Here is a 72,089-nt window from a genome sequence, read left to right as displayed (position 1 = left end):
ATCTATAAACCCTTTTGGCTGCTCAACATAAATCTTCATTTAGGTAGCCATTTAGAAAGACACTCTTAACATCCATCTGGAACAGTTTAAATTTGAGAATACAAGCCACTCCCAAAAGTAACCTTATGGACTCCAATCTAGCAACAGGGGCAAAAGTTTCATCAAAGTCCAGCCCTTCTACTTGAGTATAACCTTGAGCAACTAACTAATCTTGCCTTGTTTCTGGTCACAATTCTATTCTCATCAGACTTGTTCTTGTAAATTCATTTTGTCCTAATGCCATTCATGCCTTCTGGTTTTGCTACAAAATCCCACACTTCACTTCTCTTGAACTTATTCAATTCCTCTTGCATTGCATCAATCCAGAATTCATCAATGATAGCTTCTTTAACATTTTCAGGTTCAAGCTTAGACACAAAATATGAATTAGAATTCACTTCATTGGATCTTCTGGTGGTGATTCCTTGATCAAGACTTTCAATTATAAGATCTTGAGGATGGTTCTTCTGAACCCTGATGAAAGGTCCTTTGCTTGTTGACGCATGATCTTGCTCAGCCTGCTTAGTTTCTTCTTTATCAGACTTAGTTTCATTCACCTGGGTAGATGGATTTGTTTCCTGAACAAATGTCTAAACATCTGGTTCAACATCAAGAACTCTGTCTACAGAAGCATCATCTATAACCACATTGATGGACTCCATAACAACCTTGGTTCTGGTATTGAATACTCTGTATGCCCTATTGTTTTGTAGAGTAACCAAGGAAGATCCCCTCATCACTCTTGGGATCAATTTTCCTTCTGTGTTCTCTATCTGCCAATATGTAACACTTGCTTCCAAAAATATGAAAATATTTGACAGTTGGTTTTCTTCCTTTCCACATCTCATAAGGTAGTTATGGTGCCAGACCTCAGAGTAACCCTTTTGTGTACATGATAGGCTGTATTCATAGCTTCATCCCACAAATATGAAGGTAGATGTTTTACATGAAGCATAATTCTGGTTGATTCTTGTAGGGTTTTATTCTTCCTTTCAACTACACCATTTTGTTGGGGTGTTATAGGAGAAGAAAATTCATGTTTGATTCATTCACTAGAGCAGAATTCATTGAACTTTGCATTTTCAAAATCTGTCCCAAGATCACTTCTGAAGCCAACAACAAGAATTCTAAGAGCAAGGCAATATTTGTTGTTGCAAAATCTTCACTATATGTTGGATATTTGTGTATTGGCTTCATTACTCCAGAAGATTTTGCAAAATCTTCATTATTCCACAATCTTCACTATTGACACATCGTATCCAACATCATACATGAATATTTATTTTAGCAATAATGAAACCAATACACAAATATCCAACATACTGCTTTAAGACGAACAAGAATGTCATCGTCAACCAACTTAAGTTCAACATTTTGCTCACTTGAGAGACTTGATTGATTACCTGCTTAAGATGTAACTGAATAATTAGCTAGCATATAATTAATCTTCCTCGGTATTGTTTGATGATAGATAAATCAAGATGACAATATAAATTTATGTGATGTTATATAAAATGAAAGAGTGAAAAACCTGTCATATATATAAAATGAAAGAGGGGAAAAAAGAAAAGAATTTGTTGTGATTAAGAGCTTCCAAAAAATGTTCAAGAAAGCGAAATTATAATCCAAATTAGTAATAACATTGTTTGATATTGAAAATTATAGAAGATTTCATCTTGACAAAGACCTACAACATGATCCTGATTAAAGATGTTTTTATAAAAAATAGGTAGATCATGTATTTAAAAATATCAACAACATTACAAGAAACGGTTGAAATGTAATTGTTTCAAAAACTAAATGAATAGAACATTTACCCAATTATGTTGCTTCATCAAACTATTCTATTAACGCACCATGTTGTTTCTCTCTTAACTCAAAATCCTCCACGGATCCTTGAAGCTGCTTCTCTTTTGAATTGACCTATTTCCCTCGTCCTTCAAATTGTTTCTCTTCTGATTTGGAATCCTTCATTCATCTTACAAAACGCTTGAGCTGCTGCATTTGAACTTTGTATTCCCCCCTTTCTGATCCAAATACCTTTTTTCGGCCTTCAAACTTCTTCACTTGGTCTTCGAATTGCTTCTTTTTAATTTGAGATCCCTTACTTTTTAACTTTGATTCAAGAGATGAGGAAATTCAAGGGCCATGTAAGGTAGCTCGAATAAAAAAAGAAGCAATTTGAAGACCAAGTGAAGGAGTTTAAAGGCCAAGAAAAGGCATTTGAATCAGAAAGGGGGAATACAACGCTCAAATGCAGCAACTCAAGCATTTTGTAAGACGAATGGAGGATTCCAAATCAGAAGCGAAAAAGTTTGAAGGAAGAGAGAAAGAGGTCAGTCAAGAGAGGAGCAACTTGAAGGATGCACGGATGATTTTGAGTTATGAGAGAAACGACATGATTGCTTTAATTGAACCGTTTGATGAAGCAGCAGAATTGAGTAAATGTTTTTTCATTTAGTTTTTGAAACAATTTCATTTCAACTGTTTCTTGTAATAGTGTTGATGTTTTTAATTACCCGATCTACCTATACTTTATAATAACATCTTTAATCATGTTCATGTTGCAGGTCTTAGTCAAGTTGAAATCTTCTCTAGTTTTCACAATATCAGACAATGTTATTACTAATTTGGATTATATTTTCGCTTTCTTGAACATTTTCAGAAGCTCTTAATCACAACAAATCATTTCGTTGTTGCCATGACTATGGTTTATTTACATTGTTATGGTAATGCAAAAGAAAGATCAGTATATCGATTTAAGAGAGGTTTTTCACTCTATCATTTTATATAACTTCACATAAATTTATATTGTCATCTTGATTTATCTATCCTTCAATAAATACTAAGGAAGCTTAAATCACTACAAGAATTTTGGTTATTACTGGTGGAAATAATCCCCCAGTAATGCAAAAAATCCCTCAGTAATACGCATTACTGGCGGATTCGAGTCCCTCAGTAATATGAGCGTCAGAAATGTTACTGGCGGAATTTTCCCTCAGTAATGGGGAGGTAGTTTTGACAAAGCATTACTGAGGGATTATTCCGCCAGTAATTACTGACGGATTGCAATCCGTCAGTAATTACTGACGGAATAATCCCTCAGTAATGCTTTGTCAAAACCACCTTTACATTACTGAGGGAAAATTCCGCCAGTAATGATTATGCAGATTTGCTTTACTGACGGAAATTTCCGCCAGTAATGTACTTTGCACTTTTTTTTTATTCCATTCCCTCTTTTTATTTTAATTAAAGAAATAAATTAAATAACACAAATAAATTAAGGAAATAAAATTTAAAAAGACACAAATTAATTAAACGACGTATCATCATAATTTCATATAATTTATATAGAGTTTTCGTACAAAATTATAAATATTTCAATAATATTCATATAATCCAAAAAACTAACAAAATAAACTATTTTTGTGTAAATCAACAAATTTATTAGATACCAAGCCTGCACAAGACGTGCAAAAGCTAGCATCGAGAACAATACAAAAGCGCCGCCCATACGTGTAACGCCCAAGACCAAACAGAAAGCTAAGAACACAGCCAGCAGGAGATCCCGTAGAAACTCCACACAGCTAACACAATTATACCTCTTAAAACAATCATCTATGAACCAATTATTCATGTAACCATGGTTGCTGCACAAGGTCCGCTATTTTCCAAGAAGGCAACACATTCTGTGGAACTTCTGAAAACATAAGCCTGAAGGAAAAAAGTGAGAAAAATTATTGTCTGATTAGAACCATAAGACTCATATTATAGATTTTTTTTTTTCTGTTTCCTTTTATTTAAGTAGTACTAGTTAAAAAATTGAGGAAAACATGTCCAGGAAGGTTCATTCTTAATTACTTGTTGCTGTGAGCCTAAGCTGAAGGTGGTTTGAGTTCCATCAAGTAGAGGTTGTGAACATGACTTGATTGCAGCATGTAGCTCCTTAAGATGTCCCCATTTTGGTTGTCTAACCAAACCTGGTTACCTTAGCATAGTCAGTCACATAACAATGGTTCAATATTTGCAATTTTCTCAGATAGAGAAAATAAAAAACCATACCATATTCATCCAGTGGAGCCTCATCATAATAAGTTGTTATTATGAAAGCAGAGGCCAATCTATCAAAATTGGTTCCTCCATGGTACTGCATCAAATCCGTCAAGTGAGTTACCAAGAAAAATAAGCAGAAATTCAGCTAAGTTGAAAATAAAGGAGGAGCAATTATAGACAGTGATGATACCATGTAATAATTGACATAACTTCCTTTCTTTGCTATGAACAAGGCAACATTATAGGCAATGTCTGAAGCTGATCTCAAGTATGGTGCTCCACCAAAAGCTTGTAAACTATTAATTCAAACGTTAAGTAAATGACATTAGTCTAGTAAGATAAGATAATTTGCTAACTAAAACTCACACTTAAGAAAAATGGAGGTTTTGGAATTTGTAATGTAAAATTGCACAATAACATACAAACTAGTCCAATTCTCTGTCCAAAGTGAAGGGTTGTTAGGTGAGTTTGGCCCCTTAAATGTTCTCCCACATTGCATGCCATTGCATGCATTGATCTGCATATTATATACATAAGTTATTCATGTGTTCTTCTAAACGATTCAACATTAGCTAAAACTCATAAACTACTTAAGTCAAACCACTTGATTAAACGACCGACAATATAAGATAGAGGGAGTGTGTTAAATCCATCCATGATAAATAACCACTTGATTGAACTTCATCATGTATATTACCTATAATTCAGTTGCATAAGGTGCAATTAACTTCTGCTGTTCTGCATCTCAATTTTTTTTAGAAAAACTCATTTAATTTCTCCATAAACTCCTACAAAAATTGTGAGAACTTTTTTCCTAAGTGAAAAAACCATTAACTTATTTTAACTGAGAAGTTCTGACAGTCACAAGATAGAAGGTAACTGAAACTCGAACAAATTACCTTAACCAAGGTAGGTCGAACGGCAGATGAACATAGCAAAGATTCCTTCTGAAATCTCTCTTCAAAACCTGCAGCAAGAAGCAATGTTAGAATGCAGAAATAAAACAATAGCATACTCATAACGAGGTCAGATTGCTTTGAGATGACCTTCATCTTACATGAACATACAGAATCAGTTGATGAATTAGACAGTAGAAATTTACTTGCTAGCGATAAAAAAAACCTAAATTCCATATAAAACTAAATGTAAATAAATCACTGACAGCAAAATAGTAAATTATGTCTATCTGATGAATAGCATCACTTGGCAAGCAGGACATCTCGGTTTTACAAATACAAGAAGACACAATCAATTTGCTTCAAAGTCCAAACATCACCATACAGATCACCACAACATTCCACCTTATAATACAGATTAACTTTGTATTTAAATAGTGAACAAAACAACTGAAATGTTACATTTTGATAGGCTAAAACCAAATGTAACCTTATCATGGCTCAATATTCAGCCATATCACATTGCAATTTAAACAGACTCATACCATCCTAAAATATCAAGCCTAACTCAACTTTACAAAACCAACTTCTAAGGTTAGCACTAATGAACTCATATCTTATCTAATGTGGGACTCATAACATGATATTGAAAGAATAAAAGAACACGAAAATAATTAATAAGGGAAGGGGAAACAATTACTGACCTTCCTTCAGGGGAAGATTTCATCCTTTGAAGAACCCTTTCAAAGGCAGGCTTTCCAGTTGTTTCACCAAGAGCTGCTATCAAATCAGCTCTTCGTGGATCCAAAAGTGCTCCAACTGCAGAACCTAATGCCACAGCTGCCTGCTGCCATGTCTTCAGCTTGATTGTACCGCCTCCCACCATTCCAACTACTTTGTAAAATCTGATCATAACAGAACCTTATTATTATCATTCATTCACGGAATTCAGAATTGAAGGAAATTACATTCAAATTTCACATTACCTTACAAGTTACAACAATTAGGGTTTGTGGAGAGAGATGGATGGAGATAGCTCTCTAAACAAAAGAATCAATACAGAAGATGGAGGACGATGCGGCGGTGATGGATGGAGAAGGAGGATAGTGGTCGCGGTTTGCCGGCGGTGGTGTGGTGGTGGATGTTGTTCATCGATCGGATTTGCGTTGGCTGGGAGAAGAAAAAAGAGGAACGCGCATCAGATGAAAGAGAAAGGGGAAGAGGAGATGAAATTGAATTGGTAATATTCATATTAATAAAAGGCATTGTATTACTGGCGGATTTGATTCATTACTGACGGATTAATTGCTTCAATTACTGGCGGAATTTGCGTATTACCGACGGATTCGAATGCAACATTATTACTGGCGGATATGTTGCATTAGTGGCGGAATATTTAATCCGTTATATTATTACTGTCGGATTTATATCCCTCAGTAACGCAAAGGCATGTGTGTTTACATTACTGGCGGATATATTGCATTACTGGCGGAATATTTAATCCGTTATACTATTACTGTCGGACATATATCCCTCAGTAATGCAAACACATGTGTGTTTACATTATTGGCGGAATATTTCCGCCAGTAATACATCGTAGGTTCTTTATTGATATTACTGGCGGATTTATCCGTCAGTAACGTTATTGAGGGTTTTTTTGATGTTATTGAAGGTTTATTCCGCCAGTAATTACTGAGGGTCTGAATCCCCCAGTAATGCTATTTTGAATTGGTTAGTATATTGAAGAATTCTTGTAGTGAATATATGCTAGCTAACTACTCAGTTACATCTTATGCAGGTAATCAATCAAGTCCCTCAAGTGAGCAAAATGATGAACTTGAGTCGATTGCCAATGATAGTCTTGTTCGTCAGCAAAAGTTGATGATGCGGAGACACAGAAAAAGAATCAAGAAAAGTAGAGTCTGAGGCAATACATCAACCAGAAGAGTTATTGTCACTCATAGTAACATAATAATCAATTTTTACCTTTGTCGCATGTACACTAGCTTTGTCATTACTAAATCGTGAAGTGTTACGCGACATCCAAATAGCATGCAACCTATGAACAAATACTGACACAAACATATCTTCAACCTGCGAAGAGCGCTGCGATGTAACACAAGCCAGAAGGGTGTGAATCGAAGTAACATTAACCACAACATTTAATCTAGAACCGAGCCAATAGCAAACGGGCACCGGAAGAAAAGGTGGTATGAACTCTCATCCACGCACATGTAAAGAGAACAAACAGAAACTATCAAGCATCCGTGACTGCGAAGATTCTCATTAAATATATTGACAGTGTAAAACTTTGTTTACTTCTTATAACCCAAACAAACTTTGTTTACTACTGTGTTTAATCAAATCACTCGATAGGATACCACTTCATTCAATAAGTTAATAAAATATCTATTTAATTCCTTTAAAAAAATATCTATTAATTTCATTAGTTTTTTTTTCTTCTAGAGGAATTTAACATGATTTGATGATTGAATGCACATTTTTAAAGAAGTTACGGTGCATGGAATGAATCGCTTTACGTAATTAATAACAATATTAATTTACACATTTGTATGGGAGGAAATTTTTCGTAAACAATAAATGGACGATAGTTTTTTATTAAAAAATATACATTACCAATGAGTAAGGGTGAGAATAGACTAAACTAAATTAGACTTTGTCATATTTAAATATGATTTGTAACTTGTCATAGATTATTTTTTCGATCTAGTCATGCCTTTTGAAAATTTGGTATGACTTGTAAGCCGATTTAAAAACATATTCAATCAACATATTTAAATAAGGGTTTTGCTAGAAGACACCTTTTATGAAGGTGTCTTTTAGCAAGTTATCCTATATGCATTTGCTAAAAGACATCAACTAATTTTTATGAAGGCGTCTTTTAGTAAGTAATAACTAAAAAGTGGATAATCACACCTTGAGGTGTGGGTTGCTAAAAGACACCTTCATGGGTGGCTTCTAGCATAACCCTTTAAAAATTCGCCATTTAAGGTGAATAAGTGGGATGTCCGGGGTTCAAACATTCGCCTTTGCATATATTATGCAATATCCTTACTAATTAAGCTAAACTAACAAATCCTATATTTTAGAGAATTTGACTATATGTTACATCAAATTTTACTTCTAGTTTAGAAAGCATTTAAATACGCAAAACTTAATACAAACAAATGAAATTCTGTAAAAAAAAAAATGAAATGAAATTACTGATCCAATAAAAATTATATTTATACAATCATTTTATAAAAAATGTTCTTACTCTCTCTATTACATTGATTTTTGTATTAAAAAATGGTTCAAATTTTTTTAGGGCCATTTTGATTATGTTTTATAAACTTAATTAAATTAAGTTATTTTGTTGAGTGCCCATAAAAAAAAAAGTTATTTGGTTGAGTTGATCCCATTAGCGCATTTCCGCCGCTTCCTCTTTCTTTTGTTTCAATCGTATTCTCATTTCTCACTTCACTCCACCGCCGCTAGCTTCTCAAATCGAACAAAACATTCCCAGGTAACTCTCTCTCTCTCTCTCTCTCTCTCTCTCTCTCTCTCTCTCTCTCTCTCTCTCTCAAATCGAACAAAATATGTCCATGTCTTTTTCATGTCTTCCTCACTTGATGATGATGATGATGATTAATCTAGATTATTCTAACTAGGTTCCTTTACTTTATGCATGATGCACTACTTGATTAATTTTTTTGCATATGTACGTCTTATCACATACAAAGATTCTACAATTAATCATGGATGATGATTTATGAGGGTGTTAAATGGTTTGAGATGTTCTCTTTTCTTATTAATTTTGAGATATTATTATTATTCAGTCCAATTTGCTTGGTTTTAGTTAATTTTAACCGATTTGATGAAGTGAAATTTTGTTGTACCTTGCAGATTTTGTTCAGAGACTTATCAAACAGCCAATCTCTTGCATTCAAGAAAACGGACTCCATTGAAATCAAGGTTCTTTTTTCATCTTATGCTAATTCTATTTTATGAATCATTCTATATTGTTCATGCACCTGCTGCATGTTGGTTATAAATTAATGTGTTGAATGTGAAATCAGGACCATCATCCAGATGTTCGATATGCAAATGAAGTAACAGAATTATCTCTCTCTCTCTCTTGATCTTTGAAAAAGGTCTGTTATCACAATTTTGTTGGTTCCAGATTTTCTTTCTTGTATTTTAACTTTTCTACCTCCTTTAGCAATAACAAATATGATATTCTTATGTGATGAGAAAAGACAAATTTTCAAACTTTATTAGAACTCTCAAATTTCAAGGGTACAAAGAGAAACCATAGGTTTTCTATATGATACTTGTAGGATAATCAAAATGACTAAACTGAATATGAGACTGTCATTTCAGTTTTTACTATGCTTTTCTCTATCTTTTTTCTTAATTATTTGATATAGTGTGTTACCGGAGGTAGGCAGCATTAAGTTACTAAATTTCAAATTTTTAGTTTTGTTATTATTTGTTGCACGATTTCTTTATTAATGATACAAATTGATTTTGAAGGAAGAGCATTCAGAAAGCCAAGTGACGGAGTTTGAAGGACAAGTGGAGGAGCTTGAATCAAAATTTAAGCAACATGAAGAACGGGTGAAGGAGTTCCATACAAAGGAGGAGGAATTTAACGGCCGAGTGAGACAACTCGAGTCAAAAGAGGCAGAATTTGAAGACCGAGTGAGAGAGCTTGAATCACAAAAGGCGGAATTAATGACCGAGGGAGGGAGTTTGAAGTGCAACTAAAGGAGCTAATGTCAAAAGAGAATCAATTTGAAGCATTACCAAAATCATTTGAAGAGGAAATTAAATCAGGTAAATGATCTTCATCATCTGGTTTATTAATACAATTTCATTTCAACTTTATCTTTTAATATCTTTAAATTGTTCTTCCCAATTTAATAAAAATATCTTTCATCATGATAAAGTTGTAGACCTGTAAAAAAAGTTGAAAATTTTCACTAGTTTGATTCACACTCTATCAAACTAATTTTGATTATACCTTTTTTGTCCTTAAACAGTTTACGAAGCTATTTAATGCAAAATCTCTGTCGTTTTTCTCTTGTCGAATCTGTTATTCTTTAGACTTATACGTTGGATCTAATTAATGATAGAGACAATAATATCGTTATTATTAGACTCATGTGACATGCCCTGTTAACTTTCACACCCTATTTCTCAATATCTGCACTACTAATTCCATTTGGAGGTGCATGCCGCCGTCTGAGAGTTTATTGCCGCCACTGGAAGAAATCATGTTAGTGCAAAGCAAGCCCCCTGTACACTTGTCAAATCTCTAAATTTATACGACAGCAATTAGAGTCAAATTTCTTCTTAATTTTTATTGATAGTGTTTATTCTAAAAATTATATTATACAAGTTAATATGAATTAAGTATTTCGAAGAAGAAATGGATAGAATCGAAGAAGGGAAAAGAAACTGAGTAGAAAATTGTAAAACACATCTTGGTTGGCGTTGTCACGAAACTTGCACAAAGACTTGGATCCCTCGTTTTTTATTTTGGGTTGTCACCTTGCAATTGACCATTGGTGTTTTGTGTGTTATTACAAGTGTCATGATCTCAACCAGGTTGCAACACTTTTCGTCGTTGTTATTGCACAAATGGCCCTTGACTCTGCAGTTTGGAAAAAACAAATAGAAAAGAGAACTAAGAGATGTCACATACCTTAGTTTGGAATTTTCTAATTTTACGGATGGAATATTGTAAACCATTGGATTAATTTTATTTAATGGTTGAAATTTGTGGTAAGTCTTTTGATTTACATGTCAACAAATCCTAACTCATACATCTATATATATTTCTATAGTCAGCGTGATTTACTGATGTTTGTATAAATATGGGAGCTTAAATGTATGTTAACTAATTATGCAGTTACATCTTACACAGGTAATCAATCAAGTCCCTCCAGTGAGAAACATTAGTACTCTTCTAGCTTTTTGGTTTTGCTGCTCAGCACGAGATAGTCGTAGAGCAGTTTGGAACTCTTGGTTTTGCAGATAAAGCTTCTGGTATGTTAGTTTGAGAAATGTTTTGTTTCAAACAATCCGCACATTACTTTTTTCTTCTCACTTCATATTTGAAGCGTATGTTACATCAAATGTGTTAATATATAAATACAACTATACTAAATTAAGATATTTGTTGTTGGTAGGAAATTGATCTGATATATAATTGGCTTAATGCACTAGATGCGAAGGTTTCATATGTACTAGTCTAGGGATAATTGACCTTTGAGATACTCATGTCAAATAAAGCTTGTGAGAAAATGATTTTGCTATAACAATAGAATCTCCAGCATCAAAATTTCCTACATCAAATAAAACTAGGCTTAAATATGTTATTCGTCCCTGCAAATAGGGGTCGCTTAAAATTCCGTCCCTGCAATCGCTAATCCTTTTTTTTTTGCCCCTGCAAAGTTTAATCAGTTAAAAATTCGTCCTTTGACCCAGTTAATCACTGCCACGTCAGCAATTTACCAAAAATGGCATGGGAATTGACGAATATACCCCTAGCTTATTTTTTTTTCCTTCAAAAAAAAAATTTTTCCAGATTTTTCCCGAATTTTCTTTTACAATTTTTTCTCCGAAAAATTTCAGTTTTTTCAGTTTTAATTTTAACATTTTTTTGTCCGAAATTTTTTATGATTTTTAATTATTTTTTCAGATTTTTTTTAATTTAAAAAAAAATTTCAAAATTTCAAAAAAAAAATAAGCCAGGGGTATTTTCGTAAATTCCCATGCCATTTTTGGTAAATTGCTGACGTGGCAGTGATTAACTGGGTCAAAGGACGAATTTTTAACTGATTAAACTTTGCAGTGGGAAAAAAAAAGGATTAGCAATTGCAGGGACGAAATTTTAAGCGACCCCTATTTGCAGGGACGAATCACATATTTAAGCCTAAAACTAAGATTGAGCTAAATAATAACTCAAAAATACAACGCAAAGAAAATAAAACACATCAAACCATTTAAAAAATAGAACAGTGTACATACAAAGACTAAAGAGAGAGATACAAATTTGAAGTATATTTCATTTTCCAAGTCACCAAAGATTTCTTTTTCTCTAAACAAATGAGATAAATCTTGGAGAACTTATGCATCAAGCATATGAAGCTAGTTACAGAAACTTTGCGAACAAAAGTGTGGAATGTATTGTAAATACCTAGTTTTTATATGAAAACGCTTCTTCATATAAAATTTAAGCCTTTGAGAAATTAAAAATAAACAATTAGACATTAGTCAATAACAGGAGAACATGTTAGCAGGTTTTCCCTACCATGTACTGGAGGATCACACTCACCAGTTCGTTAGATCCTTATCTCAAAAATACGATCCTCAATCTCAAGAATACGATCCTCAATCTTTTTCATTAGATTCTGGAATTCTAGGTTGTTATCTTTAATGCTTTGCATAACAACCATGAGACTAGCAACTTCTTGATCTCTAGCCTTGTCTTAAGTTCACGATCAAAGTATTTATAACTATCTTGATTCATGGAGGGGTTTGAAGATGAAATGTTTCATAAAATAGAAATTGAATAAGAAAAAAAACTTCATTTCAATGCAGTTAGTTTCCTTGCAACTGCTCTCAGAAATTAGTTTTAGGTTCTGCACATGTTCTACAAAGAGACCAACTACTTGATTATTGTCACTGAAGAAGTTATATGCACGACTGAATATTACAGCTTCATCATATTGCTCTATTGATGAGATTCTCAACAACATCTGCAAGGTGTTAGACAATTTCACTTCATCAAACTGACAAAACAGCTATATAATTGTTCTAGTAAACGAAAAAGAACGAAGTAGATTGGACTTAAAAATTCAAGATTAGTCCAACCGTTTAGAAAATAGAAGAGATGCATATAAAAAGACAAAAATTTGAAGTCTATTTCATATAAAATAATATGTGGTACGTTTGAAAAAAAAACATTTCTCAAACTAACATACCTGAAAATTTATCTGCAAAAGAGTTGCAAATAGCTCGACAATTATCTTGTGCTGAGCAGCAAAACCAATAAGCTTAAAAACTTCATCTTCATTGAAAGAAGGAGCCAATCCATAAATAGACAAAAGGAGTAGAAAACCCAGGACCGCCGCTGAATTTTCAGTGTTTTGACTTATGTAAGCTTACACATCCAGAGCTAGCTTCGTTGCTTCTTCTCTTACATGAGGTCTAATATCTGGTGAGATTTTCCTCAGTTCTTTGAGCAGAATAATGTCGCCATCATCAATAATTACAACATTGTCTCCCATCATATGATCCATTTGAATAATAGGGTTCTAGATAATTTTCAGGACAAATTTTGCTGGATCTGGAACTCCTATAAGACGAACAAGAATGTCATCGTCAACCGACTCAGGTTCAACATTTTTCTCACTTGAGTAGGTTGCCAAGGACACTCTTGTTCGTCTTAAAGTTGTACCAGATCTAGCAAAAGTTGTCCTGGAAATCATACAGAACCCCATTATTCAAATGGAGAAGAGACAATGTTGTAATTATCGATAATGGCGACATTCTTCTGCTCAAAGAACCGAGGAAAATCTCACCAGATAATAGACCTAGTTAAGAGAAGAAGCAATTAAGCTAGCTCTCGATGTGAAAGCGTACATAAGTTAAAACACTAAAAATTATGCGGCGATTCTAGGTTTTCTACTCTTTCTGTCTATTTATGGACTGACTCCTTCTTTCAATGAAGATGACATTTTTCAGCTTTTTGGTTTTGCTGCTCAGCACAAGATAACTGTAGAGTTGTTTGGAACTCTTGGTTTTGCAGTTAAAGCTTATGGTATGTTGGTTTGAGAAATGTTTTGCTTCAGACGCCTCACATATTATTTTATATGAAATATACTTCAAATGTATGTCTTTTTTTTTTAATGTATTTCTTCTATTTTCTAAACGGTTTAAATAATTTTGAACAATTCAGTCCAATCTACTTCATCTTTTTTTTGTTTACTATAACTTATTATATAGTTGTTTTGGTCAGTTTGATGATGTGAAATTTTCTAACACTTGCAGATGTTGTTGAGAATCTTATCAAGAGACAACAATACGATGAAGTTGTTAGATTCAGTCGTGCATATAACTTCAATGACAATAATCAAGTAGTTGGTCTCTTTTAAGAACATGTGCAGAACGTAAAACTAATTTCTGAGAGCAATTGCAAGGAAACTAACTGCATTGAACAAGTGATTGTGATCCTCCAGTACATGGTAGCGAAAACCTGTTAACATGTTCTCTTGTTATTGACTAATGTCTATCTGTTTATTTTTAATTTCTCAAAGGCTTAAATTGGAAATGAAGAAATGTTTTCATATTAAAAACTAGTTATTTACGGTACATTCCACACTTTTGTTCGCAAACTTTCTATAATCAGCTTCAAATGCTTGATGCAGAAGTTCCCTAAGAGTTATCTCTCATTTGTTAGCGTAGTATTTTTGAGTTATTATTTAGCTCAATGTTAATTTTATTTGTTGAGGTAAATTTTGATGCTGAAGATTCTATTGTTATAGCAAAATCATTTTCTCACATGCATTATTTGGCAAACTTGGCCGAGGAAGTTCAAATTTCATAAAGAAGAAGGGTGATTTTGCTGATGAAAATTATGCCATAACTGAGTCAGATATTGAAGAAACCTTCAAGAGACTTGTGAGTTGTGACTGAACAAAGAAGACTCCTTTGGAAGTATTTGATGCTTTGTCCATTACATTAGTCAATAATTTTCTGTCATAACTTAGTTGTGTTTCGGTGGTCCTTTGGTTGTAGCATTTATATGCTAAAGACATAACACCATGTATAAGAACATGAAGCTTTACAAAGAGAGGTGGATATGCTTGATTCTTTTTTCAATGATGCCATTACTCACCTATTTCGCATTCATATGATTCTCTGAGTTGATCTTAATTGATAAACATTGTGATTGAGGATTATGTTTTCCTGGGAAAGTTCACAAGTCTCGTTGATAATTGATAGCAGTATTATATATATGCTTTAATGTTGCATATAGTTGGTTTTGAAGAAGTTGTGTCATGACATATCATGCTCTTGTGACATAATGTATTGTTGATTTGGTTGTTCAATTTTAACGCTCTCTTCCCTTTCATTTTAAATTACATGATATTTGACATGGTCATAAATTATCTTCAGCTTATTATCATAATCTCTCTAAAATGGTTGAAAATTAAACAAGTTATTCTCAGCTTCTTTTCATAACTTATAAGCATTTGATTAAGTTATTTATTTATTCAAATAGAGACTTAGAGCTTGTTTGGCCTATCTTCTTTTCGACTGTTGATCTAATTTATTTTTAGGGAAAATTACAATGACTTCCCCTGAAGTCTTAGCAAACGACACAAACACCCCCTCTAGTTTTATAATAGGCATAAAGCTCCCCTAAGTTTTCTTAAAATAGATAGATATCACCCTTTACAAATTAACACCTGTTTGCAACTGTTAAATAAAAAATATATCATCTTTTCCATTGATGAAAACAATATCGTTTGTTGTTGGGATTTTGCGCCACAGTTGCAAGAATAAAACATCATAACATAAAAATTAAAAATAAAAAGTATAATTGAACGAAGTTATAACTCTGACGACAATGAGGAGCCAATTTGGAAGTTATGGAGTCTATATCCCTTTGTAATGATTCTACATCTTGGTGCCTTCTCCACACATCATGAGCAACAAAGTAGTGGATTACGTTTACAGAGCCACAATGCGACACTGCATGATATACCAAAATCTCAATTTGGTTCTTCTTGGTTTTCGTTATTTTCTTTTCCTTCTTTGTTTTTTGCTTTCTATATCCATTGTTACATGCTTCTGGGTAAAGGTATTTCTTTCATTTCATGGTTTTCTCCGGTGGGCATTGATCTAAATTTCTCTGTTATTTTTGTTGTTGGAGAATGGATGATGAGTGAGGGGTCTATACAACAATCGATCAATCTAGCAAGCGTGAATCTAAAAGTGAAGAATCGTTTTCAATTTTTTTTTTTGGTAATAAGCGTTTTCATTTTGTTTGTTTTATTGAAAAGGAAGTACTGCAGTTTTCCAACGGAAGATTGACGGAGAGATAACAGCAGGGGGTATTGCTGTTGAGTGTGAAAATAGAGGGGAGGTGGGATACATTTACATAAACCTCAGGGGAGGTTATTGTAATTTTCCCTTATTTTTAAGAGAAAAACATGTTCATCTAATTAATTATGTTTATCTAATTATTTTTATTTTAAATTGGAAAATGGGAAATTACTTAGCTTGCACTCAATAGAAATTTTCCTATTCTATACGATAAATTTCGGGGCTAGTAAATGGCTTAGCTGCCCAATTTAGGACTTATTTGCATGCGTCAAGCATTGCAGAATAGGAAATGATTCAATTCAAGACAAAACATCACAATAAAAGCTGGAAAAGTAAAACAGTGTTGAGAATTAAATCAAGCATAATCTAGAAGATGTTAGAAGCATTCTAGAACATCTTGGCAATTAAGAAATGATGTCATCAAAGTGCAGCACCGCCTATGTTTTACTTTAGTGCATAAGGAGTACTTGTTTATTATTCTACATTTACGTAGAAAAATCTAGAGTTAACCGCCTCTGTAGTATTAGAGCACCGCCATTTACTTTCTTAGCATATAAGAATTGCATTTAGCTTATACCTTAAGTATTTTAAGCCTATAAAAGGCTGTGTACCCTCCTTCATTTTGTATCAAGTTTTCATGAATAAAAAATAGAGTTCAATAGAAAGTCTCTCCTTTGTTCTTTGTTAGTTTGTTTGTGAGTTTGTGTGTTATATGTCCCACTGATATCAAATTGGTATCAGAGCAGGTTAGGTCTTGCAAAGTGTCAGTGTCAAAAATAGTTTGAGTGTGTGAGGAACAAAATTGTTCTCACCGTGTCAAAGTCAGTGTCAAAAATAGTCCGAGTGTGTGAGGAACAAAAGAGTTCTCACTGTGTCAAAGTTATTGTGAGCGTATTTTGAAAGAGATATGGCAAACAATTTCAATATCGTTTGGTCCGGCCCCAAACTGAATTCTGAATTAGATTTCAGTTATTGGGAATTTATGATGACAACACATCTTAAAGCTCACAACATCTGGAGCTATGTGGAGTCTGGTTTGCAACAAGGAGCTGATGAACTTGCTCGTAGAAAGGACCAGCTGGCACTATCACAAATTCTTCAAGGAATAGATTACTCAATTTTCGGCAAAATAGCAAATGCGAAGACTTCGAAAGAGGCGTGGGACATATTGAAGCTGTCACACAAAGGAGTTGAGAAAGCTCAGAAATCGAAGCTGCAGTCTCTGCGTAGAGAATATGAAAGGTACGAAATGTCCAGTTCTGAAACAGTGGAACAATATTTTACTCGTGTTATTAATCTTGTCAACAAGATGAGGGTGTATGGAGAAGATATTCCGGATAGCAAGGTGGTGGAGAAAATTCTACGCACCATGCCGATGAAGTTTGATCATGTGGTGACTACGATATTAGAGTCCCACGATACCGATACCTTGTCGGTAGCAGAGTTGCAGGGGAGTATTGAAAGTCATGTCAACCGAATATTAGAGAAGACTGAAAAAGTGAAGGAGGAAGCCTTGAAAAGCCAGGTAAGCCTCAACAACGTTGTTGAATCAAGCCACATGGGTGAAGCCAGAGCTCGTGAAAATTTCAACAATGGAGGAAGAGGAAATTTCAGAGGTAGAGGCCGAGGAACCTTTAGAGGAAGAGGACGTGGCAACTTCAACCAATGGAGAGACAACAATTACAACAATTTCAATCAATCACATCAAGGAAGAGGTGGAAACAACTTTGGTTCCAACAACCGTGGCAGAGGAAGAGGTTATTCCAACCAAGAGAGAACAAATAATGGTTGCTTTAATTGTGGAAAGTACGGGCACAAAGCAGTTGATTGCAGATATAAACATCAGGCAAACATGGTAGAGAACTCATATCAATCCTCTGGTGAGTCTTCCCAAAATCAACACAGTTTATTTTTAGCAAGCAATACACTTTCGGAAGAACAAAATATCTGGTATTTGGACACCGGATGTAGTAATCATATGTGTGGGAAAAAGGAATTATTTTCTTCTCTGAACGAAACGGTAAAATCTACCGTGAAGTTTGGAAATAATTCAAATATTCCAATTGAGGGGAAAGGCCAAATTGCTATCAGATTGAAAGATGGATCGCAAAATTTTATTGGCGACGTTTTCTATGCTCCTGGTCTTCATCACAATCTCTTGAGCATGGGACAACTGTCAGAGAAAGGTTACAACATGCAGATTCACAAAGGCTATTGCACTTTGATCGATAGAAATGGAAGATTCATCACAAAGGTAAAAATGTCATCTAACCGCCTATTCCCTCTGAAAATTCAACATGATCAATTTCCTTGCTTGAGTTCAATAATTCCAAATGATGATTGGTTGTGGCACATGAGATTTGGTCACTTTCATTTTTCTGGCTTGAATTATCTGTCACGAAAAGAATATGTTTCTGGTTTGCCTATTGTGAACATTCCAAGTGGTGTATGCGAGACATGTCAAATTGGAAAGAAGCATAGAGAATCATTTCCAACCGGAAAGTCTTGGAGAGCAAAGAAACTCCTGGAGATTGTTCATTCAGATTTGTGTTCGGTTGAAATACCAACACCTGGTGGTTGCAGGTATTTTATTACTTTTATTGATGATTTTAGCAGAAAGGCTTGGGTGTATTTTCTGAAGCAGAAATCAGAAGCTATTGATACCTTCAAGACATTCAAAGCATTCGTGGAAAAACAAAGTGGTTGTCAAATCAAAGCACTCAGAACAGACAGAGGCCAAGAATACCTCGTCGGCACAAATTTCTTTGAGCAACATGGAATCCAACATCAGTTAACCACCAGATACACTCCTCAACAAAATGGAGTAGCTGAAAGAAAGAACAGAACAATCATGGATATGGTGAGATGCATGTTGAAAGCCAAACAAATGCCAAAGGAATTTTGGGCAGAAGCAGTTGCTACTGCAGTTTATATTTTGAACAGATGTCCAACAAAAAGTGTTCAAGAGAAGACTCCCGAAGAAGCATGGAGTGGAAGGAGGCCCTCAATCAGGCATCTCAAAGTTTTTGGATGTATTGCATATGCTCATGTACCAGATCAAATCAGAAAAAAGTTAGATGATAAAGGCGAGAGATGTATCTTTATTGGCTACATCTCAAATTCAAAGGCATACAAGCTTTACAATCCAGAGACCAAAAAGGTGAAATTGATCGCTATAAAGCGAGGTTGGTGGCTAAAGGCTACAAACAAAAACCAGGTATTGATTATTTTGAAGTATTTGCTCCCGTTGCGAGATTAGATACAATTCGCATGCTTATTTCACTCTCAGCTCAAAATAATTGGAAAATACATCAAATGGATGTTAAGTCTGCATTTCTTAATGGTACTTTGGAAGAAGAAGTGTATGTTGAGCAGCCTGCAGGATATGTAGTTCGAGGAAATGAAGATAAAGTTTATAGATTGAAGAAAGCATTATATGGCTTGAAGCAGGCGCCAAGAGCATGGTACAAAAAGATTGATTCTTATTTCATTCAAAACGGCTTTCAGAGATGTCCATTCGAGCACACACTCTACATCAAAATCATTGATCCTGGAGATGTTCTTATTGTGTGCCTCTATGTCGATGATCTGATATTCACCGGCAACAATTCAAAGATGATTGCTGAATTCAGGGAGGCTATGATAAGATGTTTTGAAATGACAGACTTGGGCCTAATGTCCTATTTTCTCGGCATTGAGGTCGTTCAACAGAAGGATGGAATCTTTATCTCTCAGAAGAAGTATGCAAGTGATATTTTGAAGAAATTCAAGATGGAGCAATCAAAGCCAATTTCCACACCCGTTGAAGAAAAGTTAAAGCTGACAAGAGAAAGAGATGGTAAAAGGGTAGACCCAACTCATTATAAAAGTTTGATTGGAAGCTTGAGATATTTGACTGCAACAAGGCCAGATATAGTATATGGAGTTGGTTTACTTAGCAGATACATGGAGGAGCCGCGTGTTAGTCACTTGCAAGGAGCCAAAAGGATTCTTCGTTATATTAAAGGTACTCTGACCGAAGGAATTTTTTATGGTAATAATAATGATGTGAAGCTTGTTGGATATACAGATAGTGATTGGGCAGGAGATATAGAAACAAGAAAAAGCACGTCAGGGTACGCGTTTCATCTAGGCACCGGTATAATTTCATGGTCTTCAAAGAAACAACCTGTGGTCGCTCTTTCCACAGCTGAAGCAGAATATATAGCAGCAACCAGTTGTGCTACTCAAACAGTGTGGCTGAGAAGAATTTTAGAAGTGATGCTTCAGAAGCAAAACACTCCTACGGAGATATATTGTGATAACAAGTCAGCAATTGCATTAAGCAAAAAATCCAGTTTTTCATGGACGATCCAAGCATATTGATATTCGGTTTCACAAGATACGAGAGTTGATTGCTGAGAAAGAAGTGGTGATCGAGTACTGTCCCACTGAAGAGCAAATTGCAGATATTTTTACAAAACCGCTGAAGATTGAGTCATTTTATAAATTGAAGAAAATGCTTGGAATGATGCAAGCTTGATTTAAGGGAGGCAATGTTGAGAATTAAATCAAGCATAATCTAGAAGATGTTAGAAGCATTCTAGAACATCTTGGCAATTAAGAAATGATGTCATCAAAGTGCAGCACCGCCTATGTTTTACTTTAGTGCATAAGGAGTACTTGTTTATTATTCTACATTTACGTAGAAAAATCTAGAGTTAACCGCCTCTGTAGTATTAGAGCACCGCCATTTACTTTCTTAGCATATAAGAATTGCATTTAGCTTATACCTTAAGTATTTTAAGCCTATAAAAGGCTGTGTACCCTCCTTCATTTTGTATCAAGTTTTCATGAATAAAAAATAGAGTTCAATAGAAAGTCTCTCCTTTGTTCTTTGTTAGTTTGTTTGTGAGTTTGTGTGTTATATGTCCCACTGATATCAAACAGGGTGTTTGGTTACAACAACAAAGAATTCAAAGGCACAAATAACATTGTATTATTATATTAATATATATGAGAAAACCTCAAATTTCACTCGCAACGGTATAATGAGGGAAGATATCCTCTTGCAGCAGTTATCTTGATACTCGAGAAGCCTAAATCCTGCAGAATTTTAATGTACCCGCCATGGTTTTAAATTACAGTTGCGATCGTGGATGCGGTCATTGTTGTCAAGCATATTGAGGTCTTCGCAACTTGGAATAGTTTTATGTTCACTCACTATAGAAACGTTTCAGTTTGCTCAGTATATTCGTTGAGAGGTGTTTACCATACATAGTTGTGAAAAACTTAAAAGATGAAAATTTTCTTTAAATCTCTAGTAAATAAGCGCCTAGGGGTGTCTGAAATTATTATTATTCTGGGAATTTTTTTACGAATAGGGTACATGCAGATTGATGCGGCTGTTATAATGATAAAAATGGTCTGATGCAGTTTCTGATGGAGTTACGATGCAGTTCAATTCGTACACGTGATTGCTTTGCAATGCTGTTGCGGAGGCCTCTGCAACAACAATATAAAGATAATGAAAACAACACTAAGATTCACAATGCCAAACCAGCTGGGCCCTCAATTGTTCTGCATTATCCTGTGGAAATTCTGGTAAGGGAGAAACAACGCTATCTTATGAGAAACAGCTATCGATCCACATCGGTTGGCCAAAGAGGCAATGAATTTTGTCTTGAGTTTAATGAGGCAGACCCGCAAAGACAAAGGCGGAATGTTCCAAACCAAGTGACAAACTATCCATCCAGTGTCCCACCTTTCTTCTCTTTGGTTGTTGATGTTGGATGTTTCTCTAATGGTATCACAGGGTGGGGAGTTTCCATACATGATCAAAGAGGGGTGACTATTTTTAGCTCATGTCGAAGTGAGAACATCACGATAGAGCCGTTACTTGCTGAAGCGCTGGTTGTCAGATGGGCAATCCATGTGGTAGTTGAACAAGGTATCTCCTCTGTCTCAATAAATTCGGATGCTGCAATTGTTGTAAATTGTTTAAACAACAAATCCAAATTTGCTGTCATTGAGATTGTTGCGCATGACCGTAAGGAATTGATGAATGGAATGGTCAAATTTCATTGTTCAATTTGTTAGGCGAGAACAAAAAGACAAAGCACACTATTTGGCCTCTTTGGCAAGAATAGTGGGTAGTAGATCTTGGTTAGGGATAGCCCCCCCCTATCTTTTCTTTCTGTTAGTGCAGCCATCTTTGCTGTTAATTGTAACTCAAATGGTTTACCATAAAAAAATGATTGGATTCTATGTGTGATTTCTTAGCATAGAATATTAGGAATCGAAGGAATCTATGTGATCATACACTTTTAAACATTTTCAACATTATATTGGAAGTTCGTATAAGAGGAGTTTTCTTATATGGAGAATGAATGTTTCCTTAGCGTGGACGAGAAAGAGGAACCACTATAAATCTCAGTGTTTTTCTTTCCCTTACTCTTTAAATTTCAGCAAATCAATTTGTGATATATGATTATGATGAGTTAGGTTAATTTCTACACGCTTGTGATTGAATAAATTCTGAAACCTATTTTCAAGAGCTTATTGATTCAATCACCTTCATATAGAGATTAATTTGGTGCTTAATTACATATATCAAAGTTGTATAATTACTTTTGTTAGTGATTTCTTGCTTACGAGTAGGTTTGGTTTGTGATAATCATAGATTTATGGATTATTATTCTATTATCATTGAAGCTTAAGCATAATCCAACATAGTCGTTAGTTTTCAAACTACACTTTCTCCAACATTTTTATTCGAAAAAGCTATTGACCCACCCCACCCCCCCCCCCCCCCCCCCCCCCAGGTTCCTCTTGTTACCGTCATATCGGCCAACATTTGCAACTTAGAAACCTTTTCGGTAGCAGATTTGATCTCTAAGTTGGGATGAATTTTCCCTAACTTGTGTTGGCCAAATTGACAAGTGCACCAAACCATAAATAAAGTGATAAGTAATCGTCAAAAAAATCTTGTGTTGAATTTTCCCTAACTTGTGTTGTCTTAAAAAATCTTCTAAGTACCATTGATCTTCATTATTCAAATCCCTTGATCCTTCATGTGTGTCTTGCTTTGCCGAATTAAATGATTTATCAATAAAAAAGACTCAAAATACCTATCCAGATGCATGATTAAGGAAGAAACTAAATTTTTTTGAAGAAACAAAAATAGAATATATTCACATAAACAGAGACACCTCCTTAGCACAAGGCGTAACAAAGAGGGCTCTCAAAGATACAGAGTAGCTGTCAAAATAAAGCAAAAAACAAGCAGTTAGCTGATACCCAAATAAGTCAACGGGTTCGACCACCACTTCTGCAACCATAAACAAAAGTGGCATTATTAGCCCTCAACCACCGGTAGGAATGAAATATAACCTTCTTCATAAGTTCCATAGTGGAGCTATGAGAATTATTAAATAATTTGTTATTTCGTTCATTCCATACTAGTCAAATACAAAGAAGACATAATAATTGTAAAAAAGATCGACACTCCCTTAGACCACCTAAGTAATTAGTAAATTGGGCAAAGTGAGCCTGTATACTTTGATGGTCTACACCAGAAACATCAATCCAAGACTGAACCTGCTGCCAAAGAGAACTACACATATCACAATGAAGTAACAAATGCTGAGCAGTTTCGACCTGACCACATCCCGCCAGACAACAAGTGTTTGCGCCTATTATAATGCCTAAATTATAACTAAATTACAATGACTAGAATAAAGACAATACAAAATATTCATCAAACCGTGAACAACTCCTTCAAATTACCTCTAAAGTGTCTTCAAAAGCAAATAAATAACTAAAAAAGTGGCTTAAAACATCCTATGATGTTCTGTCCTCAATGACACGAGATATATTTTAGTCTTAACTCTTAAGTACTTTAAATGTCTTTGTTAGGATAAGTACTTTAAATATATTAAAGGTTTAACTTACATACATTAAATGTGTATTATTACAATATTTAATGAGTATAATAAATTATTTGTTAGAACCATGACATAAAAGTTTAAGTTTAGCCTTTCTCAAAGTTTTTTTTTTTTTTTTTCAAATAACTTAGTGGCAAGAATCACACCCCCTAAATATTGATATGTGAGAAATATAGCGTTTAAAATTGAGCCCAAATATATTAAATGTCCACGTAGTTACAAATTGTGTTCTACTTATAGGATTTTTCGATAATTTTTTAGATACATACTAAATGTAAAAGCAAAAATAAATAATTATTAAATAATCAATCTACATATTGAATTTACTTATTAAATTAGCTGAATAATAGTTGCATAGTATACACTTTTGAGTTTGTCATACAAATTTAAAAGGCAGAAGAAGATAAATAAAATTGTGAAATAAATTATTAAAGTACCAAATTTATGAAGCACAAAAAAATTTTGAATAAGGAAGGAGAAATTATTATTAATAATGGTGGAACTAATGCCCATTTTACAACTCTGTGGGTTAGAGTAAAAATAAAACTCCTCAGGTGGTATTTGAACCATGATCTTTGAGGTTAAAGTGTCAATCTCTTATCATTGAAATGACATCTTTTGGACATATAAAACATGATTTAGTGATCTCTTTAACCGTTACCTCACAAAAACCATCAACACACTTCCAAAGTTTACGTAATGTCGTTTCTGGACAATCACTATCTGAAGTGCAAGGAACTGTAGCTGCATTGTCAAATAAAAAAGAAGGAAAGTTATTAAGAGGTGGTGTAATATTGTGTATAAGATAAGATTAAAAATGTTGTGAACAGTGACATACTTCTACTTGTTATAACAAGAAATTGAGAAAGAAAAATGATCAAAGCATAAACAAAGATGAGAATTTTAGCCATATTTTTTCTCCTTTGCATTTCATAAATAAAATATTTTTTTTATCATTTTATAAGTGAAAATATTATGCTTTATCATTTTTAATTAAACTATTTTTAGCACTTCAGAGTTGTAAGAAGCCATTTGTAAAATTGGAATTGATGTCAAATGTCACTAATTAATATGTCTTGTGTATCCCTTTAACTCACTCAATTGATCACTTAACCTTAGAAAAAAAACTCACATAATTATTTTTTATGATCATGAAAGTTAATTATGTTTTTATTAAACTCATTATACATTTTTTATTTAAATTTTAGCCTTTCGTAATTCATAGGGTGAAATCCCGAAAGAGGAACAACAATAATGAATGATGAAAAATATTTAGTTGTATAAATAATACATCGAAAAGGTGACACCACATATATTTATAAATTAAAGGTATCATAGGTTTTTTTTTTTTCAACACACTTCAAATTACAATTTGACACTTATATATTTCTTAAGATGACTACCCACCTACTATAAAAAGTCAGATTATCCATGAAGACTTGAAATAATGATGTTACCCGAAAAACTTTGAATGATGTATAACTAATTGAATAATATAATGAAGAAATTTAATAAAAATATCATATCATCAAATAAAATACTCTAACAAAATTATAGATCATACATATAATAGAATCAAAAATGAATATAATGAAATGAGTAACATGTAAAACCCCTTAAGCTTTAAAAAGTGTCGAATGACATCAAAAACAATAGCACTATTTTCGGTGTGTTTTGTCAGTAGTCCACACTTTATAGGAAACTTCATAGAAGGTCATCCATCCTAAAATCGTACCATCTTGAACATTTGTGAATCTAATAAAAATATATTTTCAAATCAAGATAATATAGGTAATATGTGTGCTATAGACATACTTTAATAAGTCTTTTACTTTATTTTATTTTCTTCCTTCTCTTAAGATTATGTTAAAAATAAGCTCGGTTGACCTAATTTTAGGTTTAATTATTTTTGAGAAGGTTTTGGTATGAACCGCCTTCTCTGGTAATATATTTAGGAGTGGTAGATAATTGCTAGTTTTAAAAAAAGAATTATTTTCTTCCATCAACCCTGCACTCAAGTTTATTTTCTTTCTTTTCCTTTCTTTTTATGATAACCTTATTGAAAACAAGATTTAACATCATTAACCAAAGAAAAATATCAACTTCGAACCTTAATAATTAGGCGCCACAACCATCTTTATTGTTCTCCAAAAAATTATTTTTCAATCATTCAAATACCATTGTACAAACTTAGTTAGGATTTATGGTTAAGGTGGTGTATACAAAAAAAAAAAAAAAAAAAACTCACAAAATCAAGTTTCCAACTCTATTTCATTTCCTACTTTGATCATAATGTCAAACCTCTTTTTAATTTAAACTTCTCATTTCAAATGCAATATTTACATCCAGGGACGGAACCACGTTGGTGGGTGTGTGGGCCTAGGCCCTCACTTGACTTAGAATTTTTTTTTTCTTCCATGTACTAGGACATATCAAAGCATGGGGATGGATAAAATTTGTCTATAAAAACAATACACTATTATTTTTAATACATCAAAAGTCTACATTTCTTGCTAGTGTCTCTCGGTTATACAACTATTATCAAAAATCAATTGTGAAATTGTATGTGAGATGAATATTTAAATGATTGTTTGGTTACTTATATTGAAATAGATGCTTTTATATTAACAAAAAATCTTTTATAGTTCTTTCAAAAAAAACTCTTAATAGTTTTTATTTTTAATCAAGTAGTCTAATGACTAAATATTCACCCTTAAGGTGAATAAGTAAGGAATTAAGGGTTCAAACCCCGACCCTTGTATATCGCAATGTTCCTACCAATTGCACCCGAGATATTTTATAGTGGCATTGAAAGTGAGAAAATCATTCAAAAATTATGACATGAAAACCCACGTAGAACAATATGATGTACATTTCTTAAAAATACAAGTATACACTCATGCTTTAAAGACTAAAATATTATATGTGGCCCACACAGCGGAAAATTTCTGGGTCCGTCCCTGTTTACATCACAAGAATAAATTCAAACTTGAAACCTTAGATACAACAAACATGCCTCAACTTCTTTAGAACTTAGAGCCATGCATACTTTTTCATTTTCAACCTTTAGCAATTGCAAAATCTAGCAGTTTCAAGTCTTAACAACACAAGCCAAATACATATTAACATTTTTCGAAGAGTTAATATTACATAATTTTTGTAATAAAAACACATAAACATACCATTTAAAATAATCAACGACGAAGACACAATCAACAAATAGATTGACTAAGCATGATTGTTTTGTGAACTAACTCGCCCAAAACTCCACCATAGGCTACGACCATATTTTAAAAAGAGAGATGGCATAGTTTTGTTACCATAAGCTTAGCATGATTCACTTTTATGGCTTAAACCTTCTTCATTTAAGTCCCCCTTTAGCACGTGATCACATGAAAATGGATGTTTTCCTTTAAAGACTCAAGAACTTTTTTCAAATGGAGAAGTAGAGAGAAAGTGAGAGATAGAAAGAGAGGGGAGAGAGAGGAAAAAGTTCAGACTTGAAGAGAAAGAAAGGAAAAAAAAATGATGTTTTATTCTTTTATGTCGTGAATTCGTTGAAAAATCACACCAATAAATACTTGATGTGTGGAGCAAAGAAATCAAGCAACCAAAACAAGTGGGTGACAGTAATAAACACAAGCAAAAATAGAAAACATCGGGAGAAAAGAAGAGAGAACACACGAAATTTGTTTACCTAGTTTGGTCCAAAACTGACCTAGTCTGGGGGAGAGAGCAGCTCTCCGTTCCACTATAATGATGAGTAACTTTACAAAAAATATGAAATAGTGTATAAGCATTCATTTTCATTGTAATATCATTGAGAGCAGTAGAAAGTCTAATATAGAGAAAATAGACATATGTGAATCTACAACCAAACTATAAGCTAATCTTGAACTTAAATTAAACTAAGATGATTGGGTACTAGGACCTAATGTAAGATTTTTACATGTCATAAAACTATTTACACGTGAGTATAATATAGGATCGTTTCCACAGGGAGTTGCTTCAATCATAAGCGTTTTCACAATGTTTCACATTAAGGGTTTGAGTATAAATTGTTTGTTTGTAAAACTATTTTCCTAATCGACATAAAAAGTAAAACGAGAGGAGATAGAACTATTTCGCTTGCGGTTAGAGATATCAACCAAGCATAGCAGCAGCAATCTCTCGATCGATTAACGGATTCTAGCTTTATAACCAATATTATCACAATCACTCGACAATATCATTCGTGTCCAAATAAAATCGTTAGTTCTAAGGGATCGTTTAAACATCGATTTCCCAAACGTTTAAACGATCACAAAGTCGTTCGGATAATCTAATCGACGATTTCCCAACCGATTAAATGTCCAAAAGCATTAAGTTCTAGATTATCAGTGATTATCAAATATTAACATCCATGTCTAGAGTATTAACTTAAGATAGATTGTTATTCTAAGTCTAGATTCAAAAGTTTGTGTCCAAATCATTTTGAATCTCAATAAACATTTTAAAACAAGAATAACAACAATATTGAATCATTAAGCTAGAACCATATATTAAAAGATCAAGAAATTACATAATAGCTTGTTTGATTACCTCAAAACTACAAGAGTAGATGATAGCTACATATGTCTATGAAAGCTATGCAAAGGATGAAGAAGAGATGAAGATTCATTGACAAGATCCATGATGTCTCAACAAATCTTGGCTTGAATATACTCCTAACACACTTGCTTTGTGTTTCTCTCTTAAGAAATAGCTCTAACCTCTCTCTAGAATGCAGAAAATATCAATAAAACAGTAATTAATAACTAGAGAGAGGTAAAAATCCTATTTAAAGGGGCAGAACTTCGTGTTGCACGCTTAAGCGTGCTGAGGACGCTTAAGCGTGCTGCACAAAATATCTTCTTTTGTCCAATTGGATGCTGCCACGTAAGCTGGGAAAATATCTTCCTTCTGAAGCAGATGAGCACGCTTAAGCGTGCTAAAAGCGTGCAGAAAGCGTGCAATTAGGGTTGGCCTATGGAGCTTTCACGCTTAAGCGAGCTGAGGTCGCTTAAGCGTACTGCTTGAACTATGAACAGCGTGCCAATGGCGTCCTGAGAGCGTGCTGAATGGGTGCTCCCTGGAACTTGCACGCTTAAGCGAGCTGAGGTCGCTTAAGCGTGCTCTTCAAATCTTGAAAGCGTGCCAACGGCGTGCTCAAAGGTGCTCTCGGCATTTTGGACGCTTAAGCGAGCTAAGGTCACTTAAGCGTGCTACCTTTGGTTCAAAAACTTCTTTCTTGTTCCTTGCTTGTCATTTCCTGCATAAATTGGGTAGAATGAGGCATGTAAAGCATAAATGGTATAAAATATAACAATTGGTAGCTTTTCCTTAGATAACTTGCATAACAAGTCACCAAAATGCCTCTTTTAACACATGAAAACTATTACTTTTGAGCACTTATCAGGACCCACCAATGATATCAAGCTCTACTATCTCAAATTGCCAATAAGGTTACTTCCTCACTATAACTTCAATGTTGTTGTGATTTCCACAACTAAAACACTAAGAAAGTTTGGAGCACCCACACCCAAATTTTCATGAGTAAAGCAAAGGTTCACGATCTAAAAACAACATACGTAAAAAAAAATACAACATGCAAACATATATGTGATGGTGCACAATTAACTTAAGATGCAGACTCTACATTAATGTGACACACATCCAAGGATTTTCACTTGCATATGTTTCCATAATTAACCACTTTGTAGAGTTTCGTGGATAGCCATCCACTAAAAACTGAGGTTAAACCTATCGCATGCTCTAATGTGTTACTAATCTGTCTCGTTGTAAATGATATATGTCTTCAATAAAATCTTTGGTTTATATTTATTCTTAATTCTTTTGTCGATTAGTAGGTGCAAGATTTTGACTTGCTATCTAATAGATTTGGTTTAAACCATGTATAGATGCTAATTGCTAGACATATGGGTAAGTTTATATTCATGCATAACTATTCAGGCAAATGTAATTGAATCAATCATCTATTTTGCCGCCAAGCATTGGAAGTCGATTGACGCAATGGATTTTGCATCATTTTCCAAACATGAAGACGTACGATGAGTGATATGTGGAGTTATATTCTAAGCATAGAAAGTTTATAATAGATTAAGGGGAGTCATTACATGAGAAGTTATCTAAGTCTAATCTTAGCATAACTTTCTCTTAACTTGGCTTAGCGTTACTTGAGATCTTGCTACCAAATAAACTTTCCAAACATTAATATATAATTTCTGTGAATTTAAGAATGATCGAAACTAAGTAAGGTCTCTATGGTTCATATCAAACAGATCTGAGACTTGTAAGAATATAAGTCTGTTTGATGTGAACTATGCAATGAATTTGGTCACTAGGTTTTCGAAGTTGGAGATCGATCTGACATTAAGATTGACAATCTTAAGATGGGAGAACCACAAGAAATAGGGGTATGAATTATGACCATTAAAACTTAAAATTATTTTATTAAAAATATTTTCTTGAAACATTCATTTAATAAGATGTTCTTTATCAAAACATTTAACTTCATTTAAGACAATGGAAAATGTATTGAAGTTAAACAAAAAAAAAAACTTAAAACAAAATACTTAGAAAATAGAGAGAGAGAGAGAGAGAGAGAGAGAGAGAGAGAGAGAGAGAGAGAATAACATTGTATGTTAAACCGAAAAAATAGGTCCACCAAAGAGAGAGAGAGAGAGAGAGAATAACATTGTATGTTAAACCGGAAAAATAGGTCCACCAAAATTTTAATAATTGCTCCCTTCATAAAATTTAAAAGTTTTGTACCTATTCTGTATTTATTTGGAAGGCACAATTGATTGGTAATTGTTAGAATGTTGGATAGATCAAGAAGTAGTGAAGACCTAACTTCAAAGTTGAAAACTACTTTCCAAAATTTATCCACCCATTACCTAAGTAGAGTTATAACCATAGTCACATAATTCGCCGGTTTATTGGAGAACCGCGAATTGGTTCGCGCGAACCGGTTTGCAGTTCATCGGCGTATTGGTTCGCCGGAATTCGTACCAAAATTCGTGAAACTCAACGAACCGAAGTACCATGAACGCGTTTGAACACCATGGACATTTACCCAAGTTTTAAGCTCTCAAACGCAGGCGTGAAATCGATTTTGAAATGGCAATGAAGTGTGGCTGCAGTTTTCTGTGTTTTCTTGTGGCTGCAGAAGCGTTGTTAGGTTGAAGAAGACAGGTGATTGGGCCGGGCTGCAAATGTTCCTGACCCGACCCATTTAAGTTACTCTATCTTGGGCTTTTTATTTTGGTTCAACCATCAAAGAGATTTTGACCCACCAAAAAAATCAAGATGCACTTTAGTTTTATTTTTGAAATTCTGCTTGCAATTGTGCTGTGATTGAACCATGTTGGGCTTTTAATATAATGAATGAATTTTTATTTGCTCTCTAAAAAAAATAGTTCATTTTCTATTATATTTTTTGTTAATTAAATATTTTTTTAGTAGTAACGTACCGATTATTATATTTGAACGTACCATGAACCCAAATAGCGTTCCAACTCTGTATACCCCCCATGTACCTAGTTTTTTAAAAGTCGCGAACCGCGTACCCGAATTCGTATCACGTACCGAAGCGAATGGCAAACCATGTGACTATGGGTATAACCTGTAAAGTCCTCCAAAATTGTGTGTATTGTATGTACTTCATTTCACGTTTAGAATGTCTTCAAGTTGTATGGTTAAGTGGCATGTGCATGCCAATTGAGTGATCTCTGATTCATTTTAAGTCGGTTAAGTAGGTTAAATAAGGTTATTTTTTAGATAGCATCTCTGAGTTGAATTCGTGGACCTACTGACATGAAGTTTGGAGAATCAGAGTCTTTAGGTAAAAGAATGCATCAAATGTCGGTGGTCCATTACCAGATCAGGTAAAGAATTTTTATTGTTCTTATATTTCAGTGAGACTTGTTATTTTGTTGTGGAATTTTATTTTACAAGTTCATGTCTTAAAGACAAGAAAAAAGTTCAACTATGGGGATTAGATGACAGTTTGTCATATAGTAGGTTTAGCATCATTTAGGAAATAGTTTTAAATCTTACTAATTTTTTTTTTTTTACTTTTTTTGTTGAGTATTTTTAAATAAACCAATGGACACGCAAGGGACAAGAAAATGAAGAACAAGACCTTGAAACATGTCAAATCACTCAAACTAAACAATTTTGTGGTTGTGTTATACTTTTGACAAGAATATTAAAAGTGATTTCTTAGGGTATAATCACTATGAACGTTTCGATGAGGCGGAATGGGACAAGGAATGAAGATAGATGAGTCAGCCACTGGAAGAAGCGTGATGCGTGCTACGAGCCATATGTTGTGCAATCAGAAGGGGATTTGGGATGGACAACCTGTGCTTAAGATGCAAAGCGTGTTATGAGTCACACATCATGCCATCATGAAGAGAAATGAAGTGGTTCGTTATTGCCATTATGAACATTTGAGTTTGAATGGTGGGTTTGTGACTCTTTGGGTCCCCCATTCAATTGAATGACTCGACCGCAGTTTCCCAAAAATGAAGCGGAAAGAAAATGTTTTGGATTTCCTTATTTAAAGGTTGAAACACCTTGGGAAGAAGCTTGGTTGTTTCCACTCCCCTCGTTTGATTTTGCAAATCCTCCTTTTACTTCCTCCACTCTCTTTGTCTCGCCTATTTTTACTTACAAATTTCTGCATCTTGGTCTTTTATTTGACAGCGTAATTCGTCCTCTCTCGCGTCTATTTCCTCTCTTATGATGTCCTGCTCTTTCATTCTCTCTTAATTTTTTTTCATCCAGTTCATGTAGCTCTTTCGTATCTGCTAAGAGAAATTCAAGCATGATGTCAGAGATGCCTTCCTCAGTGCCATTCAATACATTATACTCATGTAAATTTGGTACCTTTTTTATCGGTTAAGAACGTCAGTAGTGAAGCTAGGTCAACAAAGAGTTATACAGTAGCCCCATGGTGGGTGCCAATGTTCCGGTCTACGACACAAGTCTATGTTTTTCCCTTGCAAAGGGGTTGCTTCCTAAGGTTTTTGGATGTGCAAAGTCTAATGTGGTAAATATCTCCTATATTATAATAAGGCGAAGAACGGATAAGAACTCAGCATAGGTTATACGGTAGCCATCGTGAGTTTTATTAATTTTCTTTCATTTTGTGATTGTGATCCCTTACCATAGAAGCTAATCCCTCATTATATAGTGGTTGATATACTCCATCCGATCACTATTATAAGCAAAAATTAACTTTTTATAGATTCATTCAATAAATAATGTATGTAGTCTATATATATACCACATACATCATTTATTAAATGAACCTAAAAGGTCAACTCTAACTTATAATAGTGACCGGAAGGAGTAGGGTTTTATCTCGACATGGTCTTCCTAATCATTGCCTAGCCAAATCCATAAGAATAATAGTATGTCTTGCAGAGAAATGATTGGGCATGGCATGGCAATGTTAAAAGAGACGTCATACCAAATGAGTCTATCAACCTTCCCATATTCTCCCCACTTGGGTCCTATCCTAGACTGGGATTTCTAAGGTCATACAGCTTTTGCTCGATCTTCCTAAGCTATGTGTTCCCTTTGATGGGATACTAGGTTGTAAGTATTGTACGAGTGTCCTTAGTGTTTTGTTGACCTTAGTATGTATAATTAGCTTAGTAACCTTCTCAGGAGTAAAAAGTGAACAAGTTAGTCTTTTTTAGACTAAATCTTTAGTTTGTTGTACTAGTTGAGATATAGGATGTGACCCATAGTCTCTTATTTAGTTAGTTTCATCTTTTTTGTTGATGATAGAGAGGGAGAAAATTAGGAGTTTGTTAGGAGTAAAATAGGTAGTGCAAATAGGAATAATATAGGATATAGTCTAAATACAAAGCATGCAAGAGTATTGTATCAAAGTACAATATTCAAACAAGAGTCCTGCTCTTTACCCAAACAGTTTCGCTCAATCCCAAAGTAAAAGTCGAAAATGTCCCTACGCAACTTAACTTGCGCTAGTGCATTTGTTACGTATGTTAAGTCACGTTACGTGACTTAACATGCGTAAGTGTATAACGAACGTGACTTAAGTCACGCCAAACTACAACACTAGTGCAAGTTAACTTGAGTACGTTGGGTAGAAATTGATTTTATTCCTAATTCATTATTATTCGAAATTATAAAATAAATGCAAAAATAAATAAATTCGAAATTAATAAAATAAATGCAAAAAAAGATACAAATAGTAAATAGAACTCTCATTTTATTAATATTATTCAAATATTACAATAAGCAATACAAATATTTATTCCAATTAACTAACATACTTAATATTTATTTTGACCCTCTTCGGTATATGCCAATAGCTTTTTGTCGAAAATAGCGATCCATCCTGTTGGGGAAAACGACATCAAGACCCCTTGAGGTAAATTTATATTTGGTTCCTTTTATACCCCCATGATGATTCTTTTTACCCACGGTAAAAAGATTTTGGGAGTAAAAGGAAGCAAATCTAATTTTACCTCAAGGGATGATGCCCTTTTCCCCAACCTAATGGACCGTATTTACCTAAGGAGGCCTAGAGATAAAGAATAAAATAAAAAGAAGAGAAATAGGGGGGAGAGATAATGTGAGGAAAAGAGGATGGTTGGGAGGGTATTTATAGGTGGTTTAAGGTCCAAAAACGTGTGAAAGAATTGAAAAAAAACGTGTAAAAATCAATCAATGTCATTGACCACCGTCCAAGAAACGTTTGTGCTTCAGTTTTTAGCACCGGCCAACTTACTCAAGTTAACTTGCGCACAACTTATAAGGTGCGTGACTTAACTTGCGCACAGCTTATAAGGTGCGTGACTTAAGTCACGCTAGTTAAGTCACGCTAGTTAAGTGCACATATCTGCCGGAGAAAATTCGAATAAATATTGTGCATATCTGCCGGAGAAAATTCGAATAAATATTGCCAATAAATTATAATAAGTACACAACATTAATTCAAATAAAAATGGCGTATTGAATAAATAAATTCGATAAGTACACAACATTAATTCCTAGACAATTTTATTTAGATATAATTTCATCTACGTTACATTACATTGTGGTATCATTACATTACGTAAAAGACATGTACGTCAACTATCATTACATTACATTCGGAAATGTACCTTCCAACTACAACAATTATCTTACCTTTGAATGGGGTCAATTCAAACTAGCTAAACAGCAGGACTCCAGCATTCGTCCAGAAGTGCTTTTGTTCCATTCCAAATGTTAAATTCTTGTTGGTCTTGGTTTAAAATGATAGTATCTAACTGCCGACGGAATGAGGTCCAGACCTTGACACTTCGATACCATCATTTAAACGAAGCCAACAAGAAATTAACACTTAGAATGGAAGAAAAACACTCCCGGACGAATGCCGGTGTCCTGCCATTTAACTAGTTTGAATGACCCCATCCAAAGGAAGACAATTGTTGTAGTTGGAATGTGCATTCCAACTACAACAATTGTCTTACCTCTGAAATGGGGTAAATCAAACTTGCCAAACGGCGAGGACTCAAGCATTTCGCTCCGCATTCATGCTTTCCTTTGAAAAGAATAAATTTTTGTCAGGCTTGATTTAGATGATGATATTCAAGTGCGAACGAAATGAGGTCCATTCCTTGACACTTAATACCATCATCTAAGCAAGCCTCACAAAAATTTAATCTTTTCAAAGGAAAAACATGAACGCGGAGCGAAATGCTTGAGTCCTCGCCGTTTGGCAAGTTTGAATCACCCCATTTCAGAGGTGAGACAAATGTTGTAGTTTGAATGCACCTTACCCTAACTAATGACGATCTTCTGGCGGAATCAAGATGTTAATGATATCTTCAGTTGATCTCAGCAACGTCACCCGCATATCGATCCACTGGAACTTGGTGTGCTCCCAAAACATGCTTGTCACGTTTTCGTCGTTCTTTAACTCCACCCAAGTGAATGATACGCTCCCCTCGTCGAGCTTTGGATGTTTATACAGAATATTTTGCACCCTCCTTGTGTCTCTGGGGTTGACTCCTTGGTAGAATTCATTCAGTTGATCCTTGAGACCTCTTAACGTTACATCAAGGCACCGAACCTTCAACCTCTGAGTTTCTCCGCCGTTGAATTTTGCATGAACGTCGATCCACCCGGCCATTGCTTCAAATCTACACAATAAGAAATTAAGCACAATCAATGAAAAACTCATTCAAACATTTCATCAAACACTTGGTGTGCATATTATACATAAACCTTAAAAATGATAACTACAACATAAACATGCAAACATCTAAATAATTAAGCAATATTACTCATTTGCATGTAACATTGTATGATATCTTGCAAAAAAAATCAAAATTTAAACAAACCCTAAATCTAAAAAAATCTAATCTAAGTGTAAAAAATCTAACATAATCATGCAAACATCTAAACATCATAAGAATTAAACACTATAAGTCATTTGCATGTAGCATTCTATAATTTCTTGCAAAAAAATTTAAAATTTTAACAAAACAATAAACCTAAAAAATTGTAGATTAAGTGAAATTTTTTATCATAACAACATAGTTTAAGTGAAAGCTTACTTGTTCTTGTTGATGTAGTGTTGTTTGATTTGAAGTTGAAGGAATTTTGGAGCTGGGAAATTTGAGAGAAAATTGAGAAGTGTGTGTTGTTTGATGAAAAGGAGGCAGAATGAGGTTCTGCTTGGGTTAATAACATCACGTAGCGCAACTTAAGTCACGCTGCGTGACTTAAGTTGCGTAAATATTGAAACTAGCGTATGTTAACATACGTAACGCATGTTAACATGCGTAGGGGTATATTTGTATTTTACTTTGGGAGTGAGCAAAACTGTTTGGTTAAAGAGCAGGACTCTTCAAACAACTAGTTGTATGAAGTGCTAACATGTTCTCAACGACTACTTATGAACGGATATTTTTCCATGTTCTATAAACGGAGATGAACTTCAATGTTTGAAGTTGACGACACAAAGATTTTGGAGAAACCTATCCTAGTCCCCATGTCCATATTGTATATAAAAAAAAGCCCTGGACATTCATCTATGAGTCAATTTGCAATATCTTCTACGTGAGAGTTAACTTATTAGAGGATGTTGTAAATTAGTCGAGCCGATTTCAAACACTTGCACTAATCTAGAGTTTTCAATTCGTAAGGAATGAATTTGTATCACATAAAACTGATTTAATTCACAAAGTAGTTTCAACAAACTTAATGTTGATAAATGCGTCTAGAGAGACATTAAACACTTGAAGACTCTCAACAACCTTGATGGTATTTAGCTAAGAATTTTGATAATGGATTGGTCTGGAAAGGCTGTGAATAATACTTACATCTGGAGGCACATTTCTTGTATCTTGAGGAATCTAGAAGATATTCTTCAAGTTTCTTGATGAGGGGTTAGAATACTTAACTCTAAGCTGCAAATAATACTTAAAACTTTTTGTGCTTAAATGATTCCACTGCTTACCGCAATTGTTATACATGAGTGTATCCATTTTTAAAGTTTATTTTACAAGACTTGCATTGCTTCTCTATAGACTATTGGTCATACGTACTTTTACACACGAGGCATTTTGTTGCATAGATTAGAACCTTTTCGAGCCACCCTAGTTATATTTTGGATTTAGATCATCTCCAACCATTTCTCTCATGTTGTTTGTTCTACCATAATCTAGGTCATCCATCCACATTTTTTCCCTCTCTTTGGTGTTGTTTTTTGTTCATTAATATGAGTTAATCAACCATTGGACTAAAAAAGGAGAAGGGGCTGCACAAAAAAAGGCAGGAGATGATCCAAATCCTTATATTTTATCTTTTGCTACGCCCCTTAGAGCCTGACAAAAAAAATTATTTTGTTTCACTGAAAAACCACTTTACAAGGCTACTTTGGAGTAAGGTAGAAGTATATTTTTCCTTGCCTTAGCTTGATCTTAAGTTTGTGGTCGCTCTTTAAAATTAACAATATTTTAAGGTTGGGGTGGGGTACTAAAGAACTTAGTTACTTTACTATAAAAAAAATAATAATAAAAAAAAGTAATACAAAAATGTGGACTGAATCATCTAAGATCGATCTACACAAAAAATATAAAAAGTAGAAAAACAAATATTAAAGATTACTAGACTTTGTCTGGATGATTACTTTTTGTTAGTTCTGAAAAAATTGAATAATTGGTGGTTCTAAAGTCTTTCGAATTAGAATGTCGGTGGTTCTAAAGTCATTATAATCTTTGGGTATTTATTATGTTATTATGTATTATCATAATTTATTATATGTTTTATACAAATTTAACTCCATCCACGTAATTATTTCAATAAATTAATATGGGCTTGAGTAATAAGTATTATATTTTTTCTACTAATTTACCCTCATCCCAAAATAAACTTCTATTTGTGTCTTTGCATGCTCTCCAATGGCTTCTTCGTCAAATTAAAAAGGTATTGCTCTTGATCAAATTTTCCATGTATTTACTTAATTATTTTTTATCTAATTATAAATTTCAAAAGGAATCATTTATGTTCAAAATTCGAAGAAGTTAATGGAGAATATAAGTTGTGTTATATGAATCTAGAACTCATATTCTATTTGCTTTTGTAGAGGTAAAAAATGCAGTGTCAACAAAGATTAACAAGTTGTTGGTTTTTGGATCATTCTGATGAAGGGATACGAAAGACCATAGGTAATTCGGATGTAGCTTTGGATGATGTTGTTGATGGTGGGGTTGTACAAGAAGAATACATTGTTATTGATTTTCAAAGATTGTGTGCCATGTGAATGTGTTGGTCATCAGACACAAAGTCATAAAGATTTTAAATATTGATGACGATCGACGCCGACCTCAATTACCAATGTTATGTATGAAGAAGTTTTTAAAAATGTTTAAGTACTGGGAATGTATTAGTTTTCGTTGGTAAGAAAGTCTTAGTGTTGTGGATTTGATGTTCGTGATATAATATTCGTCTTTATTGTAAGTGTTGAACGCCATAGTATATATACTGGTGGAATTTTATTGGTTCCGTAGTTATTTTTGTCTTAGAGATTAATTTCAATAGTAATCACTTTGAATATTTATCAATGTATTTGATATTAATGTATTTGTTGGGATCTGCTTCATTCAAATATTGAGATGCGAATGTACGTTGTCGATACATACTTTGTCAAGCATCGTGGTACAATTGTATGTTTCTGACTTGCGTTGTCCGAATATAAGTTTACCCGTGCGTCCGCGCACGGGTCGCACACTAGTATTCTTATATGTTGCAGTGCCCTAAGATTATGATTAACCATATAGGAGATAGATCATAATATACATGCCTTTTATGACTTTTATTTTGGGTGTAATTATTCATGAGTATTTACATAAGTTATTGTTTGTAATACATATAGTATTGATGCATGTATTATTCAGTTATTTGGCTTATGCTTAAACTTTTTTCGGAAACTCTCTAGTTGTCAAGTTAAAAGGTTTCAGAAAGGAAAATTTATTTTGGTTTTATTTAAAGCACAAATATGAATCTTTTTACCAACAAGTTTTTAGTTGTTAAAAATATATACCCTAGTTCCTTAAAAAAAAATATACCCTAGTTGTTGAAAATCAGGGTGTTTAAGTGATTCATCACCTTTGCAAAAGGAAGGAGAAATTCCAGAATGATACGCACGTTTATGTAGGTAGGTGTTGAATTTAGGATTGATGTCTTTCGGCATTTTTTGTACATAGGTATGCAAAATGTTGTTTATGTGTAACGTGTGTATTATACTTACGTTCTATATGCTATATGACATGTAAATGTATATGAGACACACGTTTGACTAGTTCTACTTGTAAGATTATCTTGTAACTAGAATAGGTATAATGAAATGGAAAATGCTATTTCTCTAGAAAAATAGCATCAAGAATTTTTCAAGACACAGTTGGCAAGTTTTAATTAGATGATTTATTTGTTCACTTTCTATTTTTCAGCCACGCCTCCTTGAATTGTGGCAAATAGTGTATTGTGATTGGCTGCTCTTTATTCTTGAAGAATTCTTGATGTTATTTTTCTAGAGATATAACATTGCTCTAATGAAATAGACATGAATTAATGTCGATAAAATAAACGTGAGCTAAAGAAGATGACTTTTCTATTGAAAATTTCACTCAATTTAGTTTTGCAAAAAAAAAGAAAAAAGTTTACTCAACTTAGTCTAGAGAATTTCTTTAGTTTTTACTTTTTATTTAAAAGTGCGAAATAAAAATAAAAAACACCAAATTTCATACAAGATATTAATTTTTTTAAGTTGGAATGAACTTGATACTTGATGATTTACAATAATTATCCATCCACACGGACCATTTACCCTAGATTCAGTGGTTTCTTTTGATATATAATATAGAAAAGAAAACTTAAGTGCATTTTCTTATATGTTTTTTATTGTGTTTCTTAACTAAATCTTTTAAGATTTATTAAAATCCATAATTTTCTCAAATTTTGTTATATTGAAAAAGTGTATTTTCAGTTAATTTCATACGAAAAACATTTAAGAAAATGCACTCAAGTTTATCCATATAATGTCTATATAATTTTATCATAAAATCTAAATATTACTATAATAAAATATTACAAAGATAAAATGATTACGTATATGCTCATAAAAACAATGAAATGATTACGTATATTGCCAACAAATGGGAGACAGCTACGTTACTTAATTTTTTTATTTCTTTAATGGGTTTTTAGAGTCGATGACTTATTCAAAAGGGAAATTAATTGGATGATAGGAGCATTAGTAGTATCCAATACAAGGAACCCAAAATAATTTTGCATTTGCGAAGACATATTCTTGCCCCTATAACCGTGTGGAAGTTTCTACCCTCTAACCCAAACCGACAAAATTTCTACTCCAATATGTCCCACACCTTTCATCTTTTGTCCCTACACCCAAGTATTTGCACACTTGTACATACGTATATGGTTTGCATATATATATTCAATACACTTGAAACTTTTAAAGTAAAAAGAGACACGAAATCAAGTAGAATTCAATTAATTCAATGGAAGATACCTTCCCACCTGGTTTTCGTTTCTTCCCAACTGAAGAAGAGCTTGTTAGCTTTTATCTAAATAATAAATTACAAGGCCAAACAAGTGCTATAGATAGGGTTATTCCAGTTATTGACATCAATGGTGTAGAACCATGGAACCTCCCAAGTAAGTACATTAATATAAACTTTCATAACATTAATTCATTTGCACTTTCCATTTCTTTCTTTTATAGACAAACTTTTACTAGGTTATATATGGTTTATATCCAGAGTTCGAACTCTGACCTCATGGTTAATACTTTTTTTATATTTCCCCGTTCATCAACCGAGTTGTCTGCTTGGAACATATTACCGATTTACATAGTTTGATGATTTTGTCGCAATGTGTTTTTGCAGCTCTTGCGGGAGAGCTTTGCCGCGAAGATAAAGAGCAATGGTTTTTCTTTTCACCAGGTCAAGAGAGAGAAGCAAGGGGAGGGAGACCTAATAGAACTACTGCTTGTGGGTATTGGAAGGCAACAGGTTCTCCTGGTTATGTTTATTCTTCGGATAACAAAGTTATTGGGGTGAAAAAAACCATGGTGTTCTATAAAGGAAAAGCTCCAAGTGGAAGGAAAACAAAATGGAAGATGAATGAATACAGAGCCATTCAAGTATCTAACCAATCCAACACTGCCACACCTCAGGTATATATTGCATCATTATATCATCATCGTCATGATGTAATAATTAAGGTATACAATAGGTGCAAGTTGATAGAAAATAAATATTTTTTTGTTACAATAAAAATAAATTAAGTTTAGCAAATACGTAAAACTGAAAATTAACATATATGGATCCTTAAAATGAAATTCATACAAGTAACACTTGCCTATAAATAAAACAATAGTATAGTATTTTATGACCAACAAATACTTGGATCAAAAGTACAAAGTGTATATTGCTTTAGTGTATTTTTAAATTTATAAATATATCAGAGCAAAATAGCCATAATTGATAAAATAAGATTTGACATAGTATGAATGACATTTAGGGTATGTATTTTTCTACTTTTTCTTCTTAAAATTTATTAGATATATGAAAATTTTCAAAAACAAAAAAGGAAAAAACAGTTGAGAGGAGTTTTCAAATCAAGTAGGAGATATTTTATAATTTTATCTATTTTTATTATTTGATTCAAATTTTACTATTCTATAAAAAGAATCCTTTAAACTAAAAAAACAACAAATGAACAAATAAATTTTAACTTTATTTCTAACAAATTTACTCTTTATTTCTATTTTTAGTTTTAAATTTAGCTTTTGTTTTTTGGTGTTTTATAGTTGAGGAGAGAATTCAGCTTGTGTCGAGTGTATGTAATATCAGGAAGCTTTCGAGCATTTGATAGACGTCCATTAGAGAGAGAAAGAGTTAATCAATTACCGGTTAATGAGATTGATCAAAATCCATTTGGTGCCACATCTACTCATCAGGATGCAACAAGTTCATTTGAAATTTCTCAATTAGGGGGACTCCAAAGTAATCATATGCCACTAGAGGTTGTAGGAGGTTCAAATAGCACAAATTGGCATGTAAATAGTAACAATGAAAATAATGGTGATGAGGTTCAATTCCAAGAATCACTATGGGAATGGGACAGTGAACATTTTAATTGGTCCTAATTAACTCCAGCTCATGGTGGGATACTCAAGCAAGACCCCGTCAAGTATAAACACGACTCGTTAGAATACGACATCAAGTCTTCTTCAACAACATCTGACAAAAGCTTATAGTGAAACTTTGTAACATAATCATCATATTTGTTTAGAATAGGTATAATGTGATTCATTTTACCCAAGAAAAAAAGGATCTTTGTAAATATGTCATTATTCCTCACAATAAATTTAAACATCAATTCATTTATTTTTACAATAATATAATTTTGTCCAAGTTCTAACTCAACTAACAAAAATGTTGAAATTATTAGCTCATTCACCTATGTATGTGAGTGTCAAATAGATATTGTTATTTTGTTTGTCTAAAAAAAATACAATAATACAAATTTTTGAGGAAATATACAATAGTATAATGTTTAAGGACAATCCTAATTCTGCTAATTGCTAAGTTGAACGACAATTCTTATGGAGACGATAACTTACTACTTCATTATTTGTTACGATTTGGTGCACTTGTCAACTCGTCCATCATGCTTGCTCCTAGATCTCATATCACTTCTCCTAAATAAAAATCCTTGATGGTGATAGGGATGTTGAAACAACCAGGGTCTTTCATCTTCTTCAGAGGTTTGTCTTTAAAAACAACACAACAATCTCTGCTAACAATTACCATCTTATCATCTGATGGCTTACCATTAAGTAGTAAAAGGTCTTTCATAAAATTCACACAAAAGGGCTATGCTTTAACATTTCTCTTATGGGCAGGTTGACCTTAAGCTTTCCCATGAGTTTAACTAGTTGTTGAGAACTTTCATTCTCCTCTAGTTCCTTACCTTCTTCTCCATCAACATCTTTTAGGTCTTCTTCTTCCTTCAGAAGTTCTTTTACATTGAGTGCCTCTTCGTTTCGACTGTTGCTCCCTCCTTTACTACTTTTACCAACCTTGCATGTTTCATTCCTAGGGTTATCAAGCTTAGTGCCTGAAAATCATGTTCTAGTAAAGTTTGCAAACTAAATAGATATCTACCTCATGTGTATCTCTAGGTTCTTCTGATAACCTCAAACTTGCAAGTAAACACGACCTACTTTTATGAGCTTGCTCACAAAAGTCACATGTTGCTTTTGCGGAGAGTTGAGCCACCTCCCTTGCATCCAACTTTTTTTTCTAGAGTTTCTATTTGAATTCTAAGAAGTTTGTTACTAGCAAGTAAAGCATCTTGAGTGTTCATATCAATCATACCTTTTTTCTTAGAGGCAGTGTAACACCCTACTTCTATTAAGCGGTAAAACGCGCGAATATACAAATATATTCTAGAAATAGATGTTACGTCTTCCAAATTAAAACATACATGCATAAAGATCATGTTATATCACATAGCAACGGAACACATATATAATCCATAACAATTATAAATCTCAGAAATAAGCTACAAAACAACATCCTCCAATCTCAGATACAATAATATCTCAAATCTCAACATAATAATGTCTCAACACCAAAACTACATAATCAAATAGAAATCCAACGTGCAAGAACTACCCTAGATCAGAGCCCTAATCTAGACACTTGCACAAAAAGAGGAACTCCACTCCTCGGTAACATCAACACAAGTCTAAGCATCCTGCACTCCATCTACCCGTCCATACGGAAAGGTAGGTGGTAAACCACTGAGGGTTAGCATTACATCATCATAATCCAATTAAAATTAACAAGAAACTTTGAGCATGAAATATACATTTAAGAACGATGGATAACAAACTATACATGTATTCACAAGTATTCTTAACATTCACATCATTCAATATCATCATCTCAAGTTCACACACATCACAAAAGCAACCATGTTAATCAACAATTAACAAATTCAATCATCATTCACAACTCAATGCATTTCAATTCAATATTGTTGAACACCTCCGCGTCAACCAACTGATCCATCAACTCATCAATCCTCGGAAGCGGATACCGATTCTTAATCGTCACTTTATTCAACTGCCGATAATCCACACACAACCTCATGCTTCCATCTTTCTTCTTAACCAACAACACTGGAGCACCCCACAGAGAAACACTCGGTCTGATTAACTGCTTCTCGAGCAACTCTTCCAAATGTTTCTTCAACTCACCCAACTCTGATGCAGACATCCGATACGGCGCAATCGAGATAGGACTCGTTCCTGGTACCAAATCAATTGCAAACTCAACTTCCCTCTCCGGCAGTAACTTGGTGATGTCGTCCGGAAAAACTTCTGGAAATTCTTGCAGTACCGGCCAATCACCAACTCCTTTCTCACTACTCTCCTTCAAGGAAGCAAACATCATGAACACACTAGCTTCACCATCCAATGACATCTTCACTTGCTCCGCGGTCAAGAACTTCCCACCTTCCTCAGCTACCGGCTTAAAAAACGTCACACTCTTGGTCAAACAATTAATGTTAACACCAAAAGTCAACATCCAATCCATGCCGAAAATCACGTCCATATGCTTCAACGGAAGACACACAAGATCCAACTCAAAATCCACGTTACCAAAACTAACAGGGCACTTAGCACACACTAAGGAAGTAGTCACCGAACCACTAGCCGGGGTATCGATAACCATCCCTCGCGACAACGGAGTCACAACCAAACCCAAACGCTCAACACAACTAACCGCGATAAAAGAATGAGTAGCACCAGTGTCAATAATTGCAATCAAAGGAGTACTATTGATAAAAACACATACCTCGGATGAGATTATCCGGATGCTCCACCTCTTTCGCATTCAATGCAAACATCTTCCCTGCCGCCTTCTTCGGCTTGGTAAACATAGTACTAAGATGACCCTCTTCACCACAGTTGAAAAGAGTAATATCCTTCTTGCACTCAAACGCCTTGTGACCCTTCTGTCCACACTTGTAGCAACTATCACCCTTCCTGCAACCACTAGAGTAATGACCCAAGATTCCACACTTGTAGCATCTCACATCAGCAACATTCGGCTTAGAGCCTCCACCAGATTCCCTCTTCTTTCCTTTGTCCTTGTTGTACGGCTTCCCAAATCCATGACTCTTTCCTTTCTTCTCATTCATCGCCTTATATTGGTTCACCTTGACCTTTCCAGCTTCATCAAACATGCGACACTTATGCACCAAAGTATCAAAGTCTCGGATCTCCTGAATACACATGTACTGATAGATATCGGGCCTCAAACTGCTCTCGAACTTCACACACTTAGAGACCATGGCATCCTCCGCATTGATGTACGGACAAAACCTCGAAAGCTCTTCAAACTTTGCAGCATACTCAGCCACCGAACGGTTCTCTTGCTTCAAGTTCAAGAACTCCACTTCCTTCTTAGTCCTCAAATCTTCAGGAAAGTACTTCCTCAAAAACTCAGTCTTGAACCTAGCCCAAGTCACAGCTCCACCAGCCTCAAGCCTTCCCTTAGCATTGGTCCACCAATACTCAGCCTCCTCAGCAAGCATGTGAGTAGCCAATCTGACCTTCTGATCCTCACTAGTCACCATAGCACGAAAGATCCTCTCCATGGCTTGCACCCATGCCTGAGCTCCATCCGGATCATACCTACCCTTGAACGTCGGTGGACTGTTTCGCAAGAAACGATCTAACCTCCGCTCCTCCGCCTCACCAGGATCACGATGACCAACCGCCGCCTGCTCATTAGCTTGAGCCAACACCTGAGCCATCGAAGCCAAAGCCTACGCAATCGCCGCATCATCTCTACCACCAGCCATCTCACTTCTACACCAAAACTAAACCAACAGATAAGGACAACAGCACCACAAACAAGTATCGAAGGTAACTCATTACCGTTCGTATACCAACAGGAAAAATCAACGAATACTAGTCTACTAGTCCATTAGTCCGGACAAGACTGACCACGGCTCTGATACCAACTTGTAACACCCTACTTCTATTAAGCGGTAAAACGCGCGAATATACAAATATATTCTAGAAATAGATGTTACGTCTTCCAAATTAAAACATACATGCATAAAGATCATGTTATATCATATAGCAACAGAACACATATATAATCCATAACAATTATAAATCTCAGAAATAAGATACAAAAACAACATCCTCCAATCTCAGATACAATAATATCTCAAATCTCAACATAATAATGTCTCAACACCAAAACTACATAATCAAATAGAAATCCAACGTGCAAGAACTACCCTAAATCAGAGCCCTAATCTAGACACTTGCATAAAAAGAGGAACTCCGCTCCTCGGCAACATCAACACAAGTCTAAGCATCCTGCACTCCATCTACCCGTCCATACGGAAAGGTAGGTGGTAAACCACTGAGTGTTAGCATTACATCATCATAATCCAATTAAAATTAACAAGAAACTTTGAGAATGAAAGATACATTTAAGAACGATGGATAACAAACTATACACGTATTCACAAGTATTCTTAACATTCACATCATTCAATATCATCATCTCAAGTTCACACACATCACAAAATCAACCATGTTAATCAACAATTAACAATTTCAATCATCATTCACAACTCAATGCATTTCAATTCACCAACAGAGTATGCAATGGCTCTAGACTCATCTAGATGCATGAGGTACCAAATCTCCTCAAGGTCGTCACCCATGATGCAACAAAAACATCATTATCAACGGCTATAGTCAACGGCAATATGGATATAACATCCGACACGACATATGATGCATGAACATATGACTCAATTCACCATGCATATGTTCACAACAATTCAACGGCTATAATCAACGGCTATAAGTCAACGACTATAATCATCATTCAACTATATCATATAGTTTCATATCTCCATATAGCTCCTTACAATCCAAATAAAAGAACAATTACAACATATGATCACAAACATCATATTCATCTAACAACCATTCATACATCATCTCATAATCATATCAATCTAATCATAAAGGGTTCATAAACAATTGGTTTTCAAGATCATTTTCAATCAAGTTCGTCTCAAAAATCACAATATTGAAAATAATTGGGTCATTTAACCAAAACCAAGTAAACAAGTTCCAATGCCTCAACTAGGCATACCACTAGGCCACATATGAATGTCGTAGAGGATACCTTAGCGTTTCACCGGCCAAACATGACGAAATCATGAAAATCACAAAGTTCGTCTCAATTATCATTTTTCAAAGAATTTCCCATTTCTAAGTAAAACAAGTAGGTTCACTACATCACAGTTTAACCTCCTTAGCCGAACTCATAAAAATCAAGTTTCAAAGATTAAAAACATTCCACGAGGATTGGGTCGACTTAGAACTAGTTATGCGGGATTTTTCGACAAAACTTTTCAAGAGTATTTTTCCCATAACTTGAAAACCAAAAATCATATTCAAGTCAAACCAACGCCCTTAGAAAGCTAAAAATATGATCTACAATTTTCATGTTTGTACCAAAAACCAGTTCACGACAGAAACGAGGGAAAAAGATGAAAGAATGCGAAACAGGGGGTACTGCCCTGTACAACTCGCAACTGCGAGTAACTTGACTCGCCATTGCGAGTTGGCTCCAGGGAGCCCCTGTTGCTCGCATCCAACTGGCAACTGCGAGTACGGTTGCGAGTTATGACAGTAGTTTTGGGAAAAAGAGCCATTTTCACCCCAAAACCCCAATTTTGACTCCCCAATGCCCAAATTTGATCCCAAAGTTTGTTTAAACATTTCTGAACATGAAAAGACACTCAAATCCATATAAAATTTGACCTAAAACATTCTCTTAACAAAAATCATCATTTGACCCATTTTTGATCAAACTTCAAAAACAACACAAAGTCATAGCAAACTCCACAATTATGATTGCCCAAGGTTTTAATCATCAACAACAACATCCCTCAACAACAACAGCAATTAACCATCATGAATTCATTAATAATTCTTCACAACAACACCTCATTTCATCATTTTTGGACAAAAATGCAAAGCATACACTTAACCACAATTTAAGCATGTAATTTCATCATCAACAACTCAAATAACATTCAATTTACATACCCAAACATTGCATCAAAACATGAACACGAATTTACAATTAATTAGATTCAATTCATCAATTTCACAAAATGGGTAGAAATTAAAAGTTAGGAATTATGGTTGAAACCTAACCCTCTTACCTCTAGCACCAAGAATCGCTAACCCAAGCTTCAATTTAGCTCCTAGATGATGAGTCCCCTCTTGCCTCTAACCCTTGCTCTTGTTCTTCCCTCTAGCCTCTAACCCTTCTCTTCTCAAATGAAAAATGTTGGTGAAAAACCCTATTTCTCTACTAACATTAGTTTATATAGGCTCCCCTAATTGGGCTTATCTCACAAACCTTAATGGGCCTAACTCATTTCTATTTAAACCTCAAAAATGTTACTACTCACTTAACGGTAAAATATGACACTAACGGTCACTTAATAGTAAATAAAATAATTACTACACCTTCTAGTAACTTGTTAAAATAATACTCTTACTAAGCACTAAAAATAACCTCCAGCAAAAATTACAAAATTACCCCTTCTCTCAAAATGACCAAAATGCCCCTAAATTCAAAATGACTAAAATACCCCTCTAATGCCGAATTCTACGATTCCCAACCAAAAAAAAACACACAGAGGCAATAATCACATAAGAGCACATATAACACACATAAATAAATAAATAAAATAAATCTAGCGAAAAATCGGGTTGTTACAACTCTCCCCCACTAAAAGAATTTTCGCCCTCGAAAATTACCTAAAGGAAACAACTCCGGATACGAAACCTTCATCCTACTCTCCGATTCCCAAGTGGCACTCTCACCAGTTGGTCCAACCCAAATCACTTTAACCAAAACGATCTCATTGCCACGCAAACGCTTCACTTCACGATCCTCAATCCTAACTGGCCAAGTCTCGACAGTCAAATTATCTCTTACTTCCAAATCATCCACTTGAATCACATGAGACGCATCATACACATACTTCCGCAACTGAGACACATGAAACACATCATGAAGATTCGACAAAGATGGCGGTAACGCAATCCGATACGCTACAACCCCAACCTTCTCAACAATCTCAAACGGTCCAACAAAACGAGGAGTCAACTTCCGACACTTCAAAGCATGACCGACACCGGTTACAGGATTAACTCTCAAAAACACATGATCACCAACCTGAAACTCAATGTCCTTCCTCCTCTTATCATGATAACTCTTCTGCCTACTTTGAGACGCTCTCATCTTCTCTTGAATCATCTTAACCTTTTCCGTAGTCTCTTGCACAACATCCGGTCCTAGCAAAGCACCTTCTCCTGACTCATACCAACACAAAGTAGTCCTACACCTCCGACCATACAAAGCTTCAAACGGTGCCATTCCGATACTAGAATGAAAACAGTTGTTGTAAGTAAACTCAATCAACGGTAAACTTTCGACCCAACTGACACCTTGCTCCAACACACAAGCTCTCAACAAATCTTCCAAACTCTGAATAGTCCTCTCCGTCTGACCATTAGTCTGGGGATGATAAGCAGAACTCAACCTCAACTTAGTTCCCAAAGCAACTTGCAAACTCTCCCAAAACTTAGAAGTAAACCTCGGATCCCGATCCGACACAATACTAGAAGAAACATCATGCAATCTAACAATCTGCTCAACGTAGATCTCAGCCAACTTCGCTACAGACATACCAGTCTTGATAGGAACAAAATGTGCCGACTTCGTCAACCGATCAACAATCACCCAAATAGAATCAAAACCCTTAACAGTCTTCGGTAACGCTCCAACAAAATCCATAGAGATACTATCCCACTTCCACTCTGGCACAAACAATGGTTGCATCAAGCCTAACGGCTTCTGATGTTCAATCTTAGACTTCTGACAAACCAAACAAGCATACACAAACTCTGCGATCTCCTTCTTCATTCCAGGCCACCAAAATAACCTCTTCAAATCCTGATATATCTTAGTCGCTCCTGGATGAATACTCAAACTACTCTTGTGACCTTCTTCCAAAATCTGTCTCTTAAGCTCAAGAACATCAGGCACACAAACACGATCGCGAAACATCAAAACACCGTTCTCATCCAATCTGAAGTCTCCACCCTTGCCTTGGTTAACCAACACCACACGATCTACAAGTTCCAAATCTTCCTTCTGTCCATTTTTGATCTCCTCCAAAATATTACTTGTCAGCTTCAACATTCCCAACCTCACACCATCCGGCGTCAACTCACTAACCAAACTCAAATCTCGGAACTGCTCGATCAACTCCAACTCTTTAACCATCAAAGCAAACATATGCAACAACTTCCTACTCAAAGCATCAGCAACAACATTCGCCTTTCCAGGATGATAGCTCAACTAGAAATCAAAATCCTTAAGATACTCCAACCATCTTCTCTGCCTCATATTCAACTCCTTCTGGTCGAACAAGTACTTCAAACTCTTATGATCACTAAACACTTCAAACATAGAACCATATAGATAATGCCTCCAAATCTTCAACACATACACCACGGCTGCTAATTCCAAATCGTGAGTCGGATAATTCTTCTCATGCACTTTCAACTGCCTCGAAGCATAAGCCACAACCTGACGATTCTGCATAAGCACACCACCAAGACCCATCTTAGAAGCATCACAATATACAACAAACGATTCCTTCGGATTCGGCAAAATCAACACTGGAGCTGAAGTCAGCCTCTTCTTCAACTCTTGGAAACTCCTCTCACACTTAGCATCCCAAACATAAGCTTGTCCTTTCCGAGTCAACTGCGTCAATGGCAACGCCAACTTAGAGAATCCCTCAATGAACCTCCGATAATAACCTGCCAATCCAAGAAAGCTCCTCACTTCAAAAACAGACTTAGGTGATTCCCACTGCAACACTGCATCAACTTTCGATGGATCCACGGCAATATCACCTTTAGAAATCACATGACCAAGGAAACTCACTTCCCGCAACCAAAACTCACACTTCGACAACTTAGCAAACAACTTCTTCTTCTTCAAGACTCCCAACACAATCCTCAAATGCTCGGCATGCTCTTCTTCAGACTTCGAATAAACCAAAATATCATCTATGAACACCACCACAAAACGGTCCAGAAAAGGATGAAATATCCTATTCATATACTCAAAGAAGACACCTGGCGCATTAGACACTGCAAATGGCATCACGGAATACTCATAGTGTCCATACCTCGTTCTGAACGCAGTTTTGGATATATCTTCCGCCTTTACTCTAATCTGATGATATCCTGATCTCAAATCAATCTTGATGAACACCTCCTCGCCAACCAACTGATCCATCAACTCATCAATCCTCGGAAGTGGATACCGATTCTTAATCGTCACTTTATTCAACTGCCGATAATCCACACACAACCTCATGCTTCCATCTTTCTTCTTAACCAACAACACTGGAGCACCCCACGGAGAAACACTCGGTCTGATAAACTGCTTCTCGAGCAACTCTTCCAATTGCTTCTTCAACTCACCCAACTCTGATGCAGACATCCGATACGGCGCAATCGAGATAGGACTCGTTCCTGGTACCAAATCAATTGCAAACTCAACTTCCCTCTCCGGCGGTAACTTGGTGATGTCGTCCGGAAAAACTTCTGGAAATTCTTGCACTACCGGCCAATCACCAACTCCTTTCTCACTACTCTCCTTCAAGGAAGCAAACATCATGGACACACTAGCTTCACCATCCAAGGACTTCTTCACTTGCTCTGCGGTCAAGAACTTCCCACCTTCCTCAGCTACCGGCTTAGAAAACGTCACACTCTTGGTCAAACAATTAATGTTAACACCAAAAGTCAACATCCAATCCATACCGAAAATCACGTCCATATGCTTCAACGGAAGACAGACAAGAACCAACTCAAAATCCATGTTACCAAAACTAACAGGGCATTTAGCACACACTAAGGAAGTAGTCACCGAACCACTAGCCGGGGTATCGATAACCATCCCTCGCGACAACGGAGTCACAACCAAACCCAAACGCTCAACACAACTAACCGCGATAAAAGAATGAGTAGCACCAGTGTCAATAATTGCAATCAAAGAAGTACTATTGATAAAACACATACCTCGGATGAGATTATCCGGATGCTCCACCTCTTCCGCATTCAATGCAAACACCTTCCCTGCCGCCTTCTTCGGCTTGGTACACATAGTACTAAGATGACCCTCTTCACCACAGTTGAAACAAGTAATATCATTCTTGCACTCAAACGCCTTGTGACCCTTCTGTCCACACTTGTAGCAACTATCACCCTTCCTGCAACCACTAGAGTAATGACCCAAGATTCCACACTTGTAGCATCTCACATCAGCAACATTCGGCTTAGAGCCTCCACCAGATTCCCTCTTCTTTCCTTTGTCCTTATAATGGTTCACCTTGACCTTTCCAGCTTCATCAAACATGCGACACTTATGCACCAAAGTATCAAAGTCTCGGATCTCCTAAATACACATGTACTGATAGATATCGGGCCTCAAACCGCTCTTGAACTTCAAACACTTAGAGACCATGGCATCCTCCGCATTGATGTACGGACAAAACCTCAAAAGCTCTTCAAACTTTGCAGCATACTCAGCCACCGAACAGTTCTCTTGCTTCAAGTTCAAGAACTCCACTTCCTTCTTGGTCCTCAAATCTTCAGGAAAGTACTTCCTCAAAAACTCAGTCTTGAACCTAGCTTAAGTCACAGCTCCACCAGCCTCAAGCCTTCCCTTAGCATTGGTCCACCAATACTCAGCCTCCTCAGCAAGCATGTGAGTAGCCAATCTGACCTTTTGATCCTCACTAGTCACCATAACACGAAAGATCCTCTCTATGGCTTGCACCCATGCCTGAGATCCATCCGGATCATACCTACCCTTGAACGTTGGTGGACTGTTTCGCAAGAAACGATCCAGCCTCTGCTCCTCCGCCTCACCAGGATCACGATGACCAACCGCCGCCTGCTCATTAGCCTGAGCCAACACCTGAGCCATCGAAGCCAAAGCCTGCGCAATCGCCGCATCATCTCTACCACCAGTCATCTCACTTCTACACCATAACCAAACCAACAGATAAGGACAACAGCACAACTAACAAGTATCGAAGGTAACTCATTACCGTTCGTATACAAACAGGAAAAATCAACGGATACTAGTCTACTAGTCCATTAGTCCGGACAAGACTGACCACGGCTCTGATACCAACTTGTAACACCCTACTTCTATTAAGCGGTAAAACGCGTGAATATACAAATATATTCTAGAAATAGATGTTACGTCTTCCAAATTAAAACATACATGCATAAAGATCATGTTATATCACATAGCAACAAAACACATATATAATTCATAACAATTATAAATCTCAGAAATAAGATACAAAAACAACATCCTCCAATCTCAGATACAATAATATCTCAAATCTCAACATAATAATGTCTCAACACCAAAACTACAAAATCAAATAGAAATCCAACGTGCAAGAACTACCCTAGATCAGCGCCCTAATCTAGACACTTGCACAAAAAGAGGAACTCCGCTCCTCGGCAACATCAACACAAGTCTAAGCATCCTGCACTATATCTACCCGTACATACGGAAAGGTAGGTGGTAAACCACTGAGGGTTAGCATTACATCATCATAATCCTGATAGGGCCAAACCGCAAGTGCACGGCCTATCGAAGTAATAGTAGTAAGAAGAGTATCGTTCCGCTAGGGAGTTGTGAATTCAATTAACTTTTACAGAATGATTAGAAGAGAGAAAAGTTTATAAAAAGGGGGTTTAATTGCTGAAAGTAAATAACAATAATATAAAAGTGCCTTGGGATTATCGGTTCATCATAATAACAAATCTTTCACTAGACAAGACTTTAACTTCTAATTCCATGGTTTACACCTTAATTTCTAAAGACCGGTTTCCCTTTAGCCCCTCACCTTTTCGATGAAAGTTCGGTGAGAGTTTACCTCTAGTAACCAAGCCTATTTCGCTGACTTGATTACTAGAAGATGCTTATAAGGATTGAAACTACTTGTGTCTCAATAATTGCAAAGACTATTTCGCTGCCCTTGCAATTATTGTCTAGATTCACTTGTTCCAACATCAAAGCTCCGCTCTCGCTTTATGAATTGATGTTTGGGATGATGGATTAACGATTATCAAACCCTCCGCTTTCGCTTCCACAGTTTGATAATTGTTTATCCACGTTAAAACGGTGAATCTAAATTAGAAATTAGGGTTACATAGAAATTAGGGTTTAAGCTTGGTTCGTTAGGATTATGTCATTAGACTTTTCCAACAATCCCAAGACAAAGAAGAGTCTACTCACTAACGTTCATTGTAGACATGGGGGAAGAAGAGAGAAAGCAATAAAGTAAAAGAACAATAATATAAAAGTGAACTTTTATTCCAAGAACAAAAGATGAATGTTTATGATGGAGTGTTACTCTATTTATAGCTTTACAATTGACTTAGAAACTAAGCAACTAAAAGGGTAAAACAGTAAAGCTGCAACAGGGTAACTTGGGCCCGAAGAAAAAGCAGCAAAAGAGGGTTCTGGATCGAGCACGGCCGTGCCACATGTTGGCACGGGCCGTGCCAAGCTTCTGCCTTGGTGGGAATATATTTTTGTCCCGTATCTTTGTATTTTCGCACTGTATTTGCTCCAGTCCTCTTTCTTTTGCTCCAAGACACCTTCCACCATATATTCGTTCCTAAAATATAATAAAAAGCAATTTAAAGTAAAACATTCAAAAAGGAAATAAAATGCAATAAAATAAAATCAAATCTTTAATAAAACTAAACTAAATAATGCATTAAATTAGACTAATTATTGACTCATCAAACTCCCCCACACTTGAATCATTGTTTGTCCTCAAGCAAAAGGAAATAGACATAGCAGCAACAAAAGATTAATCATGGCAATATTAAGAACACATGTCTCAAAAGAAAGGTTTTGCTTCAAGTACACTAATTACAATTTCAAACATTCCTCATGAACCTATTCTACCCAACATCAAGTCTCAAGTGAGTGTGTGTGTGTGTGTGCAGTCCAACCCTTTTCTTGCTCCTGTATAAGACAGATATTATGAGGAATAGGTTCTATCCTTAGTGCTGAAGTAACCGAGAAAAGTCATTTCTTCATTTCATATAAGAGTGATGGGAATTTAAGTTAAAATTAAATTAGATTAACAATTAAGCACAAGGGGCTGCAGATGCTTAGGGGCTATCTATCCTCGTAGGAAGTCTTCTCGGATGTAATTGTCCTTTCCCCCTAGATTCAAAATCACCCTAAGCAGTGCTGCAAAATTTTCTTTTATTTCATCTCCGCGTAGGAAGTCTTTTTTGATGTAATTGTCCTTTCCCCCTAGCATTGATGAATTTATTTCACTTTAAGTTCAAATTAGGGAGTCACCACCACAATTAGGAAGTTAGGGATTGTCCTTTCCCCCACATGTTGGTGTTATTCTCCCGCCCCATTTAACTTTAACAAATTAAGAGAATATAATGATTAAGGCACAATTGATTATTTCCCACACAAACGTATACTACTCTTACTCTGAAGACTTTAAAGGGTCTAAGTTAACACTAAAGATAGAACGTGCTCCTTAAAATACCTATTCATACACTTGCTCAAAGATTGCAACTGGGTGCTTTTCTCATTGGAGATTTTTTTCACAATAAAACAAGATATGGGTATAGCAAGAACACAAGAAACACAGGAAACTACTTTTACGTACAAGAAACAACCTCTAAGGAAGAGACAAAACAAAAAAATTTATGCCATATTTTACATTAAAAACAAGCTACTAATCATGCCCTTTGCTATAAAAACAAAACAAAAGAATAAAGTTCAAGGGAGTTTGGAAACACTACGACTCTAGACACTTTATTAGCCCCTCCCCCCCCCCCCCCCCCCCCCCACTTAGGGGAAGCATTGTCCTCAATGATTCAAAGAAAAAGAAAATTAAAGAGTAGAAGGGGAAGAAGAAGAGGAAGTAGAAGAAGGAGTAGTAGAAGAGATAGAGTAGGAGAAAGAGAGAAGAGAGAAGGGAAGAGAGGAAGAGGAAAGCTCACATTTGTTTATTGAGGTTCGTAGGGAGGAGCTTGAAGTTGGAGGTGTTGCATCATCCGACGGAGCATCTCATTATTTCCATCGTTGACACGGTTGCCCCTTTGAACTTCATTGCGAAGGCCGGAGATTTCAACACCTTGCCTTTGTTGCTCGGTGCTCATCCTCTCGATCTCATTATGAATCCATGTCCATCTTTGATCTTCATTAAGTTCACCGGCTTCGTGGCCATGGTATTCTTCCTCTTGGTGCAAGTTAGCACCTTCTCCTACATCATGGTGCAAGTTAGCACCTTCTCCCTCATCATCATCTTGCTCACGAAGAACCTGCACATCATCAACATACAACCAATTTTCTTCCACCTCGGTGATAGTCCGAGATGGGTTAGGCAATAAAAACATGATTGGCACATTTAGCTTAAGTTGGTAATGGAGTGGTGGACGATGTTTAATGAAATTCATAGCAATGAGGGTTTCCCTATTGAGCCTATTGTTTCCCTCGATTGGTTTGATCCCCTCATCCTCACTCACCCCAAAACACCTAGCTATGTATGTAATGATGCCGCCCACCACTATGTCTCCCTTTCTGGGTGGTCTAGTACCTAAGAAGTCTAGGTAATCAATCAAATAAAAACCAGTGTTGACAGGGTGGTTGTAGAGCATTGCCCATAACATGAAAAACTCATCGGGTCTAGTGTTTTCTAGCTCGGTTCTACCCCAAATTGTGCAAGCCATGACCCGTTGAAGGTACCTAAGTACGGGGTTGTGAATGTTGCTAGCTTTGTTGGCTCTAGGGAAATAGTTATCAAGGCCGGTGATACGGTTCCAAAAGGCAGCTGGGTCATAGTTATCCGATTTTAGACTATCATCCCAATGATCATGAATATACCCCTCATTGGTAAAACCTAAGGTTTCACAAAAGTGCTGAAGAGACATATTATAATCAATATTCATTAACCAGAAAACAACTCTATGATTAGGGTTATCAAAATTCAACTTATCTTTGGTAAAAACAAGTGAGCTTAAAAATTCATAAGTAAAATTCTCATAACCCCTCATAGGTGTTAGCATATCAGTCCAACCTAGCCTACCTATCAACCTAAAAACATCATCTCTAAGCCCTAGCACATTCAAATCATAGGAATCAGGATATCTAGAGGGATGTAAGGTTTTAGAAGTAAGAATTTTGTACCTGTCCCTTTGTTTGTTGTCTTTGAACTGAATTCCATGATTCTTGACTTGTGTTTGCTTCTTTGGGGGAGGACCTCCTTGAGATCTTGCTGGTTCCTTACCACTTCTTCTTGAAGCCATTGACCTTTGTTTGAATTGGTTTGAAGGTTTAGGATTTGGGAAGATTTTTGGTGGAAAGGATTGGTTTAGGGTTGGGGTTGATGTTTAATTAAGGTTTATGGGTTTAGTTATGGAGATTGGTTGAGAATTTGTGGTGTTTGGGTTAGGTTTTGGAAAGGTTAGGGTTTTGGTGAATTATGTGGTTTGGATGAAGTTTGTGATTGATTTGTGGAAGAATTGAATGGATTTGGTTGAGTTTTGATGGAGATATGAAGGTTTGAGGTTTGATAGTTATGGAAGTTTTAGAGAGAAGTTTGAAGGTAGAGAGAGGTTTGTGTTTGAGAATGAATGGAGAAGAAGATAAAAATTGGGTTTATAGAAGGCCAGAAATCGGGCACGGCCGTGGCACCCTTGGCACGGGCCGTGCCAACACTCTGTGGCTCCTGGCTATGTTTTTCTTCAAATACCTGGCACGGCCGTGCCAGCCTTAGCACGGGCCGTGCCAACCTTCTGGTCAGGGGGCTTCAAAATTTTTCTTTTTCAGTTTTTTCGAATCAAACTTGGACAATTACCTACAAAACACTTAAAACAAAGAAAAACAAACAAAACAAAGCAATTAAATGCGTGGGTTGCCTCCCACAAAGCGCTTGTTTAGAGTCACTAGCTTGACGGTTAGAAAGTGGTTTTAACTATCCTATACCCAATCTCTCACTAAGGGATAATGGCAACAAACTAACATTCTCTCCCAAATCACACATGACTTTCTCAAATGTTTTATATCCTATGACACAAGGTATGGAAAATCTCTCTGGATCCTTAAGTTTAGGTGGCAATTTGTTTGGAAGTATTTCAATAAAATTTCTAAACTGCTCATTTAACTTGGATTTAGCAAACTCTTGTGTTAAAGGAATTTTAGGCTCATGAGATGGTGAAACAAATGGCTTGTCATTCTCTCCTATAGCTTTCTCACTTTGAGGCTTATCACTTCCTATGTCTCCTTCATTGTTCTGAATTTTCACAACGAGGTCCTCTAATTGGTTACCATCCCTAAAAATAATAGCACTTATATGGTCTTTGGGGTTGGTTTCGGTTTGGTCTAGAAGGACTTCAGAGGTTTGAGAGGGAGTAGCCACCTGTTGGGATACTTGAGAAGTCTGAGTCTCTATCATCTTACTGTGATTAACTATGGAGTCTACGTTCGATGTATGTTTGGCAAGAGAGTCCTTCAAAAATTCAGTTTGATTTTTAAGCTCTTGGAGCTGCTTGGATTGATCAATAACACATTTTTCTAGTAAAATTTCCAAGCTGGATTTTTGAGGAACTCCTTGGTTGTTTGCATAACCGGGTGGTGTTGTTTGTTGTCCAAAAAGATTTTCAGGGGTTTGAAAAAAAAATTGATTGTTTTTAAACCCTTGATTATATTGAGCATAGTTTACTTGCTCAGGACTTCTAACAACACTACCTAGTTGGCAATCAATGCCAATATGGCCAAATACACCACAAACTTCACAAAGAGGTGATACAGGGGCAGGTGTGACAACACTAGTATTTATTTTATCAAATTTTTGTGTGAGTGCGTCAACTTTAGCAGCTAGATGATCAAGGGAAGAATTTTCATACATACCTACCTCTTTCTGAGAGGGTGAAAGAGCAACATTAGTGGTGTCCCTTCCGTAGGTCCACTGATAGTGGTTTTGTGCCATGTCCTCGATCAAAGCATATGCTTCTTTGTATGTTTTGTTCATCAAAGCTCCACCTGCAGCTGCATCAACATAAATTTTTGTGGGATACAAAAGACCATTATAAAAAGTGTGAATAATAAGCCAGTTCTTTAAACCATGATGGGGACAAAGTCTAAGCATTTCTTTGAAACGCTCCCACGCATCGTAAAGTGATTCTCCATCTTTTTGAGTGAATTGTGTGATTCGATTCCTTAATTGAACTGTTTTAGAATAGGGGAAGAATCGGGCAAGAAAAGTTTGCTTCATTTGATGCCATGAAGTGATAGAACCAATTTCCAATGAATTAAACCAAGTACTAGCTCTACCCCCTAGGGAAAAAGGAAAGTAGTGCAGCCTTACGACCTCTTGGTTTGCATTCACGGTTCCACTGAGTCTTAAAAAAGTTGAAATATGAAAATTCGGATCCTCAGTGGGTGATCCGAAAAATTGATTTTGCTGCACTAAGTGAATAAGTGCAGGTTCTATTTCAAAATTGTCATCAACCGTTGGGTACACAATAGCATCGTATGACTCATTTGAAGATGGGATTGCATACTCTATGAGAGTGCATTCCTTAGTCATATCGTTATTATCTTCCCAAGAAGCTAAAGGCAAAAGAAGAAATAGAAAAAGAAAGAATAAAGAAAGAGATATATTTTTTTTTCTATATAAAAAATAATATAAAATAAAGAAAAAGATTTTTTTTTCAGTCTAATCACTATTAAAAAGTTAAACAAATTACAACAACTCCCCGGCAACGGCGCCAAAAACTTGATAGGGCCAAACCGCAAGTGCACGGCCTATCGAAGTAATAGTAGTAAGAAGAGTATCGTTCCGCTAGGGAGTTGCGAATTCAATTAACTTTTAGAGAATGATTAGAAGAGAGAAAAGTTTATAAAAAGGGGGTTTAATTGCTGAAAGTAAATAACAATAATATAAAAGTGCCTTGGGATTATCGGTTCATCATAATAACAAATTTTTCACTAGAAAAGACTTTAACTTCTAATTCCATGGTTTACACCTTAATTTCTAAAGACCGGTTTCCCTTTAGCCCCTCACCTTTCCGATGAAAGTCCGGTGAGAGTTTACCTCTAGTAACCAAGCCTATTTCGCTGACTTGATTACTAGAAGATGCTTATAAGGATTGAAACTACTTGTGTCTCAATAATTGCAAAGATTATTTCGCTGCCCTTGCAATTATTGTCTAGATTCACTTGTTCCAACATCAAAGCTCCGCTCTCTCTTTATGAATTGATGTTTGGGATGATGGATTAATGATTATCAAACCCTCCGCTTTCGCTTCCACAGTTTGATAATTGTTAATCCACGTTAAAACGGTGAATCTAAATTAGAAATTAGGGTTACATAGAAATTAGGGTTTAAGCTTGGTTCGTTAGGATTATGTCATTAGACTTTTCCAACAATCCCAAGACAAAGAAGAGTCTACTCACTAACGTTCATTGTAGACATGGGGGAAGAAGAGAGAAAGCAATAAAGTAAAAGAACAATAATATAAAAGTGAACTTTTATTCCAAGAACAAAAAATGAATGTTTATGATGGAGTGCTACTCTATTTATAGTTTTACAATTGACTTAGAAACTAAGCAACTAAAAGGGTAAAACAGTAAAGCTGCAACAGGGTAACTTGGGCCCGAAGAAAAAGCAGCAAAAGAGGGTTCTGGATCGAGCACGACCGTGCCACATGTTGGCACGGGCCGTGCCAAGCTTCTGCCTTGGTGGGAATATATTTTTGTCCCGTATCGTCATATTTTCGCACTGTATTTGCTCCAGTCCTCTTTCTTTTGCTCCAAGACACCTTCCACCATATATTCGTTCCTAAAATATAATAAAAAGCAATTTAAAGTAAAACATTCAAAAGGGAAATAAAATGCAATAAAATAAAATCAAATCTTTAATAAAACTAAACTAAATAATGCATTAAATTAGACTAATTATTGACTCATCAAATCCAATTAAAATTAACAAGAAACTTTGAGAATGAAAGATACATTTAAGAACGATGGATAACAAACTATACATGTATTCACAAGTATTCTTAACATTCACATCATTCAATATCATCATCTCAAGTTCACACACATCACAAAATCAACCATGTTAATCAACAATTAACAAATTCAATCATCATTCACAACTCAATGCATTTCAATTCACCAACAGAGTATGCAATGGCTCTAGACTCATCTAGATGCATGTGGTACCAAATCTCCTCAAGGTCGTCACCCATGATGCAACAAAAACATCATTTTCAACGGCTATAGTCAACGGCAATATGGATATAACATCCGACACGACATATGATGCATGAACATATGACTCAATTCACCATGCATATGTTCACAACAATTCAACGGTTATAATCAACGGCTATAAGTCAACGGCTATAATCATCATTCAACTATATCATATAGTTTCATATCTCCACATAGTTCCTTACAATCCAAATAAAAGAACAATTACAACATATGATCACAAACATCATATTCATCACCTAACAACCATTCATACATCATCTCATAATCATATCAATCTAATCATTAAGGGTTCATAAGCAATTGGTTCTCAAGATCATTTTCAATCAAGTTCGTCTCAAAAATCACAATATTGAAAATAATTGGGTCATTTAACCAAAACCAAGTAAACAAGTTCCAATGCCTCAACTAGGCATACCTATGAATGCCGTAGAGGATACCTTGGCGTTTCACCGGCCAAACATAGCGAAATCATGAAAATCACAAAGTTCGTCTCAATTATCATTTTTCAAAGAATTTCCCATTTCTAAGTAAAACAAGTAGGTTCACTACATCACAGTTTAACCTCCTTAGCCGAACTCATAAAAATCAAGTTTCAAAGATTAAAAACATTCCACGAGGATTAGGTCGACTTAGAACTAGTTATGCGGGATTTTTCGACAAAACTTTTCAAGAGTATTTTTCCCATAACTTGAAAACCAAAAATCATATTCAAGTCAAACCAACGCCCTTAGAAAGCTAAAAATATTATCTACAATTTTCATGTTTGTACCAAAAACCAGTTCACGACAGAAACGAGGGAAAAAAATGAAAGAATGCGAAACAGGGGGTACTGCCCTGTACAACTCGCAACTGCGAGTAACTTCACTCGCCCTTGCGAGTTGGCTCCAGGGAGCCCATGTTGCTCGCATCCAACTGGAAACTGCGAGTACGGTTGCGAGTTATGACAGTAGTTTCGGGAAAAAGAGCCATTTTCATTCCAAAACCCCAATTTTGACTCCCCAATGCCCAAATTTGATCCCAAAGTTTGTTTAAACATTTCTGAACATGAAAAGACACTCAAATCCATATAAAATTTGCCCCAAAACATTCTCTTAAAAAAAATAATCATTTGACCCATTTTTCATCAAAACTTCAAAAACAACACAAAGTCATAGCAAACTCCACAATTATGATTGCCCAAGGTTTTAATCATCAACAACAACATCCCTCAACAACAACAACAGCAATTAACCATCATGAATTCATCAATAATTCATCACAACAACACCTCATTTCATCATTTTTGGACAAAAATGCAAAGCATACACTTAACCACAATTTAAGCATGTAATTTCATCATCAACAACTCAAATAACATTCAATTTACATACCCAAACATTGCATCAAAACATGAACACGAATTTAAAATTAATTAGGTTCAATTCATCAATTTCACAAAATGGGTAGAAATAAAAAGTTAGGAATTATGGTTGAAACCTAAACCTCTTACCTCTAGCACCAAGAATCTCTAACCCAAAGCTTCAATTTAGCTCCTAGATGATGAATCCCCTCTTGCCTCTAACCCTTGCTCTTGTTCTTCCCTCTAGCCTCTAACCCTTCTCTTCTCAAATGAAAAATGTTGGTGAAAAACCCTATTTCTCTACTAACATTAGTTTATATAGGCTCCCCTAATTGGGCTTATCTCACAAACCTTAATGGGCCTAACCCATTTCTATTTAAACCTCAAAAATGTTACTACTCACTTAACGGTAAAATATGACACTAACAGTCACTTAACGGTAAATAAAATAATTACTACACCTTCTAGTAACTTGGTAAAATAATACTCTTACTAAGCACTAAAAATAACCTCTAGCAAAAATTACAAAATTACCCCTGCTCTCAAAATGACCAAAATGCCCCTAAGTTCAAAATGACTAAAATACCCCTCTAATGCTGAATTCTACGATTCCCAACCAAAAAAAACACACAGAGGCAATAATCACATAAGAGCACATATAACACACATAAATAAATAAATAAAATAAATCTAGCTAAAAATCGGGCTGTTACAGGCAGCATCCTCCTCGATGTGTGGACGATATTCATTTAGGGACATGTTGTTAATCATCTCCCTGACCTCATCGGTTGTCTTGATCTTCATGGTTCCCCTAGTTGATGCATCTAGTAGCATATGAGTGTCTGGTTTCAGCCCGATAATGAATGCTTGCATGATCTCCATCTATGTGAACTTGTGTCATGGACATCTTTTCAAAAGTAATTTGAACCCTTCCCACACATCATACAATACTTCACCTTCTTGTTGCCTGAAGCTTTAAATTTCCTTATTTTGTGCCAAGTATTTTGTTATGGGGAAGTAACAATCAAGAACTCCCTTTTGAGTTGATCTCATGTTGTGAGGGTGCCTCTTAGTAGTGCATCGAGCCAGTACTTCGCTCTTCCGATTAACGAGTACCCGAACAAATGAAGTTATTTGTCAGATTAAGATACCCCCATTGGATTGATGGTGCTTCTGGAGTCCAACAAGTGTGTCAGATGAGCGTTGCAATATTATGACTCCTTACCAGAAAATTGGTTAGTTCTTAAGTTATTCAGCACACTATTCTCGATGTCAAACACCACAGAATTCGCTGGTTGGAACCCAAGAGACACTTCATCCAAGTTGTCTAGCCTCTCATAGTCTCTTTAAGTGATACAAAGATTCTCGTCTCTTATTTCTGACTCGTCTGATGAGTAGTCTTGAATTGGAACAATTTTTTCTTGATTTGTCATTTCTTTAGCAACTTGGGAAGCTTTCCGAAGTGCCATTTTAGTTTTTTTATGTCTAGATCTAGTGGTAGTGTAACACCCCATTTTCCCAACGTAAAAATTTCATAATAAATTATCAGAGTAATTCACATAAACGGAATGCTACATCTCTTTATTCATAAAATCTTAACAAAATAGATAATAATTTATCCTTCAAAAATTCATCAATATAATATTTAAAAACTTCGCAGCGGATTTCGTTTAACAATAGAAATCGTGTCGCCACGCAGGCCTCATCATAAAAGTCTCATAAATCTTAGTTCAATAATAATTCTTAAACTTCAAAAGCAATACGTAAAGGAACAGAAAATAGTATTAAAATCCCCGTCCCATTACGTATCAGAGCACCTAAGGACACAGTGAGAGATAGTCACCCACGACCGCAACTAATCTTGATTACCTGCAAGTTACTCATACGAAGAGCAACATTTTCAAGCAGAAGGGGTGAGATTTCTCAAACAATAATATTAAGCTCATAAATCATAAATTACATTTAACAATATAAACATCTTATAATTTAACAATTATAATCAAATACATAGACATCATCATTTCATCTTAGCAATATATCATCATATAGCAGTCACAATCATCGTCACATATCATCATACTAAAAGGCATCACAAAGTAATTCGTTAATACATCACAACTTAACAACTTGACTTGACAATGCATCTAGACTCGACTATGCAACTCTTAACGTCTTAAACCATCTTGAATCATCATGAAAATGCAAATGCATGTGGTACCAATCTAGGGCATAAGCCCTCGTCACTTATGAGCATAAATATACTCCTAGGGCATAAGCCCTCGTCGCTATTGAGCAAAAGCTCCTAGGACATGAGCCCTCGTCTCTGGTTGAGCAAAAGCTCCATCGTCGTAGTTGAGCAAAAGCTCCATCGTCGTGGTTGAGCAAAAGCTCCAGGGCATGATCCCTCATCTTTAAATGAGTATGCATGGACTCAACATCTTACGTCTTAGAAACTTCATGAACATCTATGACATCTTAACATCTTGACAACATGCCATCTTAACAACTTGATGACTTCATAACGACTCGACGACTTAACAAACTCTTTGACTTAGACCGACATTTACATCCTAAATAAGATCAACTCAACATATGCAACACTTATAAAGTCACATCATATCAGCATCATAACTTAACAGTATCAAATGATAAACATCAACATCTTAAACATCGCATCATCATAAGCATCATAATTAACACATATAGTGCATAAATGACAAGATCACATTCTTATATAACACATCTTTAAATCACACATCTTCAAATAACACATCTTTATATAACACATCTTCAAATAACACATCAATTACATCCTTAAATAACACATCAATACACATCATCAAATAATTCATCACTACACCTAAAATTAAATAATAAATAACCATAACCTTTATTTATGTTATTATTTCGAATTGAATAAAATTTAGTCATTCAAACCTATGTATATAATTACCCACGATGCCAGCACATGAAAGCTACTAGATTTTGAATTAAATTCAATTGCAATGGGCAATTTAAAGGAACGGCGACACATCAAAAAGGGGTAAATATACATAGCATATGGCACCAACAGGAATTTTAATGTGCATGAACAAGAAGATATTGAGATTAGGAACTTGGAATTAAGTAACACGCAGGTACCAAAAATAAGGAACTATCTATATAGCACATAAAACAAAACAAGGTGGAACCCATAAAATAAAGAAGATAAAAACAAACAAAAAATCTAAAAACAATTCAGCTTGAATTGATACTGAAGGCTTCGGTGCATATATATGAAATCGATGCATACAGTGCATGTATATAAAACTGAATATCGTATCATAAGAAAATAGATCATGTCGATTTCATCTATTATGCTGAGAATGAATTCATAATCGCATCAAAGTTCTAATTTTCATGATTTTTACTCTATTTTGCTCATATTTCAAAACACAACATAACCACAATTAAATCATGAATTTAACATATCAAAATAGAGATAAGATTATACCTAAAATCATAGCAGCAAATTAGAGCACGAATTTAACATGAATTCAATAAAAGATTATGAAAACAAGGAAGAAAGACACAAATCCCTTACTACCCATATGATCATACGACCCTTATGGTGAATAGAGACCCCCCTTACATCAATTCAACGGTTTTTCATCACCTAATCATCAATTCTCACTCAAACCCTAATTCTCATAATCTTACAAAACTCATCCTAAAACACGTTAGATGCAATCTAATGATCTACATACTTAATATTAGTGAAAGATAGTCTCACCCTTACCTTAGATAGTTTTTTTGAAATCAAAGCAGCGTTCTTCGTTCCTAGGGTTCTCTCTCTCTGAGTTCTTCTCTTTCTTCTCTTTCTCCAAAAAGTGGTTTAACGTAAAACTCTTTCTAACCTAAGCTTCTGTATTTATAATACTAATCACTCTTTCTAAATCTATTTAGGCCCAATAACTTATTCTTCTTTCTATTCTAACCTCCAATTCTACTTACACTAAAAATTCTCATATTCTAATAAATAATAGAATAATGCCACTTAATAAAATACTAACACATCACATATTTAAATAAATCACATAAATAGACTCTAACTTAATAAAAATAATTAAATAAAAAGGAGGGAGTTACAGGTAGAATACCTTAATCGGTAACACACATGAACAAACTAAGCATGGTCTTTAGTAGGACAGAATTAGTGTGAACTATTTTTAGTATTTTTGAAATAATAAGAAAAAATTGTGGAAATAAAAACAAACTAATCTTAAAAACAAAAGATAAGTAAAATGAATTGCCTTGTCGAAATTATCAACAATCTTTAGCAATGGCGCCAAAAACTTGATGACTAAATTTGGCAAGTGCACCAAACTATTTTCAAGTAATACAATGATAAGTAAGATTGTCTCCACATGGATTATCGTTTCAACTCGGCATCTAGCGTTATTTATTAAAACAAAAAACAAAAAATAAAGTGAGTAAATTGGGGGAGTTTGCAAGTTGATTTGATTGCGCAAAATAGTAGTGAGTTAGTAACCCTGTTTGATTGTAGAATTTTAGTGGTGGCTAGGATTCTTTGAATCCCCTATATTTCCTTGTTGGATTAAAGATAAGCCAACATTCAGTTATGAGACAAGGGTTCTATTTAAGTGATGAGTTTGTGGGGCAGTATGTTCCTCTAATGTTGAGTTTCACCTATTGATCAATGTAAGGTTATATGTGCTCTAAGGGGTGCAGGGCCATCAATCTTTTAGTGGTCAATAGGCATACATACAGAGTATTAAAGTGGGGTTTTACTCTCTCAGAGGTAATTGCAAAACATAAAGAATTAGGATTCCTAAATTGTTATCTAAATGATCCAACTTCGTTTATGAATCTTAGAAGTTCATCATATACTCTCTCTTACCTTAGTAGTTCTACATACGGGCATCCTTATCTCGTCTACCTTACCATGGGGAAAGAATAAAATTCAATATGCAACGTTCAGAAAAGTATGACAAAAACTATCTTATGAAGTCTCATGTTTCTAAGTTCGAGTGAATTCCTAGGTATGTCACACTCCCTAGGGACGGCATAAACACTAAGACTTTTGCATATGAAAATTAAATAAATCTCATAAAATAACTGAATAAAAGACTTGAATTAAAAAAATCGAACTAACAAATAGAGGTTCATCTTAGAATTCTGCCCAATTAGGGTTTGGCTACTCATGGTAATTCAAGACAAAATTACAAAAGAATAAAACATACCCTAGAGACTAAGGTTGAGGAGAGACTCTTCTCTTGATGCTCCTAGTGCTTGCCTCCTCTTGAACCGCCTCGTTTTGAATGAACAATTATGAATGAGAGGAATCATATATATAGGCTGATTTTCCGGTGGGTTTGGGCTAGAAAACTGGGCGTGTGGGAGCCTTTCCCAACACGTTTTGTCTTGTTTCTTTGTCTTTTTGAATGCTTTCTTCCTTGAAACTGGTCTTGGCACTTGGAATAGAATTTCTCCACTTCGTAATGTCTTCATAGGCCGCTTGAATCTTCATTCATTGTCTTTCCCAATTCTTCATGAGGTGCTTTGCTTTGCCGATTTGCATGATTTTGAATTGAATTATGTAACAGCCCGATTTTCGCTAGAATTATTTTAATTATTCATTATGTGTGTTTGTATGTGATTAATTGTCTCTATGCATGTTTTATTCAGAATTAGTGAATTTTGGCTTAAGAAAGGTATTTTAGTCATTTTAGACTCAGGGGTATTTTGGTCTTTTGGTGAGCAAAGGCAAATTAGTCATTTTGGTATGGAATTATTTTTAGTGTTTTAAGTGAAAACAATTATTTTTACTAAGGTACTAGTGAGATGGGGGAAATTATTTAGAGACAATAACTATTCGTTATTTTGACGTTTACATGTCTTCTCTCTACATGCTCAAACTGATATGACTCTCCTCCATCTGATCTACTCTTCGTACTACAACATTTACATGTATTCTCTCTGCATGCTCAAACTACCTAAGCCTATTTTCTCTTGTGTTTTTCTCACCTTCAGTTTCCTAATAGTTTCTCTTATATTTTTTTTTAAGTCTTCCTCTGCCTATTTTGATCTGACTATCCTCCGTCTGATTTACTCTTTGTACTACAACATCTTCATGTCTTCTTTCTACATGCCCAAACTACCGAAGACTATTTTCAACCATCTTTTCTCTCTACAACAACTTTTAGAACATTATAAAAATTCTCCACAACTTTTTTTTAATATGTATAATATAAGATGATTAAAGATGAATTGTTTTAAACGCATAAAAACTCAAGAGTCAAGATAAAACTTAAAAAAAAAAAAAATTAAACCTAAAAAACAAATATTAAGTTTATTTTTTGTGTACGAACTTTTTAAGTTAATATAAACATGCCTTGAAACAGTCATTCAAAAAACTTAACTCGATTTGTTGTAAGCACTAAAACTATTTGAGAATAATTTTTTACGGACTAAATGTTGAAAAAAAAAATTATAGTCAGTAAAAATGAAATGTTGAAATTTTGTAGAAACTAAAAACATATTTTATTCAATATTATAATATAATATGATATTTTTTGCTATGTTTTGGACTATTTTAATAAGCATTTGAAGACAATTTAGAGGAGTTTAGAATGAGTTGCTCATGGTTTTGGGAACGTTTGTATCCGTGAGAGGATAAAGTCCATGGGTTTTATTTCCCTAGGTTATATCTTGTATGGAGCAATCTAACATCTAAATTGTTGAGATTTTCGGCCCGAGAATCTCTGGTCGACGAGGTTGACCATCGTTTATATAGTTCTTGGGTCATATTTAGTATGAAACTTTCATTAATCCAACAAAAAGGTAGAGTGAATTCAAAGAATCAAATTTGTCGCTAAAACATCTCAATCAAAACCATTTACTTCTCACGGCAAAACCAATAATCTTGTAAACTCCCCCTAATTTACAGTTTTAATTATAAGTTTATTAAATTTCAGAGTCGAAAACAAGAATTCAATTGGTGACGATACACTTACTACTATATTACATGGAATGGTTAGATGCACTTATCAAATTTGTCAACATGTTTTTGACACTGTTGTTGGGAAATGTTGATTTTTCAACAAGGAAATTCTTTTTACTTATTTGTTTTATTTTTAGTTTATTTAATTATATTTTATTTTTGTTCCCTATATTCCACAAATAATGAGAAGATTTGATTTTTATTTAGTTAGTTGTTTTATTTTTCTAGTAGTATATTTCTTTTATTTGTTTTGTTTCTAATTCTAAAAAGAAATATCAAAAGATTTGTTTTTATTTTATTTTATTTTACCTTATAAAAATACAAAAAAAAATAGTGATACTTGTGTTTATTTTTATTACCCAACTCTACTAAAGATATTCTTGAATTTGTTTAGTTTGTTTCATGTATGGTGCAGATTCAAGTCCCCTACTTTTTTTACTCGAAAATTGAAAGAACTAAAAAGGCCATTCAAAAATCTACCTGGCTAGCTAGAAAAGAAGCAAACAAAGCAGCAACTATTCCACTCGGACTATAGTGATTTCTCATCCGACGAATACAAGATGGAAGACATTCCACGCTTCACACTTGGAGACTAAGGAAGGCTTGACAACTTGGATGAGGTATCTCTTGGGTTCCAACATACAAATTCAGCGACGAGAAATGCTAGCAACACTCATTTTTCAACAGTCTCTCTATCATTCACTCTTCTATTGGATGAAGAGAAATTATAATATGGTCACAGGACCAAAGAAATAGTGTTTGGTCACACACACATAAAAAAATATTTTTTTTTTAATAATAAAGAGGAAATTGATAATAATGATGATTGAATATTTTGAGAAAAATCTTTTTATGTGTGTGTGTCCAAACATTATTGATTTGGTCTTGTGACCATGGAAGAATACCTCTTGGGTGAAATCAATGTATGTCCCACCACATTGTATTGACTCTATTTCCAAAGTGTAGACCCACAATGATTTAAACCAATAAAAGAGTAAGTATTAAAAAGAGTGTTCAAAAAAGAGTGTTGCTAGCACTTCTCAATTCAGTGACACCATAAAAAATTCTATCCTCAACTCTCTAAAGGACAATTAGTTCTCCGAGAATGAATCAGAAGACTGCAATGCACACATCTCACACATTTCCTAGAAGCATGTGGGGCCATCAACCCACCAGGAGTATCAAAATTAGATAAGCGGCTTCAATGTTCGTATACTCCCTCTTCTCTAAATTATTGTCGTTTAAGGTTTGTGCACGGTTATTAAGGAAATGATTGATTGTGTTGATTTTAATGGTAAAATTAATATCATTTACTAAAATACCCTTATTGATTGTAGTTAGTGGAGTAGTTAAGTTTGATGAAATTCAATAAATAAGGGTATAATAATGGAAAAAAATAATAAATGTTTGGTATTCTAAAGTGACAATTATTTTGAGAAAAAGAAAAAATGCTAAAGAGACTATTATTGTGAGACGGAGGAAGTACTATCTAAGTGGGCGCAAAAAAAAATACTGGCTGAATGCACTTCTAAGTGACACCATAGCTATTTGGGATCAACTGAATAGGAAATTCCTAGGTTGTTTCTTTCCGACACAAAAGTA

At 35.1% G+C, this 72,089-nt stretch overlaps 2 protein-coding genes, 3 long non-coding RNA genes and 1 other non-coding gene across 7 annotated transcripts; 4 read left to right on the top strand and 2 right to left on the bottom strand.

Annotated features, from left to right (window-relative positions):
• Positions 1 to 3,349: 3,349 nt before the first annotated feature.
• Positions 3,350 to 5,086, bottom strand: LOC146930016 (beta-galactosidase 16-like). Its single transcript, XM_085708267.1, has 5 exons — positions 4,515 to 5,086; positions 4,283 to 4,388; positions 4,102 to 4,186; positions 3,901 to 4,019; positions 3,350 to 3,753 (listed from the first exon to the last, which is right to left on the bottom strand). Exons 1-5 carry the CDS (start codon positions 4,613 to 4,615, stop codon positions 3,673 to 3,675), a joined length of 492 nt encoding a protein of 163 aa, XP_085564393.1. The 5' UTR covers positions 4,616 to 5,086; the 3' UTR covers positions 3,350 to 3,672.
• A 3,296-nt stretch (positions 5,087 to 8,382) lies between these two features.
• Positions 8,383 to 11,358, top strand: LOC146930015 (uncharacterized). 2 transcript variants are annotated; one of them, XR_015006253.1, is made up of 6 exons: positions 8,383 to 8,514; positions 8,895 to 8,963; positions 9,068 to 9,142; positions 9,525 to 9,827; positions 10,921 to 11,042; positions 11,186 to 11,358. It is a non-coding gene; the product is annotated as an uncharacterized LOC146930015 (long non-coding RNA). The 2 variants fall into 2 exon arrangements; XR_015006254.1 differs by having other exon boundaries at positions 10,906 to 11,042.
• A 13,139-nt stretch (positions 11,359 to 24,497) lies between these two features.
• On the bottom strand, positions 24,498 to 24,989 carry LOC146930014 (uncharacterized). Its single transcript, XR_015006252.1, has 2 exons — positions 24,876 to 24,989; positions 24,498 to 24,781 (listed from the first exon to the last, which is right to left on the bottom strand). It is a non-coding gene; the product is annotated as an uncharacterized LOC146930014 (long non-coding RNA).
• Positions 24,990 to 38,324: 13,335 nt separating this feature from the next.
• On the top strand, positions 38,325 to 39,163 carry LOC146930013 (uncharacterized). The gene is made up of 2 exons (XR_015006251.1): positions 38,325 to 38,539; positions 38,700 to 39,163. It is a non-coding gene; the product is annotated as an uncharacterized LOC146930013 (long non-coding RNA).
• Positions 39,164 to 41,021: 1,858 nt separating this feature from the next.
• Positions 41,022 to 43,026, top strand: LOC146930012 (NAC domain-containing protein 90-like). Its single transcript, XM_085701684.1, has 3 exons — positions 41,022 to 41,290; positions 41,521 to 41,810; positions 42,447 to 43,026. Exons 1-3 carry the CDS (start codon positions 41,134 to 41,136, stop codon positions 42,783 to 42,785), a joined length of 786 nt encoding a protein of 261 aa, XP_085557810.1. The 5' UTR covers positions 41,022 to 41,133; the 3' UTR covers positions 42,786 to 43,026.
• Positions 43,027 to 59,981: 16,955 nt separating this feature from the next.
• LOC146930011 (small nucleolar RNA R71) lies at positions 59,982 to 60,088 on the top strand. Its single transcript, XR_015009158.1, has one exon. It is a non-coding gene; the product is annotated as a small nucleolar RNA R71 (small nucleolar RNA).
• Positions 60,089 to 72,089: the final 12,001 nt, after the last annotated feature.

This window comes from Medicago sativa, chromosome 4 (genome assembly GCF_051527215.1).
Source record: "Medicago sativa cultivar Bolivia chromosome 4, Bolivia_mono, whole genome shotgun sequence".
Lineage (NCBI taxonomy): Eukaryota > Viridiplantae > Streptophyta > Magnoliopsida > Fabales > Fabaceae > Medicago > Medicago sativa.
Note: the sequence above shows the minus strand (reverse complement) of the source record. Positions and strands in the feature narration are given on the sequence as shown.

What these genes read in the sequence shown, in the direction of transcription:
- LOC146930016 (XM_085708267.1), bottom strand. Translation starts at nt 4,615, where the DNA reads ATGCAGATCAATGCATGCAATGGCATGCAATGTGGGAGAACATTTAAG. An exon ending in GTTATGTCAATTATTACATG is followed by an intron (nt 4,187 to 4,282) that starts GTATCATCACTG and finishes GATTTGATGCAG; the next exon opens with TACCATGGAGGAACCAATTT. An exon ending in GCTTAGGCTCACAGCAACAA is followed by an intron (nt 3,754 to 3,900) that starts GTAATTAAGAAT and finishes TTTTTCCTTCAG; the next exon opens with GCTTATGTTTTCAGAAGTTC.
- LOC146930012 (XM_085701684.1), top strand. Translation starts at nt 41,134, where the DNA reads ATGGAAGATACCTTCCCACCTGGTTTTCGTTTCTTCCCAACTGAAGAA. An exon ending in AGAACCATGGAACCTCCCAA is followed by an intron (nt 41,291 to 41,520) that starts GTAAGTACATTA and finishes GTGTTTTTGCAG; the next exon opens with CTCTTGCGGGAGAGCTTTGC. An exon ending in CCAACACTGCCACACCTCAG is followed by an intron (nt 41,811 to 42,446) that starts GTATATATTGCA and finishes GGTGTTTTATAG; the next exon opens with TTGAGGAGAGAATTCAGCTT.